Source organism: Anolis sagrei, chromosome 2, assembly GCF_037176765.1.
Source record: "Anolis sagrei isolate rAnoSag1 chromosome 2, rAnoSag1.mat, whole genome shotgun sequence".
NCBI lineage: Eukaryota > Metazoa > Chordata > Lepidosauria > Squamata > Dactyloidae > Anolis > Anolis sagrei.
In genome coordinates, this window is record NC_090022.1 from 98,821,231 (window position 1) to 98,893,319 (window position 72,089).

At 42.4% G+C, this 72,089-nt stretch overlaps 2 protein-coding genes across 6 annotated transcripts in view; one reads left to right on the plus strand and one right to left on the minus strand.

Moving 5' to 3' along the window:
• Positions 1 to 290: 290 nt before the first annotated feature.
• On the minus strand, positions 291 to 39,305 carry SFXN1 (sideroflexin 1). Of its 2 annotated transcripts, XM_060765129.2 has the most exons (11): positions 39,123 to 39,304; positions 27,958 to 28,124; positions 27,465 to 27,635; positions 25,323 to 25,421; positions 23,314 to 23,389; positions 21,813 to 21,898; positions 13,095 to 13,222; positions 11,985 to 12,034; positions 3,842 to 3,891; positions 3,324 to 3,371; positions 291 to 2,285 (listed from the first exon to the last, which is right to left on the minus strand). In XM_060765129.2, exons 2-11 carry the CDS (start codon positions 28,119 to 28,121, stop codon positions 2,189 to 2,191), a joined length of 969 nt encoding a protein of 322 aa, XP_060621112.2. In that variant the 5' UTR covers positions 28,122 to 28,124; positions 39,123 to 39,304; the 3' UTR covers positions 291 to 2,188. The 2 variants fall into 2 exon arrangements, with proteins under 2 accessions (XP_060621112.2, XP_060621113.2); XM_060765130.2 differs by lacking the exons at positions 291 to 2,285; positions 3,324 to 3,371; positions 3,842 to 3,891 and adding an exon at positions 4,865 to 11,243 and having other exon boundaries at positions 39,123 to 39,305.
• Positions 39,306 to 69,155: 29,850 nt separating this feature from the next.
• Positions 69,156 to 72,089, plus strand: part of DRD1 (dopamine receptor D1) — a 6,407-nt gene continuing 3,473 nt past the window's right edge. Inside the window, exons 1-3 of one of the 4 annotated variants that reach the window (XM_060765125.2) lie at positions 69,156 to 69,775; positions 70,482 to 71,374; positions 71,483 to 72,089. The exon at positions 71,483 to 72,089 is cut by the window's right edge and continues 3,473 nt beyond it. The gene's annotated coding sequence lies outside the window, so the exon portion shown is untranslated. The remainder of the gene's footprint in view (positions 69,776 to 70,481; positions 71,375 to 71,482) is intronic. The other 3 variants (XM_060765126.2, XM_060765127.2, XM_060765128.2) reach the window with 3 other exon arrangements.

Below are 72,089 nucleotides of genomic sequence, written 5' to 3' on the forward strand. Positions count from 1 at the left end.
GGAGGAAGCCAGCTCTAATGAGATGATTAAGCAAAGAAAGGCAAGAAACCATTTTTGGGACTCCAAAAGACAGATGTGATGGCAACTATTATGCAGTGAAATATGGGGTATTAAAAGTGCTTCTTAGGGAATAAAAACGTTGACCAACAACTATCAGTATATTTTTAAAACGATGTAGCATCTCACTTGAGTTTTTCCCCCCAGACAGGGCACTTATACAACAGCACTGAGCAGCAAGGCATTTCCATACACTGATTTTTTTTTTAAAAAAAATGTCTCGAGAATAGCAGTGAAAACTCATAGATAGGGAATTACCTTTATTAGTACCAGAACATTTCTTGAACCCTTATTGCTAGATGCAATCTGATGTGCACCAATTATTCTTTCAGTCTGGAGTCTCTATACTGAGATAGTGTTTAATCACAGCCATCACATTATCACATCTGGCCCAAACTCCAACTTGTTTCCTGCTTGATGAAGTTGCACACCTTCCTGTCATTTGGTTGGACCTAATAAAGGTGTTGCCTGACTGTGGATTTAATTTTTTGGCTCAAGAATCTTGCAAGAAGTTTGATTATTTCCCGATATGTGAAAATAAGATGAAAATAGGAAATGAATATATTTTTTATTTCTTGGCAGGGCAACTTTTTTTCATGTCAGGAGTGACTTGAGAAACTGCAAGTTGCTTCTGGCGTGATTGAATTGGCCGTCTGCAAAGATGTTTCCCAGGGGACACTCAGATGTGTTGTCATCCTGTGGGAGGCTTCTTTCATGCCCCCACATGAGAAGCTGGAGCTGACAGAGAGAAGCTCACCCAACTCCCCAGATTTGAACTGCTGACCTTTTGGTCAGTAGTCCTGCTGGCACAAGTGTTTAACCCATTGCGCCATCAGGGGCTTCTGGCCAGGCAACTAAAACACATTAACAAAATGTATAATTCTAGCCCTGCATTTTAGCAGGATTTACCACCGCTTCCAAACAGGCAGCACAAATAACAGTTGGCACTCATTAGAAAACTTATATATCATCTTGTCCATGCTGTAGGATGTCAAGTACAGTGACTGAGATCTAACTCAAAATGTTGAACAGGGCAACATGTTCTTGTCCTTTCAGAGTTTGCATGGTGTGGCAAGCTTCACATATGAGGAAAAATTTTAATATGAGGACACACAAAAGCATACAAATCCTCAGGTACAGCATATATGAAGAGGTATTATAACACTCCTGAGACAATTGTACTATGTACCCTGCTCAACATGTAAATATGCTCCATAGATGATCTATGATTATCGATTTCATAAAAATTTCAAGGGTTATTTCTAGCTACAATAGTCAAGAGATATAGAAGTGATGGGAAGTCACCACAGAAACAATTTAGCAAAATATCTTTCACTTGCTCAGAAAGATAAGGCAACCCATGAAGCCAGTTCTCAAGTAGACACCACAATATCACACTTGCACTGTCTCAGAAAGTACTCCAATAGGGAAAAATAATCTAAATTGCAGATGCAAATATAATGCTAAGTATGCAGTTGGTAATTCTTCTCTTGTATGGGAAGATTTAAAATAAAACAGACACTAAATGTAACACAGCAATGTGTGATTTTGTTGTGTTTGCATTTTTTTTTTGAAGAAATTGAGGGCTAAATTCAGTATTGGTCCTACCTTGAATATACCCTTTGAAATGAATGGCATTGTGAGCCACAAGTAACTTGTGATGGGTCATTGATTGTATTGGGGGGATTTTGTGTGTGTCTGTCTTCATAGTACCTGTTGGCTCATGGTAGCCCATAGATTTCATAGGGTCCATAGACAAGGAAGAAGAGGAACTGGTTTTCCCATTTCCTTCCTCAGAAATATAGCCTACAGCACCTGATATTCATTGGCGGTCTTCCATCCAAAGATTAACCTGGGTAGGATTAACATTGGATTTAGTGCTCAAAAAACTTATGGAAACCACAATAATTACAGCTGAAGAAATGTGACATCTATAAAGTGGAAAATATGGATAATGGCACTGACAACAATCTGAAACAATAATGATGAGATCTCTTTGTGATATTAAATAATCGCTGCCCCAAACTGTGTGAAATTGAATGAGCATATTAGGACTGAGTTCTTTTCACCAACAATGTCACAATCAAAAATAGATTCATCTATTTATCACTGAGATATACTTTGATGTTTTCTACAATCCTTTGTTGAAATACACACACTGCAATTCAGGATTGATCTCTTGGATCTTGGCTTGTAATTCAGGCTCCAGGCGTGTTACAGACATGGAACTGAGCAAAAGAAAAACAGTGAAAACCCATGATCAAGTTTCCTATGTATACATAACAAAGATTTATGATTTGTTAAACATAAAATATTTAAGTTCATTAGACTGAATACCTAATATGATCTGTGCTATGGGGCTTGCTTATACATTTTGCCGCTGTCTTTTAATATAGTTTACCATATTATTGTACTCCAAACAGTCTCTGTTTAATATTAGAAGTTTAAACTGATCTTGTTCTGCTGACTAAAGTACACTGGAGTGATACCTTTTATGTCATAAGATGAATTGTTATAATTTTAATTGTGCTAACTACAAATAAACAAAAAAACACAGTTCAGCATGCATAAAAGCAATTGCATTAAACCTGAAAACACCATAGCACAATGGTATGCCAACACTAAATAATACCTACTTGGGTGGGTTGAATGGCTATACTAGATTTGCCCTTTTCTAAACCAATGTGATGTTGACAATTATATTGCTTTGCCACAAGAGCCAGGGAAGTACTGGGTCTTTGTTTACATTGAAGAAGTCTGATAATTCCAAGAAATGAAGTTTTCCTTCATCATTCCAGCACATGGGAGTCACAGCTTCCATATTATGGCAACGTGTCCAATTTATTGTTGAAGCAAAAATACAAGTATCTTTTATTTCAGGTCAGTTGCTTCCTCCCCACTTTTTTTAAAGGCTGTTTACCACAAGCCTGGAATGGTATTAATCCATCCAGAGAAACGTTCATCTCCTTTCACAACTGTTCTCTTGGGCAGAATCTTCACCTCTCAACAGGTAGGATCAATGAACAATCATGAGTGGAAACCATTTGCAAGCTGGATTTGGGCAGGTGCCTAACTTATGATTTTTCCCCCCTTCCAAGTATGAAGCTAGGTGACTTGTGTCTGATCTAGAAAACAGGGTAGCTGCCTTCTCATATTTTTGTAGTGCTTATAAAATAACCTAAGCAACAACCTACTGTAAGAACAGCATTCTAAAAATAAAGCATTAGAATAATCAAAGACATAGTAGTGTAAGAACCAAGTAGTACCTTTTTTGTGGAAACAGAGCACAGCACAATGGGGTTGCGAACACCAAACTGGAAGATACAAATTGAGATTTAGGTTATTTGAGGCAACTGTTCCCAGAGTTCAAGCTGAGCCTCTTTAAATAGATGTGGGCAATTTCAGAAATTCTGTCGGAATGGGGTGGCACGATCTACTTCAGTATATCTAATAAGTACTGCAGTACAATATATTGTATTAGGGCTTTGCTCCGTCCTTTTTTGTTTGATGTGTTAATTCTTAACCAAGACAAGGTCAACTGAATTATTTGAGATGTCTTCTTCCAAAAGCTCAAGATTTGCTTTGTTTGTTTTTGTTCCTAGTTAGGTCCTCTGGTGAAAGCTTATCACATCACTTTCACTGTGTTATTTGCCTTAGCCTTAGAGAGACTTGGACTGCCTTGCTGAGTCACTATAATAAAGCGAAAGATCAAAAACGAATACCTGTCATGACAGTGAAAATGGTTATAGCAAAGACAAAGTTAGTTTTTAGAAATTTTACTCACCAGAAGCCAACTAAACCCACTTGAATGGGGGCGCTCATCCATGGAAACCTCTGTTTGAAAAAGAAAAGTAACATGATAAAGCAGTATGTTCCTCCAAAAGATGTAGATCTTACATTTGGGTACCAAACTATCAAAGCTTATGGAGGTCTATGAGTATTGGGTACTGCAAATATTTCTGAATATAGAGTCTTTGGAGGTAGTCTCTTAAAGCAGCATAGTCATTGTTTGCAAATTTGCATATGTGTTTTTAACAAGATAATAAAGTTCTACTACCTATGATAGGCTCGCAATATCAGGCTTGTAAATTTCCATGACAGTAGCAGATCAAAATAATCTTTTACTGGAATTAGAACAATCATTTGGTAACATTCCACTGAAAACTACAACGGCTAAGAAAAACAGCTATTAGATGCACCTCTAAAGATGTGTGTTAAAAATGTATGGGTGAAAGGTTATGGAAATGAATACAAACAATACTAACAATGTTTGGACTTTTGACATCTTGTTACTCAGTAGTGCATGTGTTAAAATAAAATCAAGCTTTTTTTTAAAAAAATAGGAACATCTGATGCAAATGTCATTTAGAAATAAATCCGGGAAAAATAAAATTCCAGAATTATTGTGCAATTTTTCTTTAAAGTGATGTTTTGTATTGATGTTGTTCACTGCTTTGAGTCGCCCGAGGGCTGAGAAAAGCGGTATATAAATAAAGTAAATAAATAAATAAAGTAGGATTGTACAGTTCCATCTGTCACTCACACCATCAAAGCCTGCTTTTTAATCTTCAGTTCCAAATTTCTTTCTGTTGGAGGTTGTAAATGTAAATAAACTGAAGCTTTACCACTATTTCTGAACCAAAATATACCCTGCAGTATAATAATGTGTCACTCAGATTTGTGTAACGAGTAACAGTAACTTTACTTCAGTTCAAAAGGTCAAATAGGGCAACAATATATACAGCAGTCTCCCTGAATTCTTACAGATAACAGAGGGAATAAAAAAGTCATTTTAAACATTCTTTAAAATATGATTCATGCCTTTAAAATGATCAGGCTTCAGAAAGTTGGCAGCCATTTCCTTCCTGGCTGTTTCCAGTCAGCGCTCTCTTTACTCTCTGAGGTGAAAAATTGCAGTTAAAACCTTTTCTCTCAGCAGCAAGCTAGAGACAGTAGCCAATCAGAATTCTGGCTCCTGGCATGCTCAGCCAATCAGCTGCTGACACATACCTTTCCAGTCAACCCATTACATCATGGTGCCTTTTTACAAATCCCCACACTTTCCATTATTAGATGTTCTTCGTGTCAGTAAAGAACAGCTATCCAAGTTTGGAAGTCTTAGAATCCTATCTGCAATATATTTTCATTTCCTCAAGTAAATCTAGAAAACTAATTTAGAAAAGCCACCTAACATTTGAAAGATACTGTGATAAAGTGGATTAAAAATAAATGCATCTGTCAAGTAGGAAATTTAGGTACTGCTTATGTGGGGAGGCTAATTTAACTCATTTATGATGCCATAAAAAACTCTCCAGCAGCTGCAAAAGAATGAGGAAGTACTCCATCGGTGAATGGTGAAGTGACAGCTCCCCTGGTGGCTGGAATTAAAAAAGCATACCATTGTAAAAGCTGGAAAGTTAAATAGCCTCTGTGTCTCTGTCTATATATGTTGTGTGTCTATGGCATTGAATGTTTGCCATGTCTGTGTGCATTGTGATCCGCCCTGAGTCCCCTGTGTGGTGAGAAGGGCAAAATATAAATACTGCAAATAAATAAACAAACAAACAAATAAATAAATTCTGTCAATTTGTTGTAAAACATGATGTTTTGGTGCTTAATTTGTAAAATCATAATGCAATTTGATGTTTAATAGGCTTTTTCCTTAATCCCTTCTTATTATTCAACATTTTCACATATCCAATATTCTGCCAGCCCGTTGCTGGATAAGCAAGACTCTACTGTATAACCAATGGACTAGCTGAAGGCCATTCCATGGAGAGTGGTCAGCTTTCCCTGGCCTCCACCATTTTCCCATTCAAGCATTCGGAAAGGTCTTCTGCCACTCTAGTCAGAGAAGAGATTGGCTCCTTGTTTGACAAAAGGCATAGTATTAATTCGTATTAAAAAAGAGCCAACCTCTTATTTTAGTAGTACTGTGAAATATGAGAAAAATCCATCCCAGAAGAACCTAAAAGAACCACTTAAGGACCCTTCAAATGCCAAAGAGCTGCTATCACCACCCAAGCAGTGGCATCACAAGGGTTGGTATCATACCAGTGCAGTTACATGGTGTCACCCCCATGGGCCTCCCCCTATACCACCATCCCTGTGCTGCATTTTTCTTTCTGAGCTAAGAGAGCAGAGGGATGGTTTATTCATGAGCATACATGATCACTCTTTCCCGCATTCCACCCAGGTCACTGCCTGACCCACCTATTGTTGCTGCGGTAGCCACTGACCCCTCTTTGGCCAGTTAAGCCCCTGCTCAAACTCCTATCCCACTTTGTGTAATAGAAACCTGGTTCTTGTAAATAGTGCAACCACATTATTTTGCTATAAAGAAAAGCCTCCCATGGAAGATATAACACTGGCCTGTGTGTTTTTGTTCTTTTTAGCACTTTGGGCTACTGGTGCTGGGTCACGCTGCTGCTAATAAGTTACTCTGCTGTACATTTATGAGGAGGGTCTTTTGTTAATAAGCCCACTCATCCAACAGAACATTTCTCCAGAATCACATTTCAAATATGTTTTCTTGTTAGTTTTTTTTCTGAATGTAGCCTGCCACGTCATTTTATGTGGCCAATGAGACTTTCAATGCAAGGGCAACATTGTTACATTTATACAGTTTTACACTTACAAACAGCACTTTGAAGGGTGATGTGGCCCTTGGTGAAAATGAGTTTGATACCTCTTTCACACCCATAAATAAAAATCAGAAATCCTGTAGCTTGGCTGTTTCTGAAATATCTTCACAGTTAAAGATCCTATCAAGTCCCTTTATACCTCTGCTTCTGATTTCTTGATTACAGACAGAGCCTAGTTAAACAAAATCTTCAACCATGTCCATGTTTATATCACACACCTTAACATTATGTAAATCATTTGTGGTCATTATTCTTGTTTACTTAATGTTTATCTGTAATCCTGCTTTTTCTTCCTTATCATCAATGCCCTTTCCAAGCAACTTCTGTATTTTATAAGTAATATATTGTCATCTGTATATCTGAAATGGTTCCTTAAATTGATGATGTTTACGAGACAATCCAAAAGGGCTCATTATTGTGCTAATTTTAATTATGTTTTCATTTCTTTTGTTGAAAAAAGGCCCTAAAATTTGAGGGAAAATCATATAAATGTGCCTGCAAAAGCTTTTTGCCTTCCTAATAATAAGCAAACATGGCAAATAGATGCTACTTTTAATGAAAAATAGCAGTTCTTTCAGTTGTTACATTACTTTCAAAAGAAAAATAATTTGTCCTTCATTACGTACATGAAAAAATAACCTTACTCTTTATCTGCACAAGGAAAGCACTGTTACTTTAGACATTATGGGAGGTCCAGTTATGTAACAATGCAGCACTTCCATCTCTCCAAAAGGAGACCGAGCCAGTCTTGTATTTACTTATTGTTTCAGTGCAACGTATGCTCAATCAATGGCCCCATGGTGCAGATTGTGCAACTTTATTTCATCTTGAAAATGAAAATATGAATTTGCATCAGTGTAAACACAACTGAAGTTGCATGTCAAAACATAAACGTATTTTCATTTGCTTGTGTAGTCAAGTACTTTAATCTTTTATATTTTGTGAATGTCTATTTCTGAATTTATATTCCATATTTTAATAAAGTACACAATATTGTCTATTCCTGACCAGGGCATTTTAACCAAATGTGTTTTATTTTAAATGTTCTAAACTGCCTTCTCAGTTTTTTCAGCATGCATTTGAATAATTAAAAAAAAAACCTGAAATACACAAAATAAAACTTTTTAGTTCACTGGCCAGACAGTGCTGACATTGTAGTTGTGTTGGTTAACAATGCCTAATTTGTGAAAAATGATGTTATAAAACTGCATTTATACTAAGAAATATGTAGAAAACTATTGTTACATGAATGTATGACTAGCATTTGAGAACTATTCAATGACTTACTTACTAAGAATATATCAGAAGATGAACGTGCAGGAACAATGTCTGAATTAAGTGGGAAAAGAGAACACAGACAAACAAGCACATAGTCTTAGAAGTAGGAGGAGCCATAAGGGTCCTTCAGTCCACCCCCCTCCCCCAATCATTTAGGCAGAGATATCTCAAGCTCTTTGGAGGTAACCTGTATCTAAAGACCTCCACAGAAAGAGAGTCCACCATTTTCTCTATAAGTTTATTCCAGCACCAGGCAGTTATTATCATCAGGAAGTTCTTCCTAATGTTTACCAGGAATCTCCATTGTTGAAATTGAATCCTTTTGATTCTTCCTCAGAGTCCCATAGTTCTTTGCAAGAAATATCCTGGACTATAATTTGTTCTCATTTGGATCAAAAGGAAGAGGAAATGTTGAATGTGCTTAACTCTGTGTTATGACATGGATTTTCCTCCTTGAAAAAGAGCACATCTTGCAAGGCATACTATTAGGTTGTATAGTACTATTTCTGATCATCTCAGTAGGGAACCCCATACCACCACCATGCATTTCTTTTCCTCTGGGAACTAGCAGATCTTCCATAGAAAGAACTCTCCAAGCCCATCTCCATACTCTCTTTTAGCACCACACCCAATGAAATCAATTACTCCTCTCAACAGACAACCCCCCCCCCTGCTTACATGATGAATTTAGGGCAAGCAGCCCAAAATAAATAGAATTTCAGCCTTAATCCAAAAGACAAAAACTCATTTTACTCTGCCTCTTCCACAAATCTTATGCAAGAAGCTTGTTTCCTCCTTCTGGTTTCCCAAGCTCCAAGTAAAATAAGCACCTTATTATTTAGTTGTCAGAAATGCTGTTATTAAACCAAGAAGATGACATTCCTGAATGAATTAAAAACTATTATTCTAAATGGTTTGTGTGGCAGCCTTATTTTAAAGCTTCAATTACACAGAAACGTTCAAAATCATATTTGCAGGAAATTGACTGGGAAGGGCATAATTAGCAGTCTATACACCAGCTGCACCTGGAGCTATAGTTGGAGAAAAAGATGCCATTATGTTATTTCAATTTCCTACTGTCTCCTAGCTTGTATTTTTAAGTTTGGGATTTTACTGTTACACTATACATCTACCAGAGGTAAGCCAGCTTTGTTCAATGGGGCTTATTCTCTGGTGAGAGTGCAGCCTAAATGGTTTAGTGAGAAAAAAAATGATCTAACAGAGGTCTTCAGTTCAAGTAGGAGCAGTCCCACTTTTTTCCATTCTCAGGAATGGAGTTGATTTTGGCAGCAACTGCTTTCTTTTCAGTGCGAGGAAATTTATATAGAACACTTCAAGAGATACAAAAACTCTAAAGTGGGTCAGACTTTGTTCTAAAACATAATAAATGAAAAATTGACAAGGCATATCAAGCTTTTCAGGAACAATTAAAATCAATGCAGTGTTTGTGATTTTAGAAAATGACAGATCAGACCCTGCGCTAGACTATAATATTATTGCTGTGAAAGAATTTAATGGAAGTGCACATGCACAAACTTCCATGCAATTGGGGTGCACATGACAGTGCAAGAGACAAAATACAAAGTAATCAATTAATTAATTGTTTATAAAGGTTTAAATAATAGCATAAACAAAGCAACTAAAATATATAGTTAGGCGTGTAAGAGTATAGGAGAACTCAGCTGTGGATCTCTCAGGATTGGTTATGAACTCAACAATTTTTTCAAATTTATTAGAACATTTGTAGCATGAAAAAGAGTTTTCCTAAAGGAATGCCTTTAGGGTGCAATGGTAAATGACAACTTTAGGTCTTTACATCAAGGCTGGTTAAGTGGAAAGCCATGGGTTCACATCTTGCCCCAGCAGACCTTGGAGGGACAAATTGTTTGCCACACTCACCACAGTCCCCCTCTCTCCAAAATGTCCTTCTCTAGAGGGTATAGCATGTATTTTTACCATGGCTTTTTTTTGCACTTTCCTTTTTTCAACAGCAGATGAGTGGAAGTCACTTCCTGTTTCAAAAAAGACTTCTCCCAAGGTCTCCCAAAACATTATGGAAATATCCCTCGTCACCCACCCACAGAGAGCATTCTGGGGCAAGAGTCTTCAACTAAGGTAGATATGCCCTTCACACATCCCAGAAGCCATTTTTGAGCAAACAACCCTTTAAACCTCCAAGTTGCCTATATGTAGCCTACGCTTGCCCATCACACTGTTCCAATAAGCTACGATTTGTGGACACACTTGCATAAGTTTTCACATTTGGGAACACTAGGAGCCAGGCAAAGAAGAATGCTTCAAACTAGCAGGTCAGTGGTATTTTCAATTCCATTGTTCCTATAGGGCTTGTTCACAGTAGTTGAAAACTTCCACATAAACACTGTTGGAAACTGACATGTATATTCTGTATGTCTGGACTTTCATATGGGTGCTATGCAGAAGGAAGTGTGAATCTGCCCAAAGATCCACTTTTCACTACTACCTTTGATATGATAAAGATAAACCAGAAATGACTTTTGTACTGTCTTTAAATCCAGGGATGAGAACAAAAGAATATGGTGATACTGAATTTTACGTTATTTTTCTTGACTGCACCCCCCCCCCCCCCAGTGTTGTTACATTATGTCAATCTGCATGATAAAATAGAGCCCAGGATGGATACTATTACTATTCCTACCTATTTGCACTGTGACTTTTTAAATGTAGCATTTTGCCATAAGTCTCCACAGTTTTTATGACTCAGCAAAGGCTCTATAGCTAAACTGATGAAGTAGGTATTAAAGAAGTGCTATCAAAATTGCCTTACAGAGTGGCCTTAAATCATGAAAATGGAGGATGGTACTTCTCTGATAGGTTTCAAAGAAAGGTAGGCATAAAACAGAATCTCCATCTTCTTCTCAGTCTTTCAAAAACATTGCACATGGGTTAAAGCAAACAAGAATTGTTATCTGGAACAGTGGAGAAAGAACTAAATGAACACATTAATAAAGCACACTGCAGATGGTGTCATGGTTTTGGCAAGTGATGAGCTTCAAGATGACACGAACAAACTGCTTGTTAAAAAGTGCTGACCATTGCTCAATGGAGTTAGGGCTGATCAATACCAAGTCTTTATGATTAACTAACTGAAGAGCAATGATTCACCTGAACTCACAGTCCTTGAGGCAGAGAGGGGGCAGGGAGGAGCAGGAAAACATAAAGAGAGTCATGACGGTGTCAAAGAACACTGAGCGGTCACTGAAGGGCTCTGTCAGTTGTGCTGATCTGAAAAATTTACAACATCCGCAGGTTGATTGAGCTGCACAAAGATCAATGGAGACTCAGCTTGACATTCAAAAATTTTATATTATTTCTTGCAAGAGCCCTTTCTACCCTGACAGAAATGCATATCCTTTAACTGTAAATGTCAAATGCAAAGAGTGTTTACTCCAGAATGCAGTGTGCTTTAACCAGATATTTGAAACTAACCAATAGCTGCCTATGGCCCGATTTCGACTATCTTGATACTAGGCACAAGCCGAAGCCACACACAAAAATGTGGGTGCATTCCCTCAAATCAGAAAGTGACTGAAAATTCCTTTCCATACTTTTAAAAGTCTAGGAAATGCATCCTTTAGTAAACTATCACTCTTGGAATGGTGATTCAGCTCAACTTGAGCATCATCTCCCTTGGTAGCAGTGAGGTATGTGGGGCCACCTGCAAGATTTGAGTTATTGCTCACTCTTACTTCAAACAAACCTCTCACTTTCTGTAATGAGGACCCTTCATCATGTATCTGACTCTTAAAGCATTTCCAGATTTGATAATGGGGAAAAGTATGTTCTTGATTGCTGGCTAAAAGCTCTCTGATTTTTTGTAATACAGTTTCCAAACAAAATGTTGCTTAGAAAAAAACCAACCAGGGATTGGAACAATTTGACAGTTTCATCATAAGTGAAGCTATTTCAATAAAATAGATGTACTGATCATAATGAAGAAATGAATCTTTAGAAGTATCAATTTACCTTTAAAAATGCTTTCTTTTCCAAAGAATTCATAATGAAAGGGGGAATGGCTAGAGAGAGAGAGAAAAAAAACATGATTAAAAAATTAAATGTAATGTAATATGATGTGTACATATGGGGGAAGGGAGGGAGAAGACTTAGAATTCTCTTATAAAAAGCAATATAATCTATACATACATACACATACTGTATATAGATAAGAAATGATTATTTAAAATTGGGAGAAATGTCCACTTGAAGTACAGATGGGATGGTTACCCATGTGAAGCAAGAATACACAGAGAAATACATGTACGTAAATAATTAAAGTATTTACATGAACTCAACAATGTTTTTCTGCTGGTGAAATACATGCTGAATCCTGCCATCCTACAATCTACCAGATGAGCCTCAGTTTGCTACAGAGTCCTGGGGGAATCCCTCGGAGGGCGCCTGGAGCTATTTCAGACAACACAATGAAAGTGCTATGATTCCACTAATTTCAATGGCTGCATAGTTATTATTATTATTATTATTATTATTATTATTATTATTATGTTTATACCACACTTTCTCTCTCTGCAAAGTGGCTACAAAAGAAACTATAAATCTGAATATCATGGAATATCCAGGTTTGTAGTTTTGTCAGAGGCAGCAGAGGAGCACTCTGGCAGGGAAATCTACATGCCTCTCCCTAAACTGCAGATCCAAGGATTGTATAAGACACAATCATGGCAGACAAACTGGAACCATGGTGCTAAAACCACGTAGTGTGAATAGCATGGGGTGGGGGTCGGGAGGGCTGCAGGGAGGAAGAGAAGAGGAAAGGAAAGTCCTATTATGTTGTGTGGTAGTCTCCTTGCATACTACATTCAAATAGAGTTTCTAAAATATATTGGACTATGATATAGAACTTTGGCTGTAAGGATGTAGTCAACATGTGCACATTGGACTAATAGAGGAGAGCTACAAGGTCTCTCCATAGTTTATTGGGTAGGTAAAGAAGCCAGAAGCAGGGCAGCACACAACAGTCTGGCAAACTGAAGAAAAATACAGAACTGCAAGCAAAATCTTTAGAAGCACATGGTTTCATCATCACCCCTACAAGCGTTAGGCTTAAGTTGAACTAACCCATGCCTGGAGCAGCCATAAGGATCCTCGAGACAACCACCTGCACTATGGCCTGTTGAGCAGCTTTGGATGATTCACCCAGTCGGTTTCCATTTTCGTCTGTAATGGGAATACCATACTTTAGTTCCCTGTTGAGTTTAAAACAAAAAGAAAAAGACAAACAAACAAACAAACAAAAGCTGAACAATTACCAATTTTTATTCTTAAAGGATTATAACGAAATATACCTCCATATTTAAACAGTTCATTTCCATCTAATCTAAAATTCTAGCAAATAATGTCTGAACATTAATGATTCTCAAGCATAATTTATTTTTATATTCATAATTGTTTGGACAGACTGATGAAAGTATAAATTAAATATTAAAGCTACATTTCTCTCTCATATGAATTTTCTTTTTAAAGTTGGGCCAATTTGTGTAGTCTGCATGAGGAATTCTAGGGACAGTTTTTTTAGTGGATATAACTGATGCTTTGTTCCTTCTGCAGCTCTTCTACTCCTTGCGTAATAATTAAACTGCATAGTTCCAAAAGTCTACAATCATCATTATATTATTATTATTATTATTATTAACTTTATTTGTACCCCGCTAGCATCTCCCGGAGGACTCGATGCGGCTTACACAGGCCGAAGCCTCAAAACACAATACAGTAAAAACAACACAACAGTAGAAAACATAGCAAATCAATAAGTTAAGCAAGCAATAACGACAATAACAATACATCATGACACTTTAAAACTGGGCCGGCTAGCGCAGTGGGGTACAGGGTTAAAAATGCTAGAGTGGTAGGAGGAGCATGGGAATAAAATAGTACGGTGTGCAGTAATGTTAATTGTGCTAAAGTGCTTCTAGGACTTGGGTGGGGATTCCTAATTATAGTCAATCCCATACTGTTAAGTGCATTCATGCAAGAAGCAAGCATCTCATTGTAGACTTTTCCTCATGCAAAATTTCAGATTTTTTAAAAAACACAGCACTGAGCCAGGCAAGCCACTAGGAAGTCATGGGCGAGTGACGCCATCTTACAGAATCATGGTAATTTCAGCTGAGTCTTCTGCCCACACTCCAGCAAAGGATCACCGCCTTGTTGTGGCGCTGGAGCTTGAGCACCTCAATGATGTCATGAGCGAAACCGTGAAGGGCCACCCAAGACGGGACGGTCGTGGCAGAGAGGTCAGACCAAGCGTGATCCCTGGGGAAGGCAACGGCAAACCACCCCAGTATCCTTGCCAAGAAAACTAAATGGACCAGTACAACCAGAGATATGTCGGTATGCCATTGGAAGATGGGACTCCCAGGTCGGAAGATGGCCAAAATGCTACTGGGGAGGAGCAGAGGATAAGTTCAACTAGCCCCAGTTGTGATGACGCAGCTAGCTCAAAGCCGAAAGGAAGGCTAGCGGCCGACGGTACTGGAGGTGAACGACGAATCCGATGCTCTAAAGATCAACACACCATAGGAACCTGGAATGTAAGATCTATGAGCCAGGGCAAATTGGATGTTGTTATTGGTGAGATGTCAAGACTAAAGATAGACATTCTGGGGGTCAGCGAACTGAAATGGACTGGAATGGGCCACTTCACATCAGATGACCACCAGATCTACTACTGCGGACAAGAGGAACATCGAAGAAATGGAGTAGCCTTCATAATTAATAAGAAATTAGCTAAAGCAGTGCTTGGATACAACCCAAAAAATGACAGAATGATCTCAATTCGAGTGCAAGGAAAGCCTTTCAACATCACAGTGATCCAAATATACGCCCCAACCACAGCTGCTGAAGAGGCAGAAGTAGATCAGTTCTATGAGGATCTGCAGGACCTACTGGATAATACACCAAAAAGAGACATTATTTTCATTACAGGAGACTGGAATGCCAAGGTGGGAAGTCAAATGACAACAGGGATCACAGGCAAGCATGGTCTGGGAGAACAAAATGAAGCGGGACGCAGTTTGATAGAATTTTGCCAGGAAAACTCGCTATGTATAACAAACACTCTCTTCCAACAACCTAAAAGACGGCTTTACACATGGACTTCACCAGATAGTCAACACCGAAATCAGATTGACTACATCCTTTGTAGCCAAAGGTGGCGGACATCCATCCAGTCGGTGAAAACAAGACCTGGGGCTGACTGTAGCTCAGATCACGAACTTCTTATTGCTCAATTTAAAATAAAACTAAAGAGATCAGGGAAAATACACAGACCAGTTAGATATGATCTCACTAACATTCCTAGCGAATATACAGTGGAAGTGAAGAACAGATTTGAAGGACTAGATTTAGTAAACAGAGTCCCAGAAGAACTATGGACAGAAGTCCGCGACATTGTTCAGGAGGCGGCAACAAAGTACGTCCCAAAGAAAAAGAAAACCAAGAAGGCAAAATGGTTGTCTGCTGAGACACTGGAAGTAGCCCAAGAAAGGAGGAAAGCAAAAGGAAACAGTGATAAGGGGAGATATGCCCAGTTAAATGCGCAATTCCAGAGGTTAGCCAGAAGAGATAATGAACTATTTTTAAATAAGCAATGCATGGAAGCGGAAGAAGACAACAGAATAGGAAGGACAAGAGACCTCTTCCAGAAAATTAGAAACATTGGAGGTAAATTTCAGGCAAAAATTGGTATGATAAGAAACAAAGATGGCAGGGACCTAACAGAAGCTGAAGAGATCAAGAGAAGGTGGCGAGACTATACAGAAGATCTGTATAGGAAGGATAATAATATCGAGGATAGTTTTGACAGTGTGGTGAATGAATTAGAACCAGACATCCTGAGGAGTGAGGTTGAATGGGCCTTAAGAAGCATTGCTAACAACAAGGCAGCAGGAGACGACGGGATCCCAGCTGAACTGTTTAAAATCTTAAAAGATGATGCTGTCAAGGTGATGCATGCCATTTGCCAGCAAATATGGAAAACACAAGAATGGCCATCAGACTGGAAAAAATCAACTTATATCCCCATACCAAAAAAGGGAAATGCGAAAGACTGCTCAAACTTCCGCACAGTGGCCCTTATTTCTCATGCCAGTAAGGTAATGCTCAAGATCCTGCAAGGAAGACTCCAGCAATACATGGAGCGAGAGTTGCCAGATGTTCAAGCCGGGTTTAGAAAAGGCAGAGGAACGAGAGACCAGATTGCCAATATCCGCTGGATAATGGAGAAAGGCAGGGAGTTTCAGAAAAACATCTACTTCTGCTTCATTGACTATTCTAAAGCCTTTGACTGTGTGGATCATAATAAATTGTGGCAAGTTCTTGGTGGGATGGGCATACCAAGCCACCTTGTCTCTCTCCTGAGGAATCTGTACAAGGACCAAGTAGCAACAGTCAGAACTGACCACGGAACAACAGACTGGTTCAAGATTGGGAAAGGCGTACGGCAAGGCTGCATACTCTCACCCAACCTTTTTAACTTGTATGCAGAACACATCATGCGATGTGCGGGGCTGGATGAATGCAAGGCTGGAGTGAAAATTGCTGGAAGAAACATTAACAACCTCAGATATGCAGATGACACCACTCTGATGGCCGAAAGCGAGGAGGAGCTGAGGAGCCTTCTAATAAAGGTGAAAGAAGAAAGCGCAAAAGCCGGGTTGCAGCTAAACATCAAAAAAACCAAGATTATGGCAACAAGAATGATTGACAACTGGAAAATAGAGGGAGAAAATGTGGAGGCCGTGACAGACTTTGTATTTCTAGGCGCAAAGATTACTGCAGATGCAGACTGTAGCCAAGAAATCAGAAGACGCTTACTTCTTGGGAGGAGAGCAATGTCCAGTCTCGATAAAATAGTAAAGAGTAGAGACATCAGACTGGCAACAAAGATCCGCCTAGTCAAGGCCATGGTATTCCCTGTAGTAACCTACGGATGTGAGAGCTGGACCTTAGGGAAGGCTGAGCGAAGGAAGATAGATGCTTTTGAACTATGGTGCTGGAGGAAAGTTCTGAGAGTGCCTTGGACTGCGAGAAGATCCAACCAGTCCATCCTCCAGGAAATAAAGCCCGGCTGCTCACTGGAGGGAAGGATACTAGAGACAAAGTTGAAGTACTTTGGCCACATCATGAGGAGACAGGAAAGCCTAGAGAAGACAATTATTCTGGGGAAAGTGGAAGGCAAAAGGAAGAGGGGCCGACCAAGGGCAAGATGGATGGATGGCATCCTTGAAGTGACTGGAATGACCTTGAAGGAGTTGGGGGTGGTGACGGCCGACAGGGAGCGCTGGCGTGGGCTGGTCCATGAGGTCACGAAGAGTCGGAGACGACTGAACGAATGAACAACAACAACTTCTGCCCACAAAAGGAAGGCAGGATACAGAAGTGGCTAATAATAGTGAATACCCACAAAATTAAAATAGAATTTCAAATCATTCAGAAGTTTTCCTATTGACATCTATATATATAAATCTGTTAGGTTGGTTCAACCGGACAGCAAAACTCCACAACCTCCTAACGAAACTTAACCAAAATTCCCATGCCCATAATACAACCCACAAGGTACAAACATATCTACTCAAAATGAAAAACAACACAACAACACACTCACAAAACGGCAAAACAACAAAACTCCACAACCCCCCAACGAAACTTGACCAAAATTCCCATGCCCATAACACAAACCACAAGGTACAAACATATCTACTCAAAATGAAAAACAACACAACAACACACTCACAAAATGGCAAAACAACAAAACTCAAAAAAACCCCAACGAAACTTAACCAAAATTCCCATGCCCATAACACAACCCACAAGGTACAAACATATCTACTCAAAATGAAAAACAACACAACAACACACTCACAAAACGGCAAAACAACTGAGCATGCGCATTGGTGCCCAGCCGCAAGTTCCCTGGCGCGCGCACACAGCCTTCCGGCCAACGTTCCCTCTGCAGAAGCCATGCCCACTCCAAGCCCCGCCGCGCCGCTTCCCGCACACACACACACCCTGCCGCATGCACACACACAACCCCACGCTCCATCACTCCCCCGCCACCGCACACACACAAGCAATCCCACGCTCGATCACTCCCCCGCCGCCGCACACACACACGCAACCCCACTCCCCCCGCCACCACACACACATGCAACCCCAGGCTCCATCATTCCCCCCGCCGCCGCACACACACACGCAACCCCACGTTCCATCACTCCTCCTGCCGCCACACACACACACGCAACCCCACGCTCCATCACTCCTCCCGCCACCGCACACACACACGCAACCCCACGCTCCATCACTCCCTCTGCCGCCACACACACGCAACCTCACTCCCCCCGCCGCCGGACACACACACGCAACCCCACGCTCCATCACTCCCCCCGCCGCCGCACACACACACACGCAACCCCACTCCCCCCACCGCCGCACACACACACGCAACCCCAGGCTCCATCATTCCCCCCGCCGCCGCACACACACACGCAACCCCATGCTACATCACTCCCCCGCCGCCGCACACACACACACGCAACCCCACGCTCGATCACTCCCCCCGCCGCCGCACACACACACGCAACCCCACTCCCCCCACCGCCGCACACACACACACAACCCCAGGCTCCATCATTCCCCCCGCCGCCGCACACACAGACGCAACCCCACGCTACATCACTCCCCCGCCGCCGCACATACACACACACAACCCCACGCTCCATCACTCCCCCCGCCGCCGCACACACACACGCAACCCCACTCCCCCCGCCGCCACACACACACACGCAACCCCAGGCTCCATCATTCCCCCCGCCGCCGCACACACACACGCAACCCCATGCTCCATCACTCCCCCTGCCGCCACACACACACACGCAACCCCACGCTCCATCACTCCCCCCGCCGCCGCACACACACACGCAACCCCATGCTCCATCACTCCCTCCGCTGCCACACACACACAACCTCACTCCCCCCGCCACCGGACACACACACGCAACCCCACGCTCCATCACTCCCCCCGCCGCCGCACACACACACACGCAACCCCACTCCCCCCACCGCCGCACACACACACGCAACCCCACGCTACATCACTCCCTCGCCGCCGCACACACACACACGCAACCCCACGCTCCATCACTCCCTCCGCCACCACACACACGCAACCCCACTCCTCCTGCCCCTGCACACACACACGCAACCCCATGCTCCATCACTCCCCCCGCCGCCGCACACACATACGCAACCCCACGCTCCATCACTCCCTCGCCGCCTCACACACACATGCAACCCCACGCTCCATCACTCCCCCCACCGCCGCACACACACACGCAACCCCACTCCCCCCGCTGCCACACACACACAACCTCACTCCCCCCGCCACCGGACACACACACGCAACCCCATGCTCCATCACTCCCCCCGCCGCCGCACACACACACACGCAACCCCACTCCCCCCACCGCCGCACACACACACGCAACCCCACGCTACATCACTCCCTCGCCGCCGCACACACACACACGCAACCCCACGCTGCATCACTCCCTCCGCCACCACACACACGCAACCCCACTCCCCCTGCCCCTGCACACACACACGCAACCCCATGCTCCATCACTCCCCCCGCCGCCGCACACACATACGCAACCCCACGCTCCATCACTCCCTCGCCGCCTCACACACACATGCAACCCCACGCTCCATCACTCCCCCCACCGCCGCACACACACACGCAACCCCACTCCCCCCGCCGCCGCACACACACACACACACAACCCCAGGCTCCATTATTCCCCCCGCCGCTGCACATACATAATAGTCCAGATATCTACCTCAACTTTGATAAGTTTTACTACAGGCCACAGCAACGTGTGGCAGGGCACAGCTAGTTTAACTATAAAGTCAAAAATGTTAAACCTTAGGAAGACAATGCAGCAGTTAAAAAAAGTATCCTATCCATCTCTGAAACTCCATTTTTCTTTAGTTTTTGGAAATCCTAGCCAGTAAGGGATGAAAGTTCAAATATGGGGTGTGTCTCCACAAACACTTATTTATCTATTTTAGTTAATTGATATTTAACTGGCCAGGCCAAAGTTCTAAAGTACACATTTTAAAATCCGTATGTGAGTTGTTCCAGAAGTCCATCATCTCTCCAGAGTTTTCAAAGTGTGAGTCAGAGTCTATTTCTCCTTCATGGGGAAGGAAACATTGAGTGCAAGAAAGAAAAAGGACCATTGACAGGCAAAGTCTGCACTCTAAAGCCTTATCCTAATGAGTATGTCTGGGGCTGAGCACAATGCATGCAATTACTATAAAGATTAGATGTACTGGTGATTGATAGTATGTAGCAGAGAAGTGTGACCCATCTCCTCCTTGACAATGAGCTGGGAGCCTGAATGTTCCTCCTTTCCTCTGGAGGGAGGACAAGGGTCACAATTGGAATGATTCTGTGCTGTATGGTATGTGATGCATCATCTATAAATCTAATCTTAACATATTTTTCCAAACTAGGTCACAAATATAAATAAAGCATATTGAACTAGGCCATGAATACAAATAAAACATTCACTTTACAGGATATCTGTTAACATTTTAGTCAAAAAGCCAACAAAACTTCAAAACCCCTTTGAAGGGAGGATCTGGTCAGCCCTGTCTGAAAGCAACCAATCCCAGACTAGGGAAAGCATTGTCAAAAACCTTCCATCAAATGCTTGTCTTTGTGAGAGGCAGACACGATTTGGATTTGATATAGATAGGGTTTGGATTTGAGAGATAAGGAATGGATAGTATAGAGAAAAGGCAGTCCAAGGACAGGATTTTGACTGCAGATTTAGGGAGCTAAGATTGATTGAGAGTTCAAGGGTTGACATATCTGCCTTGGGTCCCACTCTGGGGAAAAGGTTGCATGCAAATAAATAAATATGGCTTAATAAACTTCTGCTTGTTTCTTTTTTATCATTATTTCTGCCTGTTTTTATTAAACTTGGTCACCCCAACCAGAGTGAAGCTACAACACAGCCATATAAGAGGTCACCCTGAGGCCCAAGTATCCAGTCTAGAAAGGGATTAGGTTGCAAGTAAAGGCAGGGTGCGTGACAAAATTCCAAGGGTTGAAAGTGTGAGGCCAGCTTGAAGAAAGGACCTGTCATATCATCTTCCTGATGGCACAACCCCAACAGCACCACATGATTTTATCCAAATCTGCACACATATGCCCTTTGAATTTGTCCTCAACTGTCTTACTTCAACTTCTCAAATTGTTTTTGTCTGGTACTCACACATCCCAAAAGGATGATAAATTATCCTATGCAGAAACACATGTAACATTTTTTTCTTGTAGAAAAGACATGGGAACCCCCGCCTCAATCATTTAGCACAGACACATCAAACATGTACCAAAAAATATTTCTGCAAATAGCTATTTTGTCACTGAAGGGATTTCTTCCCCAATTTGGGGCGTGTGTGTGTGTTGAATGATGCAAAATGACAAGGTAGGGGGGCACCATGGAATGTATTGACTTATCACACATTTGCTCCCTTCAGAGGCCTGATCCCATGTGGGCTAGTGAAGCTTAGTGGGTGACTGCATTAGCATGCTGGGGTGTGGTGGGAACTTCGCAAAAAAAAGGGGGGGGGGGCGGGGGTTAGAAATTCTCCTGCAGCTCAGCTTCCAAAGCAAGCTAGGAAAGAATCCCATAGCACTTTGACAGCCCTTCTACAGACAACATCCATTTCCAAAAAGCTCTAAAAGGAGAAGTTCTCTTTCCATCTTACCTTTGTCTCATTAATGGGATATTGATGCAGTTAGCAGCAGCGACAGCAGCAAAAGGAACAAAACGTCCTATAAGAGGTGAGACATGCTGTGAAAAAGGAGAGGACAATTATCTAAAGATGAGAAGGTTTGTATTTTCTTTTCCCCATGATTCTTCTCTTAAATATCAATGGGGTACCATTTAGGAATCTCATCTTAGCTATTCTTTGATGACATGCTGATTGACTGAACATACACCAAACCATCAGAGAATGTATGCCACTGGAACAGGTATGTCCTGATAATATTGGTTAAAAATCAGGTTTGGGGATGTTATACTTCCAATTGCTCAGCTAGCCTGCCTAATAGTGAATAGCACCAACATCTGGAAGGTCACATGTTTCTTTCCTGATAGAGAACATTTTAAAAGGTACAATTTGTATGAAGCAGGGGGGAAAGGAATAAAAATCCTGGGTTATCCTAGACTTGTACAAGTTGAGTACCTTAATCTGAAGTTGTCCACATGGGAGGCTGAGATAGGTCACTTTTGCTCTCTGATGGTTCAATGCTCACAAAATTTTTTATGCACAACATTAAAATATTAATAAAATTACATTTAGGTTATGTGTACAAGGTGTATATGAAACACAAATGAACTTTGTCTTTAGACTTGCTTTCCAACTTCAAGACATCTCATTATGTATGTACATAGAAATACAGGTTTTCCAAAAGCCAATAAAATCCAAAATCTGAAACATTTCTGGTCCAAAGCATTTTGGATAAGGGATAATCAACTTGTACTTAGATTCAGAGTTTTTAAAATGTGATTCTATTTAAAGATATGTGACTTTTCAAAAAAAGTAAATTTATTTCCAATGTAGCATAGTCATTCCCTGAAAGCCTTTAGAAGCATGGCTATCTCAGTCTGCAGGAAAGACAACAGGTGCCTCCTTGTTTATTCCTGGTAACATACGGTATTCCCTCTGACTTAAGCTTTTGCAAACCAAACCATACATAGTCAGATATATGAGGTGAATAGTGACAATGTATACACTTTGTGAGAGAGGATTTGAGATTTTGAGCATCACTAGTTCGGAGAGTCAATTCTTCTAGAGAATGATATGATGTTTCTGATATGGTAAGCAGAACATGATTAAATATGCCTTCATCCCAAATAACAACATTGCCCACTCCAAACCCAGTACTTGGTGGTAAGTGTAGCAAGGAAAAGCTAAATGCTGGTCCCTTTTCAACAACATCTACTGTTATGTGTGCAGATAATACACAGGACATGAGTCACTTCTGTACTGAAGCAAAAAGATTAAGTCACAAGGACTCAGTAATAAGCTTTCAGATATGCAGACTACCGAATATGCAGGGTCGGATTGGACAAGTGAATTCATAAGGTGTCACAAGACCTTTTCTTAATCTTTTGATGACTATACAAATCATTAACTAAACAGTTTTGACAACAATCAAAAGCTCTTCCTGTCACAAAATAAAGAGAGGAAAGGACAGAAATACCTTTGTTAGTGCATTTAGTCCTAGAGCAGTTGCAACAGCACCTGTGGTAGCAGAAACATAGGCTGTTCCCAGCTGGCTGAAACAAAAATAAGAAAATATGCATGTGCACAGTCATTGTGGGTGCTATATTTCACATGTGTTCAAATTTTTAAACAGGAATTCTGTAACTAGCATTGTATTTACAATCCAAGGTTCCCTTTCCTGTGGCATCAAAAACTGATGTGTGGTAGACATTTGAAACTGGAGATCACCACAAGTCAGAAAGAATGTGAAGGCACACAGCAAAGCTTCCTTTCTCTTAAGATAACTCAATGGAAAGACCATTTCTACACTGAGGGTTGTCCTCCTACCACATAGTGGCAAAGCACTTGGTGCAAAGGCAGCAGGTCCCAGGCACGGTCCCTGCCATCTCCAGTTTAAGTAATCTCAGTTGGAGAACAACTGCCAGCCAGAGCAGTCCATAGGGGACCAGGCAGACAAAAGTCTGTTGGTTTAAAGCTTCATATGATGTCTTAGCAGGTACCCTTATTTAGTATGGCAAATTGTGGCACCTCCATCTGCCAACTCCTCTATAAATCACTGGCATGGCTTGTTTCTTTAGCACAGTTTGCTCTGCCAGGACTATCAACCAGGTGTTTTGACTAGGACCTCTTCACAAGTAAAGGTGCGCAGGGAACCTCAAGGCACCCCATCATACAGTGGGCATGGGACAAGATGCGTTGACACCCTGTCCCCATCAGATGAGAGCAAAGTGTGGATAGCTCTATTGAAGCTATCCAAAACACAAGTTCCTCCCTGTGGCACTTCCCCTCCATTTTGGGTGGAATGTGGGAGGGGCCTGCTGTGAGTCATCTGATGGTGCTCAACAGGCCCAATCCAAGCCACAAATAAAAGTGGCAAAACAGGCCTATTTTGCCCTTTGTAAAGAGGTTGTAGGCAACTTTATCCACTCCATCTTTAATCTTTTTGTTATATTTTAAATGTGATTAAGCCACATAGTATTTACAAGACAACAAAAAATCTGAAGACTAGAAAGGTCAATTCAATATGCCAGTTGGTAGCGCATCAGTTCCTAGCAGATACAATCCACATCTAGAGTAGATTGCATTAATGGCCTAGTTAGTCATTTACACTATATAACTATGTTATTACCAACATGCAAATACATTGTTTTAATAGCAAACAGAACTAGCAGAGCAGTCATGCACCAAATAGTATCTCGTCTATAACTGAAAACTGCAAATCAAGGACTTTCAATGCTTAGAATTCATTATAATCATTGTTTTATAATCCATATTACTTCTTATTTTTCCACCACATTTTACCTTGTGCTTACATATTGTCATCGCATCAAACCATTATATGAAAGACTACAATGGAAATGTAATAATAATATTAGCTGAGCATTTTGAATTCTATTACTACAGTAGAAGCAGAAGGCCATTCAGGTGCAACAGTAGATTACTATTTCAAATCTGTAATGGTTTTGCCCCTTGTCAAAAAAGTTAACCAGCATCCTTATTCCATAGGCAACGTCATGTTCACCTTAGCCTTCCATTTCATAGGGAGATTGGTTAGGAAGTGATTCCCTACTGGTTCAATGAACCAACCTGGCAATATACTGCCTCAATGAGATTGTATTGACTGGAGCATTAAAAAAAAATCACCATGTTCATGGTTAAACTCAATATCATATGCCCTGAAAATCTGCTTCAGAGGGTACATATAATTGCCGGGGAGGAGCAATGCAGGAAAGGGCATCATTACCACCTACTTCTGATGAAAGGAAACAGCTTCATCTGGCAAAAACACCGCTGCATGCAATTGTATGCTTGCACAACCTTTAAGCCATTTGTCAGGGCAGCACATAGCTAGGCTCTACAGTAGATCTAAATTATAGCACTGGACTATAAGGACCATCAAATACAACCCCCTGCCATGCAATACACAATGAAAGCATCCATGAAAGTTGACCATCCAACCTCTGTTTAGTAGTATGATTACTTTACCTGATAGTAATTGGAGCATCTCCACTTCTGTTGGTATAATTTACAATGGCATTGAACGACTGGTTAATCCACTGCCAGAAGACCACAGCTGGAGTAGTTCTTAAAGGAAGAAAAATACAATTATAATTTGTTAAACTTGGGAGCTGAATTAAATTAACTATTATTTTTCATTCCCCCTCCAGAAAATTATTTTGCATTGATATAGCAATTTCAATGCTGCCAATGAGAGAGCCTTGCTGGTTTGTTGGTAAAACTTTTTAAAAGGGAAAAGGAGGGGGGCTAGCAGCATCGTTAAGATGAGCAAATTTATTTTTACATGGTAATGGTAATGGTAATGTCCCAGCATTTAATATACTAGGATATATTTTCAGTCAGAGTCACACAATACAATTACAAATGTCAGGACTGAATCAAATTCTTCACAGCATGTAAAGAAGAAGCTCATTTTAAAATATAAAAACAACATAAAGATTTGCTGTGGAAGGCTTTCATGGCTGGAATCACTGGGTTGCTGTGAGTTTTCTGAGCTGTATGGCCATGTTTCAGAGGCCTTCTCTCCTAACATTTCGCCCACATCTATGGCAGCATCCTCAGAGGTTGTGAGGTCTGTTGGAAACAAGTGAGGTTTATATATCTGTGTAATGTCCAGGGTGGGAAAAAGAAGTCTTGTTTGTTTGAGGCAAGTGTGAATGGTGCAATTGGCCACCTTGTTTAGCATTGAATAGCCTGGGAGCTTCAAAGCCTGGCTGTTTCCTGTCTGGGGGAATTCTTTGTTGGGAGGTATAAGCTGGCCCCAATTGTTTCTGGAATTCCCCTATTTTTGAGTGTTGTTCTTCATTTGCTGAAGCAGCCAGACTTTGAAGCTGCAAGGCTATTCAATGCTAATCAAGGTCATCAATTGCAACAGTCACACTTGCCACAAACAGACAAGAGTTCTTTCTCCCACCCTGGACATTTCACAGATGTATAAACTCCACTTGCTTAGTTTCTAACAGACCTCACAAGCTCTGAGGATGCCTGCCATATATGTGAGCAAAGAGCCAGGAGAGAATGTTTCTGGAAAATGGCCATACAGCCTGGAAAACTCACAGCAACCCAACATAAGGATTGCTTCACAAAATTGTATTTTTTTTCCTACATGGTGCATATGCAATATGTAAATGCCATAATCTGAATATTAGCACAGGTGCAATTTTTGGGCTGAAGCAGTTCCAAGACCTCCCTCCAGGTGTGTCAACCTGTTCCTTCACTGTCAGCACCTCACAAATTGTGTCATTAGAAATCTTGGTCTGAATACCCTCTCTTCTGTTCTCTGAACAACTTCCCAAAAGGTGACATTTTGGAAATCTTATTTTGAATGGCATGACAAGAAATGGATAATAGGAGCTAACGTAAATTCTAGTATAAAATTGTACTAAAGAAAAGTAGGAAAATGATCCTTTATGCTTTAGTGAGTTAGTGTTCAGTGTATTAGTTTGTATTCATGGTTTTAGTCTGAATGCAATGACTTAATATTTTGTTTTAGTATTGTGTTTGAGCTTCATCTTAGTTTAGTTGCAGTCTTTGTTAAATATATATATATATACACACACATATATGCTTATCTTTATCTCTTTTTCTTTTCTTTGTTTCTGCTTTCCTTTCTTTTCTTCTTAAATGCTGATTAATTGTTTGAATTAAAACTAATAAATAGTGATTGAAAAAGAAAAGTAAGAAAATTTTGCCAAAAGCCAAAACTTAAATTGAAAAATGTATTATGAAACATATGAAGTTGAATGGTGCTTCAGCTGCAGTATCCCAAAACTTAAAAGTACAGACAATAACTCCTAACTATATCATTAGAAATATTAAGCTTGGTTTATAATTTTAGAACATTTATCGCAATTGACAAGATTACAGTTTTGCACCTTTTAAAAAACTTCAGTTAAATATATATTTTTTGGCACATGCAATCAATAAAACCCTGCCAAGATGTGTATAATTTCATGGCAGTTAACAATTTTCCTAACAAATGTCCGAATGCATTGCAAATTCCTTTCTCATTAAGAAATAGAAAGTTTGTAAATATTCATTATGTTCCCAGAAACAAGCTTAATCCATACCATTGTTACTCACTAATAATAACCATACATGCTTACTTACCTATAAAAAGTCATCATGCAGCCTGTAATAGTCATGTTCATAGGCACCTGAGCAGACATGCGACCAATCAAAACCATCTTTTCACCAGTATCTGGATGAAAGGCTGAATCATAGATATATTTTGCCCTCCAAAGATCATCTTCTGTCAATCCGGGGGCCACAATACCTTGCCTTAGGATAAACAAAAATCATGCAAATTATCAATTATAAATATGATTCCATGTATATTTCATGTCCCAAAATTAATAACTTCATTTAAAAAAGGCTGGAAATACTTTGTCAATAGGATTGTGGAGTGGCTGTATTTAAGAAAACCACTATTTGTGTAATAAAAATCACTGCTACATCATCTATTGTTGTGACTTGCCCTTGTTAAGTTCACATCCAGGTATAGTTTTCTGCATTTTGTGGTTACTCTGGTCTTATTAATTAATTGTGTCAATGCCCACTTTAAGTCCTTAAATTGAATTGAGATTAAAAATGAACATCATACCTGTAGTCATGAACAATTTTCCTTGCTTTTTCCAGCTGTTCATTGGATAACAAAATATTCCTTGGATCAGTCACAGTGAAGAAATGGCTCGCTCGTCCAATAAATGTGCTTTGATCCCAGCGAGGCTCTTTGATGTTGATGTCTAATGATATGTCCGATGACATTTTCTGAATGATAAACAGAGACAGGTATAGGTTTCAATTTCAGAGTTCTGTGGAGCCCAAGTTTCCGTGTATTTACAAATGCTGGTTCTCTGACACCATTCTCTGAACTCCTACTAGGAGAAGAAAAACCTTCGCTTTATCTGACTTAAGGATCTAGCACTGAAGCCATGTCAATGCTTCAGGCTCCAACAGCTTTCATAAGGTTTTCAGCCAATAACAACATGTAGGTGAAGAGCCATGTGCACAGACATTTATGGAAAGAAGGAAAGATGAGTTGTGATTGCTTGTCCTAATCCCTTTGTGTTTGCCTGTATCTGAGGAGCCTGGATGTACTGTGCATGTGGAGTCAATGGACACAGAGACAGAAGATGAGAAACTCCCACAACTGGATCGAAATATTTTGCCACCTGAGACAGAGCAGCAAACGGCACACACCACCTTGCCCTGGGCAAAACAGCACTGCACCCAAAGTTAGCCAAGCAATCCCTAAGATGAAAACCAATGAAACAACTAGCATTTTGCTTTCTTTTTATTCAACTGCTGTTATAATGTATCAATTATGTATAAAGAACTGGATAATATGCATCCTTCTTTGATACATGGCACCAAGCAGCTAACAATACTCTTGCTGCTGCTTTCATGTATCAAATAAGCAACCCATATTTACTATCCAGTTCTTTATACATTATGCCCCAAAAATACATTACTGGCAACATTATAACCTATGTTTAACATATTAATCTTAGACTAGTAACTTTTAATCTTCTTACAAAGGTGGTACTTCTAGATATAAATTTTAGACCAGTAACATTTTGCCCAATAGGAAAAAGAAGCATTGTCTTGACATCTGCATTTGTTTTAAACTTTCTGGGATACTTCAGACAACAAATTTTGGGGTTAGATAGGCAGCAGATCCCATCTTATCTTGGAAGGAAAGTAAGATCAGCCTTGGTTAGTACTTGGATAGGAGGCTGCAATTGAATACAAGATGCTGCAAACTATATCTCAGAGGAAGGAACTGGTAAAACCACCTGGGAATTCCTTGCCTGAGAAAACCTATGGGCTTGAAGGCACATACCGCAGACATACATACTCTTATGTAGGTTTTCGTTTAACTTACTGCACAAAGGATATTTTATACATTTGGACTCCATTCCCCCCACATATCCATATGAGTCTTCTGCTCAACATTTTGGGTCTACCTTAAGATGTTCTTTTTAACAGTTAAGCTTCCATTTCTTGTTACAAAAAGAAAACACTTTTGCACTTCTTTAATAATATGATCATTTTTTTTACACAACTCTAAATAGAATTTATTTCCTTTGCCCTCCATGGCTGCATTTTATAGAATCATAGAATCAAAGAGTTGGAAGAGACCTCATGGGCCATCCAGTCCAACCCCCTGCCAAGAAGCAGGAATATTGCATTCGAATCACTCCTGACAGATGGCCATCCAGCCTCTGTTTAAAAGCTTCCAAAGAAGGAGCCTCCACCACACTCCGGGGCAGAGAGTTCCACTGCTGAACAGCTCTCACAGTCAGGAAGTTCTTCCTCATGTTCAGGTGGAATCTCCTTTCTTGTAGTTTCTTGAATACAAGATACTGCAAACTATATCTATATCTGCAAACTATTTCCTCTTATCTTAATTAGATCTGTCTTTAAGTTACATATAAATCAACCACATACTATATATGCTTTCCTTAAAAGGTCCAAGCTGTCTTGAATCATAATAAAACAACTATCTTCAATGTTTAAGCTATTCCTCGCCTCCCCTAAAAATTGCTTCCTCCAGTGAAGTTGATAGTATTATTTTAGGGGAAAGCTTTTGCTTATATTTATAGCAAATTTCCAGAAGAAATTCAGCATGTGCCTTAACCTTACCAAGATTAACCTGACCATTCAAATCTTAAAATATTACCTTCAAGTTCTGAGAGTCTCTTGTTTCTAAGCTGTATGATTTTCCTTCAACAGGTCTCATAACATAATTTTACATTGGAGACTCTCAAGACACCCCTTTCCTTAGTATCACACAAGGTGATTCTACACAGACAAATAATGCAATCTGCAACTGGCATCCAAAATGCCAGTTTTGTTCTGCATTGTGGCCTGACAGGGACACCCTGAGCTGTCTCGGTGGTCGATGTCCCTCCTGTTCAGCCACACTGAAGTTAGTGTGGCAGCACTAGGCAGGGACCCAATGTTGCCCCTTCTCCCTCCCCATCACTACTAGCTTAAGCAGTGGTGAGGGTCTCGTGGTCACCAGTTCATCTTCTTCCTTTTGTGTCATATGACTAGCAAAAGAGACTGGGAATAGTGCAGGGGATAAGTCTCCAATTTCTTCTCCCAAGCATCTTTGGCATGGAAAGAGAAACCACTGACCATGAGGTATAGTCCTCTTACCACTCTAGCTAGCAAGAGACAAGGGAAGGGCGTAGGAGGGGATAGCTCCCCCCACATTCCTGTGTCTAGGAGCACAGGATGGCTGGCAGGAACTGGCACCTGGTTCTGCACAGGAACAGGCTTCAATGTGTCCACTGGCAGGATTCAGGATTTCCCCAAAATTATTTTAACCTGGGGGGCAGCTGCATTAAGTAGCATTCCCTGGGTTAATATGGATCAGCCTGCATGTGTTTTATGGCTGCCCATTGACTGATCTGCCCTTACATTGAACTAAATGGTCAGTGCAGATGTGTCCAGGGTGCTTTAAATTTTATTCTGTATTTCTTTGCCTGCCAGACAAATGCACAAATGTATTTCTGCCACTGCACAAAAGTATTCAATTTCTTACAATAGGGATCTGTTTGGTAAAACATTTGGTTTTATTCTATCTAAATTTAACTTTTGCCATTTTTCTACATCACTTTGGTTTCTTTCCAGACGTGCATTTTTTTCTTTAAAAGGAAACTTTTCCCTTGGCTGCTTGTGTAATCATTCCAATTTGTGAAGGTCAGGCTAGTCCAATTAACATTCATAAATTTGTTTTTATTTTACTTCCAAGTTAATGAGTTGTTATGGAACGTTGACAATAAACTAAAGCCACCTTTCATTTCCCCCATGCTTTGGAGCTGGGCGAATTCACCACTAAATTGCAATCGCTCTACACAAATGGCTATTTACTGTATGTAGATTATTACTGAGAATCCAAGGTTACTTTCTGGTCAGTAAAGTCACATTTTTTTTTGCAATGTCTTAAAGAGGAATATTGAGCATTTTCACAAATGTCTTCTTTTCTGCATTGCTGCTCCAAATGTCCAAGTTCCAAGTTCTTAAAATTTGTAGTCTTGATGAATATGATAAACATGACTATGATTTCTTACAAAACAGCCAAGAAGTATATATTTTTTTAGTTGCCAGGTACACCTTGGTAATTAGAAATTGCCCCATCTAAGCTTCAAAGGTCATGGTTACAGGCAGATATGTGTACAACAAGAATTGCATGCATTCCAGCATTGCCTATGCCCCGTATTTGAAGTTTTGTTGCTAAACACAGCCCCATCAAGTGAAATAGTACTGTATAGTCCAAGGGTTAAGAAGTTAAAGATCAAGCACAGTAATAACCTTGTGTAACCTGTGATTAACATTTCAGCACAGTTCTTATCAGAAATCTGTTTCATGTGCTTGCATTCCATTGCTTCTGCACTAACAAAGAAGCTAATAATTATATTTTGCTCAAAACTTGAGTCCATTTAATTTTTCAGAACCTGCTTCAGAATTGTTTCATTTTTGATAAAATTATCAAATACCTTATGGTTATTGAAATGAGAAATAGGGAAATTGTTGTTTCCAGCAGACCCATCACAATACTATCTAAACAAGAAGATCAATGGTACTGAGTGGAAATATTATATTTATACTATCTTTGCATAATGTTATTCACCACATTAAGTTTACTTTAGAATAATTAGAATAAAAATACATTCTTATATTAAATTTATTTCTAAAAATGTGGTACAGTTACTGAAGGAGACTTGTTTCAGAGCATTTTCTTTACAGAAAAATTGACATCAGAGGAGGATATAACATGGAAAGAAATAACTCAAATAGGTTCCTACACTACAAAAAGAACAGCAAGTTTTAAAGTTTCAGCAACATTTTTATTCAAAACTAAGAATGTACAAAGGTTAAACACCCAGGTCAAATTATCCTTCATAAGACATGAAAATATTTTGAACCTTCTCAATACCACTAGAAGATTCCTTCCAAAAATGTACACAGATATGCGTTTTTCTTTCACTCACGTCCACTTTTCTTATGAGTTCTATTCTGGTGGACATGCCGGACACACATACGTATCTACTCTCTGTTTTGCTGTTTACATCCTCAGTTAGGGGTTCTGGGTTAGCTGCTGTTCACCTTCCCTACTGTGGGTGGGCATATACAGCTGAAGAAAGACTAGCTAGTGTAGGATTTCATTCTTTTCCAGCTCGAGCTTTGTTGCATTGTTTACTGAAGACATACTGCTGCAACTTGGCTCCAAAAATCTATGTTTTGCCCGACCCCTTCCACTTTCCTTGCAATGACAATCCTGTTCATGACTTCCAGCTAAGCAGAGGAAGATGAGTAGAAAAAGGTGGTACTTGTGGATATAAAATGTCTTGTAAAAAGAAGCTTCTTTGCCCAAGGTTTTGTTAACTGAGGTATGCCTGTATATGTTGCATTGGTCAAAAAACTAGGAGGTGGCTGGTGGGAAGCAGATTTTTTTTTAATTTACCATGGGTTTACCAATAAGCCATCCTCTAGTACACAACTTTTCAGACTTTTCCTGTTGGTGAAACACTTTTTAGACATGTATCCTTTCATGTGTTAGAGATCAGGCTGGGTGCTGCAGCCAAAGATGTGGAGGGGGGTGGCAGGGCCTTGGGTTTGGGCTTGCTGCCACCCACGAGGCTGCTGCTCCTGCTGCTCCTACTGTCTCTCACTGCCAAGTGTCTGCCAAGGCTATTCAAGGTTTGTCCAGGCAACCTTTGTTCGTGAAAGACACACCTGAGAGTACAGGTGACACACTAGTATGTCGTGACACAGAGTTTGGAAAGGTCTGCTCTAGACATTGTTGAACTACTCCCAACAGCCCTGGCCAATGCTCAGGAACAAACCAGGAGTCATGGACTTCCTACAAAATGTACTTACTCACTTTCAACAGAAAGGCCTGGTCCTGCTGAAAAAGTATGGACAGACATCACAAGGCATCCAGTGAACAGCCTTCACAATTCTACAAATTTTGGAAATATAAAAAAACCCGAACCTGCTTGCAGCTCATTTGGAGATGTATTCATTTATGAAACACCTTTTAAGAGTATGTTGTAAGGACTCTTTTAAATGTTTCTTTTTCTTAATCATCTTAAAGGTAGATAGAAGGAAAATGGTAGGCTGGTTCTTAAGATCAAAAACACATCCGATACACAGACTTCTCAGTTTTTCTCATTATTTTTCACTCATTGCCTCTTTGAAGGAGCATATGCTACAATTTCTCTGCACACACCTTTACAATAGGAATAGCAATATATTTTCCTTTTCCTTTTTGCTTGAATGGAATAAATATATGGCAAGGTCTCATTCTATTATTGCAGCAGAGAGAGGTTCATCAAAAATTATGATAAATATTGGAAATGTGAAATCGATATCAGCAAATTAAATGAAAAATCCCAACATGTTTATCTTGATGGGTACCTATCTGTCATGTCTTCTCCCTGTGTGATGTCAGACAGGAGATCCAAGCATTAAAGCAGTATTCTGCATACTATTATGCATGCATGTTATAAATTGGCTTCAACAGAATTTACAAAAACACACCACATAAAAGGTATTCAGCAATATCTACTTGAACTGAAGGAACAAAACCTTGCATTTGGCGATTTGGAAATTATCTTGGAGAGACACTTATGCACAGGTAAAACTCACTAAAGTTAAATGGACTACTCCTAAATACATTTCTGTAATTGCACCTTTATAGTAAAAGTCTGAATCATAATGCCTCCCACGGTTTAACAACTTTCCACGTGGAAACAAACCGCTTTGAGTCCCCCTCGGGATGAGAAAAGCGGTATACAAATACTGTAAATAAAAACAAACAAATAAATAATTTACACTTACAGGATGCCTCTGGTACCTAAAAGTGTTCGATTTTTCTGCAGTAACACAATGTACAGTTAGGGTTGAAGATATTCAAACGATACCTCTTTGAGCTCCTAATATCATACTTCAGTGTGTTGTAGAAGAGGAGCAGATGAATGTATTTGTGCTGGCAGTACAATTGCTGGCCTGAAAGGGGTTTTGTTTACAAATGCCTATTCAGCTGCCTGGGGATATAAGAGTTTACAAATTTAGGAAGATCGAGTTGTTCAAAAAGCTGGCCACCTATCAGTAATAAGTATTACTGCTGATATCACTATCTGTTCAAAGTGCATGACATACTTTCAAGGGTTGTAAGCACTACCTAAGACAATTCTTATAATTCCTGTTGTTCGCATCAAAAGGTAAAGGGTGTAGCAGAGGCCAATATAAAATGATTTGCTGCTAAGATGCAAAACAGAACTATTGCTTTAAAATGTGCTGCAGTTACAGTGACAAACAGAAAGTGATTTGCGTCTGCCTCGCCCGCCAAACAGATTTTAACACTGACTTCCCTTTAAGCGGTTTCTGTGGAAGGAAACCGTGGACTGAAATGACCTGGTTTGTATGCTCCTATTTCAAGGGAGAAAGACACTTATACAACTAGTATGGGGAATCATAGTGTTGGAAGAGACCTCGTGGGTCATCCAGTTCAACCCCTGCCAAGAAGCAGGAAAATGACATTCAAAGCACCCCTGACAGATGGCCATCCAGCCTCTGTTTAAAAGCCTCCAAAGAAGAAGCCTCCATCACACCCTGGGGCAGGGAGTTCCGCTGCTGAACAGCTCTCACAGTCAGGAAGTTCTTCCTATTGTTCAGGTGGAATCTCCTTTCCTGAAGCCATTGTTCTGCATCCTAGTCTCCAGGGCAGCAGAAAACAACCCTGCAGTTTTCTATTCACACAACTCTTCATCTATTCCTCCATGTGTTCTGGCAATCATACTCTCTCGTTAACAACAATTTGATCAACTTTGCTCATTTGAGGGATGTGCAACCTCCACATATCATCCCCCATCAGCATAGTCACTGCTTGAGGAGGATGAGATTTGGAATTATGCAATATCTGAAGGGCTGCAAACTCTCCATCCTAGCTTTATATACTTCTTCCATTTTATTTCCATCTGATCTCTATCTCTGTGTGCCAGACTTACAAGTAATCTGTTAGCCTTTAAGGTGCTAAAGCAGTTAGTTGTCTTGCAATAAATCATGCTTATCACTTGCCAATAACTTTGACAAGGTCTTACACATAAACGTGTTTAATCTACCTGCTGCCCCATCCATCTTTAGCATTGCCTATAAGAAGTAATCACTTTATGCTGAGAGTACAAAAATCCTGCCTGCCCTATTAATAATTAAAATTTTGTATGATGGATCCTGTTACTGGATTACCAGACTTCCCATTCAGAGACTGTCAAACATATTTTAGATTAACCAGCTACAGTGTGCAGCAAGCAATACATCATTGTGTAAAAGTGGAATACTGGCCCTTTAACAAATCAAATGTTACCTGACTTGATAAGACATTTCTTAGTACCAAGGTATTTCATGGTAACTAATGAAAAACAACAACAACAACCCCCTTTCAAGTGTGCTATCCAAAGGCCAATATCATGTAGTTATTACTGATAATAACTGCCATGGAGTTATTATCATAGTACTCCAGAAACACACTGATTACACAATGTAACAATTTTTTTTTAAAAAAAATGTTCCTGGTTTGAAAGTGTTATTTCCTGTTTAAATGTGCGGTACTTAATTTGAACTGTTGAACTTGCTGACTGAAAGGTTGGTGGTTCGAATCTGGGGAGCGAGGTGAGCTCTGGCTGTTAACCCCAGCTTCTGCCAACCAAACAGTTGGAAAACATGCAAATGTGAGTAGATCAATAGGTACCGCTTAGGCAGGAAGGTAACGGCACTATAATGCAGTCATACTGGCCACATGACCTTGGAGGCATTTATGGACAACACCGGCTCTTTGGCTTAGAAATGGAGATGAGCATTACCACCCAGAGTCAGAGTCAGACACACCTAAACTTAATGTCAAGGGGAAACCTTTACCTTTATATTTACCTTACTTAATTTGAAAGTAGTTATCATATTCCAGAAACTTCATTTTTGTGGCTGCCACAAACTATATTGAATTGGTTGAAACTCTTATCAGATAGTCATTGGAAAATGACAGCAAAATGCACTGCAGGACGTTCAAAGTTTTTGAATTTTAATAACTGAGTTATGGCACACCAAGTTGGGGAGTCTGCTGCATTAAAATCACTACTGTCCGAAAGGTCATGAGTTCGAAGCCAGCCCGGGTCAGAGTAAGCTCACGACCACTTGTCTAGCTTGCTGTCGACCTTTGCAGCCCAAAACAGCTGTATCTGTAAAGTAGGAAATTTAAATACCGCTTAAGCGAGGAGGCTAATTTAATTAATTTACGATGCCATAAAACTCTCCAGCAGCGTGTGAAAAGAATGAGGAAGTACTCCATTGGTGTCACAAGTGGACGGTGAAGTGACAGCTCCCCTGGTAGCCGAAATGCAAAGCATACCCTCATGAAGCTGGAAAGTTAAATAACCTCTGTGTGTCTGTCTATATATGTTGTGTGTCTATGGCATTGAATGTTTGCCATGTATATGTGCACTGTAGTCCGCCCTGAGTCCCCTGCAGGGTGAGAAAGGTGGAATATAAATACTGTATATAAATAAACGATAATAAACTTTTCCATATTAGGAAATGACATTTATAACCCAGGGACAAAAATCGTGTTACATACTGTTATTAGTCTGACTCAACAAAGAGACAATGTAAGTGATTAATTATGCTATCAATACGAAATGCACTCATCGTTTTTTAATGTGGAGTCTTTTGACTTATACAGTGGATTAAAGACAGTGGAAAGACTACATGCAAAAACCACAAGAATGATGAGGGCTATGCAATAGCTTCCAAAAGAAACACAAGGTTATAAGACTTACTTTTTGTGTGAACTCTCTGTCCCCCCCCCCCCCCAAATGCCATCTATGACAATTTTGTAAAATCTGAGTATTCCTTGCCTAAGAAAACTCTATAAAGTTCATGGGGTCAGCCTAGGTTGACAGGTGACTTGTAGGCACTTACTGACATACCACCCAGAACCATCAGTTAGGGGATTTCATGTTTCATTTGTGTCATTTAGCACAATGTCCTGTGCCCAAAGCCCCTGTCTGAGAGAGAGAGACACACACACAGAGACACAGCCCATGGCTGAATGCCAGGACTGATGCAACCCATCCATCAAAGCAGCAGACTGGACTGCCTGTACAGGCTTTACACCCACTTCTTGCACTGTCCTGGCATTCATCTGCGCTGTCAGGTTTCTCTGCAAGATCAACCTTCCCACAATGCACTGGAGAAGCCCATCCACCAGTGTGGAAGTCATGGAAGGGGGTGGGGGCTCCGAAATATCCACACAGCAAGATACATTTCTATGTGTGTATATGTGTGTGGGAGGAGAAAAAAGTCCTAAGGTAACCTAGCAACAACAGCAAAAAAAATGCAGTCTATTGTTGAGACAGCCTCCTCTTTGGAGCAGCCATCTTTGACGTGTAACTCAGCCCGGGATTTCATCATTTCAGGCTGAGGAAGCCACTTCCAGATGTTAAAAAGAGATTTGCTTCTGTGGCTGCCAGCACAGCAGCATCCACCCTTCAGACCGGTTCTCTCCAACACTCTTACCACAGCTAGAGAGACAGAGAGAGAAGAAACCCACGTTGTGGATCTGTCTAAGGGCTGGAGCTGTAGCAAAGCTGCTGGGAGAACAGCTGTACCCTCGCTCTTTCCAATGCGGAGAGATTGGTTGATCCCTCCCCACAATCAAAACCCAAATTCCCCTGAACCTTACACAGTTGTTAATATCCTCATTGAGACTGCTATCTCCATGCCTTCCATTCTGCACAAAAATTGGGGAAACTGTATCCAAAATGAACACCCCCTTCCTCATTCCCACAGTCCATTAATAACAACCCAACCTTCCTCTAGTCTGTGCCTGCCCTTGAAGGTGCTCTGAAAGGTGGATATTGAGCGTCTGTCTCCAATATCCATAGAAATAGGATGGACAGAAGCTTATGCTCTTAGATGGGAAGTGGCTTGGGGCCCTTCCACACAGCCCTATATCGCTGAATATCAAGGCAGAAAATCCCACATTATCTGAGTGTGGATTTAGATAACCCAGTTCAAAGCAGATATTGTGGAATTTTCTGCCTTGATATTCTGGGATATAGGGCTGTATGGAAGGGCTCTCGGTTCTCCAAGTCTAGGGATTTACTTTTGAGGGGGGGCCCTCTATATGCAGATAGGCTGTGCTGCCTTAGCCCCCTTCCACATTGCCATTATATCCCAGGATCTGATCCCACATTATCTTCTTATCCCAGCTTATCTGGTAGTGGAGACTCATATAATCCAGTTTAATGTGGATAATGTGGGATCAGATCCACAGGGCAGTGTAGAAGGGGCCTTGGAGTGTGGTGGAGTCTCGTTCTCTGGAGATTTTAAAGCGCAGGCTGGATGGCCATCTTCCAGGAGGGCTTTGATTGTGTCTTACTGCCTGACAGAATGGGGTTGGGCTGGATAGCCCTAGAAGGAGGGGGGTGTCTCTTTGAACTCTATCAATCCATGAAAGGGAGGTTGGAGAGGGGATGCCTTTCGAAAAAGTGTCAAGGCAGGGTCTGTTCTCTCTCTCTCTGCCCTGTCCTAGAGAGAAAGGGCCCACTTGGATGGGCAAAAGGGGCTGCTGGAGGAGAAGGACGACCACCCCTTGGCCCAGTATATCAGGCTCAGGAGGGAAGAGGCAGAGAAGCAGCGAAAGGAGGGGGGTTGGAAGGGAAGGAAGGAAGGAAGGAATGGAAGGAGGCTACTCACCGCGCTCGCTCCTGCCGCTTCTGGCTCGTCGGGTCAGGCCAAGCCGGCCAAGCGAGAGAAGGGAGCCGCAGACAGGAGCCGCCGGAAGACCATGCACTCCGTCCCAGGCAGGCAGGCAGGCAGGCAGGCAGGCAGCAAGCGCCGGCCAGGAGGAGGAAGAAGAGGAGGAGGAGGAGGCCGGGCGGGCGGGCGGGCGGGCGGGCGGGGAGGGGCCCACCGTCCAGACCGCCCTCCGCCGAAGGAAGGAAGGCAGGAGGGGAGGAAGGGGAGGAAGGGGAGGGAGAAGAAGGGGACCTGGAGGCGTTTGTCTTGCCGCAGGTGGACCGCTCCAGTGGGCGAGGGGCGTCGTGGACACCCGAGAGCCCTCCCCTTCCCTCTGAACCCGGCCCCGCCGCCCCCAGCTTTCCCCAAGAAGCGCTCTCGTACTGCGAGGAAAGCGGCAGGAGGCAGTGTTTCCCAAGCTCCGGCCTTTCCAGGTGTTTTGGACTTCAGCTCCCAGAAGCCTTGAGCATTCGCCGAGGCACCGAAGGCTCCTGGGAGTTGAAGTCCTTAATCACCTGGAGGGCTGAGGCTCGAATTACAGGCGTGTATGGCAGGGCTTTCGTAGCTGCAGCAGCAGAGGGGGCGTCTACGCCAGGCATGGGCAAACTTTGGCCCTCCAGATGTTTTGGATTTGAACTCCCACAATTCCTAACAGCCGGTAGGGTTGAAGTGTGCCCACGCCTGGTCTACGCTGTCGAATTTGACACCACTTGTCAAATGCAGTGGAATCCTGGGAGCTGTAGTTTGGAGAGGTGCCCACACTCTTTGGCAGAGAAAGCTGAAGACCAGTGGTTCTCATCCTGTGGATCCCCAGGTGTTTTGGCCTTGTTGTGGTTCATCCGTTCAGTCGCTTCCAAGTCTTCGTGACCTCATGGACCAGCCCACGCCAGAGCTCCCTGTCGGCCGTCACCACCCCCAGCTCCTTCAGAGTCAAGCTAGTCACTTCAAGATTACCATCCATCCATTTTGCCTTTGGTGGGCCCCTCTTCCTTTTTCCTTCAATCTCCCCCAGAATCATTGTCTTCTCTAAGCTTTCCTGTCTTCTCATGATGGGGCCAATATACTTCATCTTTGCCTCTACTATCCTTCCCTCCAATGAGCAGTCGGGCTTTATTTCCTGAAGTATGGACTGGTTGGATCTTCTCGCGGTCCAAAGCCTACAATTCCCAGAAATCCCAGCCAGTTTACCAGCTGTTAGGATTTCTGGGAGTTGAAGGCCCACACATTTGGGGACCCACAGGAGCAGAGGCGGCCCTAGGTAATTTTCAATGGTAAGCAAACAGTATTTTGGCGCCCCCCCCCCCCCCCCAACCAATCATTGATATATGTTTTCTGTTCATCATGGGAGTTCTGTGTGCCATTTGTTGTTCATTCGTTCAGTCGTCTCCGACTCTTCGTGACCTCATGGACCAGCCCACGCCAGAGCTCCCTGTCGGCCGTCACCACCCCCAGCTCCTTCAAGGTCAGTCCAGTCACTTCAAGGATGCCATCCATCCATCTTGCCCTTGGTTGGCCCCTCTTCCTTTTGCCTTCCACTTTCCCCAGCATAATTGTCTTCTCTAGGCTTTGCTGTCTCCTCATGATGTGGCCAAAGTACTTCAGCTTTGTCTCTGGTATCCTTCCCTCCAATGAGCAGTCGGGCTTTATTTCCTGGAGGATGGACTGGTCGGATCTTCTCGCAGTCCAAGGCCAGGCATGTAGAAATTTTCATGGTGGTTAGCGAAAAGGCCTTACTGGTGCATTATTTAAACTGTTATGTTTATTCATATCATGATCTGATCACCATACTCAATATATCCCATATGCATGGGGGTATTGGGGTAATGATACAAAAGGTTTGCTAGGCTAGACCCTCTTTCACTCAGACTCAGCCCCCCCCCCAAAACTCACCCCCCCCGAATCCCCCCTGAAAAAAAATTAGCCCCCCCCCCAAACGAAATCCTGGCTATGGGCCTGTCCAAGGCACTCTCAGAACTTTCCTCCAACACCACAGTTCAAAAGCATCGATCTTCCTTCACTCAGCCTTCCCTAAGGTCCAGCTCTCACATCCGTAGGTGACTACGGGGAATACCATGGCTTTGACTAGGCGGATCTTTGTTGCCAGTGTGATGTCTCTGCTCTTTACTATTTTATCAAGACTGGACATTGCTCTCCTCCCAAGAAGTAAGCGTCTTCTGATTTCCTGGCCACAGTCTGCATCTGCAGTAATCTTTGCACCTAGAAATACAAAGTCTGTCACGGCCTCCACATTTTCTCCCTCTATTTTCCAGTTGTCAATCATTCTTGTTGCCATAATCTTGGTTTTTTTTATGTTTAGCTGCAACCCAGCTTTTGCGCTTTCTTCTTTCACCTTGATTAGAAGGCTCCTCAGCTCCTCCTCGCTTTCAGCCATCAGAGTGGTGGCATCTGCATATCTGAGGTTGTTAATGTTTCTTCCAGCAATTTTCACCCCAGCTTTGCATTCACCAAGCCCTGCACATCGCATGATGTGTTCTGCATACAAGTTAAAAAGGTTGGGTGAGAGGATGCAGCCTTGCCGTACGCCTTTCCCAATCTTGAACCAGTCTGTTGTTCCGTGGTCAGTTCTGACTGTTGCTACTTGGTCCTTGTACAGATTCCTCAGGAGAGAGACAAGGTGGCTTGGGATACCCATCCCACCAAGAACTTGCCACAATGTATTATGATCCACACAGTCAAAGGCTTTAGAATAGTCAATGAAGCAGAAATAGATGTTTTTCTGAAACTCCCTGCCTTTCTCCATTATCCAGTGGATATTGGCAATCTGGTGTCTCATTCCTCTGCCTTTTCTAAACCCAGCTTGAACATCTGGCAACTCTCTCCCCATGTATTGCTGGAGTCTTCCTTGCAGGATCTTGTGCCATACTGGTTCGATTGTGTGCCATACTTGGTTCAATTCCAATGCTCTTTGATTGTAGGTGAATTATACATCCCAGTAACTACAACTCGCATATGTCAAGGTCTATTTTCCCCCAAGAGCACCTTGAGGGCGCCCCTGGGCAAAATAAACTATACTGCAAATGCTTACTTTGCATAATGGGTTGAGCCACCCCTGCACAGGAGTTGAAGGCCCACAGATTTGGGGACCATTGCAGAACTTGCAAAACTATAACTCCTAGTATTCCACCGCATGGAGCCATGGCAGGTCAAGGGGTGCGAGTGTAGATCAGGCCTCTTCAACCTCTGGCCCTCCAACTCTTTGCGCTTTCAACTTCCAGAAACCCTCCCTAGCCAGCTTGTTCAGTGACCAGGAATTCTGGGGGCTGAAGTTCAAAAACCCCTGGATAGCCACAGTTTGAAGAGACTTGCTCTACATGAACTCAACATGCCATTTTTGTTTCTGTTTGGCCAGTGACAACTGGCCGGGAGTTCCCTTTCTGCCTGCAATATGGGAGCTGGATTTAAAAAACAATGCCCCTTCTCTTTTTTTCCCTTCCAGAATTTCCAAGGTGCAATATATGAATTGGGCACTTGAGGGAATCAGAAAGCTTTTTTGTGTATATTTTATAGTGGGAGCACAGTAAAGCCAAAGATTTCCCCTTGACGTTAAGTCTAGTCATGTCCAACTCTGAGGGGTGGTGCTTATCTCCATAGTCCATAAATGCCTCCAAGGTCATGTGGCTGGCATGATTACATGGAGTGCCATTACCTTCCTGCCAGAGCGGTACCTATCGATCTACTCACATTTGCATGTTTTTAACTGCTAGGTTGTCAGAAGCTGGGACTAATAGCAGGAGCTCACCTCGCTCCCTGAATTCTAACCATTGAGCTTTTGGTCAGTAACTTCAGCAGTTCAGTGATTTAACCCGCTGCCTCATGGGGGTCACATAGAAGGCTTTTTTCTTTGTGTTTTATAGTGGGCACAACAGGAGCAGGAAGATAATTTGCTAGTAACCCAATTCCTTTCTGGACTGTAGTAAAATGACAAATAGGGTTGTCACGGGTCAGAGTAATGCGCAAAGTACATAATTCATTTTTGGAAAGTAGCATTCTGAGTGAGGCCCATGTGTTTAGGAAAGCCATGTGCCACCTTTTGCAAAGGGCAGCCCTTGTGTTGAAAGTGGTCTCTGCTTGATGGGTGGATCTCTCTTTCTATCCTGAGAGAGGGATAAACTTGAAAGGGTGGGACATAGGGCTGATAGTATGTTGCTGCTGTCACTGCTTATCAGCAATGTAGCAAAATGTGTCACTTCAGGTTTGTGAATGCTACTTTCCAAAAATGTCTTCAATTTACCAGTTGATTAATGGCAACCACATGAATTTTAATAGTGTTTTCTTAGGCAAGGAATACCCAGAGGTGGTTTTGCCAGTTCCTTCTTCTGAAATATATCCAACAGCAGGTAGTAGTTGTTGGCAGTCTGCCACCCAAGTACTAACTTGTGCTGGCCCTGCTTAGCTTCCAAGATCAGATGGGATTTGGTGTCTTTAGGCTCTTAAGTCTCAAACCATGACATGTTGCATTGGCAAGGTCTTTCCTCATTCATGTCAATATTGGCAAAGTGTACTCCTTGTTCAATGTCTGCAAATATTAAAGGGGGGGGGGGGGGCATCTGTTCACATAGAAGCCTTTAGTTAGCAAGATTTAGTCCAGATCCAAGACATGAATGTCTTAGTGTCCACAACAATATTTTTTAAAGCCTGCTGTGGTTTATTGTAATTGTCCTGTTTGAATGTTGCAAAAAAGTTAAGCTTGGATGTTCAAATTCAAGTTAACCATAACTGATGCAGAAATGACAGCAAATTGGGAGTTATTTGCTTGGCAGTTCAGGATTCTGTTCTTTTTCCTTGAACCTGTAATACATATTTGTGGACAGTAACTTCTTTAGTTCCACAATATATCTGTTTCTTATACGTACATTTGTGGAAAAACACATGTTCCCTGCTCACAGGAAAAACATGAGAATCAAGAGATAGAAAGGTTATGTAACCTCAAAACTTGACAAAAATAGAAAATAATACATGGGGTTGAGAAAAGTATGTTGAACTAAAATTGTTACTTTTTTTAAAAAAAAAATCCCCTTTGGGAATATTATATATTTTAAACTGACAGTACACAACAGACTGATATGCTCTGGTGTCCTCCATGTGTGTTAGACTACAGTCCTCACTATCTGCAATCAGAAGGGCATTTGGCAGTGCTCAGTTTGGATGATGCAAGTTGTGGTTCATCACATCTGGAAAAACCCTGTTGGTAAAGGCTGATTGACAATGGACATTATTTTAATAAATGTTCAAAGAAACCCAGTCCCACCAATTAATCCAGTGACTTGAACCTCACACAGGAATTGTGTGAGTTGTTTGAAAGGATTGATTATGTCCCCCTCAACCCTATTGTTTGTCACATTCTTCCAGTCTTAGAGGAAGGAAAGACACACCCTACCAAACAAATTTTGTCAAGAAGAACCCATGATAGTGTTATTGAGGACCCCAGACACCCCCCCCCAATAATATATATATATAAACTGGACTCTGTGATATATAGTTCTTCCAAGGATGGAGGCCATAATGAACTGGAAATGACCTCTGTCTCCCATGGTTCCTCAGGACTCCTTAGGACCATTAGCAACCCATCTGTCATGACCCCCAGACCCTCAGGCACCCCCACCTCAGCATCACAGCTTGGGCCAGTCAGCTCTGGAGGAGATTTGCCAGCTGATTGTCTTCCCACCGGAAACCAGCTGATGGCCACACAGTAGCAAAAGCACCTTCATTTTCTGGCCCCAGACACTTTGTATGCCCTTCCTTCCCTCCCTGGCGACTATGTTGCACCCCTCCCTTCTCTCCTTCTTTTTTTTTTTAAATTTCCCTTCTTCTGTGAAAGAGTGCATAATTGAGTAAGTTAAAAATATAATAAAATACTACAAATGACCTCCTCAGCTGCTGCTCAGCCTTGGTGAGACCCCCACTCTTCCCCCTTCTTTCATATCTCTCCATCCCTCTCCCCTCCCTTTCGAAGCACCACTCAAAGGCTGTTTCTCTTCTATTTTTATTATTTTTATTACTTTTTATTGTTATTTTAGTATTAAATTCTATAAAAAGAAGGCCAATGTTCATGAAGCAAAAAACTGTAAACTCCAGTAATCTCACCCCTTGAGCAATCTTCCAGACACCACATCCACACCCCAGATGCCAAGCAGAGATGGGTCATAATCCTTAGACAAAGGGCCTTCCCGGTTCACAACAGGAGGCCATCCATTCATGGCCCTGAGATAACTTCTTTGAGATCTTGGACAGTTACAGGACAAAGATCTGGAATGAAACTATAATTGCAATCCCATCTGCAAATCTACATCTCCAGGCTCTTTGTGTCTGGACTTGGAAACCCATCCGGGACAATAACCCCAATTGTTACATCTGGCAGGGTCACGCATCTGCATAATCCTGTCATATCAGCTTTGGATTTTTCTTTTGTTCACTACATTCCTGAACCACATAGCCAGGGGCTGGCATGGCCCCTGGAGTTCCCTTTCCCGGACCTCCTCCACTGGCTGATCGGAGGCTTCTGGGCTTCCCTGCCCAGCTGGGATCCCTAGCTACAATGTTCATGCCTCAGCCAATCAGGGCAAAGTGTGCCAGCTTGACCCCCCCCCCCAGCCAATCAGAGGCCGGGAAAAGCACCAGCCAACTGGCTAATCAGGGAAGGGAAGGGAAATTTCAAAATGGGCGATGTCAGTGAATGAGAACTTTTGTTTATAAAGATGTCTGCATGTGAATATATTTTTATACTTGTACCCTTCAAGCACATGTGTTGTAGAAGTGTCCCTTTTGCGCAAATTGAATAAAGTCTCTGTCATTTGCCTTCATCCTGGTGAGATCTTCAGTTCCTCATTTCTGTTTTGGTATCCATGTTAGCGGTTCACCAGGCATCCCTCAGGACATAGCTGAATTACAAATTCTGGTATCAATGGGTTTGCCTTAAGGTCACTATCTGTCAGAAACAAAAATTGAAGGCACACAACAAAAGTAACAAAAAGTCATTTTTTAGTAACATTTACAAGCTGGAATCCGGGGAGCAGTGTGAGCCCCAGTTTCTGTCAACCTAGCAGTTTGAAAACATGTAAATGTGAGTACATCAATAGGTACCGCTCCAACTGGAAGGTAATGGTGCTCCATGCAGTCATGCTGGGCACATGACCTTGGAGGTGTCTACGGACAATCCGGCTCTTTGGCTTAGAAATGGAGATGAGCACCAACCCACAGAGTCGGACATGACTGGACTTAATGTCAGGGGAAAACCTTTACCTTTTACCTTGCACTCTTCTTTTAAAAGTATTTTTCTTCTTTTAACAGATATGTAAGAAAGAATAAAGTGGATTTTTACCAGCCAAAATGAAGTAAAATGAAATCAATAGCCCTTGGCAAAGTAAGGACTAATTGTTGGTTTTCCTTGCTGACGTATCACCTGGGATGGCTAGGTATGAAAAGGTCAAAGGAAAAGTCAAACCAAACGAACATTTTACAACCCTGCACAAGCTCTACTATGTTTTGTAACTGGTTGGAAAAGGTGATGACCCTGTAAAACTAGTGTGTGCAGCGTTAGCAGGTTTTGGTTTTATATTGCTTGAATCTGCTGAATTACTGCAAGTCGGAAAACCATGGCCACTTCTGCAAGCTAAACAAAAATTATGTGCTAGGTTGCAGTGGAATCTAATTGTAAGTGCTGAGGGATAAAGCTGGAATCTGTATGTGTTGAGATACTGGGTTTATGATTTTTTTCAGTGTGTACCAAGTGTACATAGAAGGAGATGCATACTGCTCAGTAAGGAGCTCCTGAAAAAGTGATGCTTCCTCCTCACACACAGAGAGTAATCTGCACCTGGAGATAAATGAAGATACAGAAAACCTTGCACAAATCTCAACATGACAATAACTAATGATTCGTTTTATAGTCTTATACTGCTGCAGGACAAACAAAGCACTTGATGATACAGTAATCCCTCAGTTCATTCGAACTCAACCAATAGGAACCTCAAGCAACCTTCATAAAATTTTTAAAAAGTAATATAATTTAAATAAAAATTAAAATCATTTTTTCATGGAAGTATAAGATTAAACTTGGCACACCACACCATATGCCCATGCTTCACACATCATGTTAGTGAAGTTAATTAAGCTGAAAAGTTTATTGACTACCATTTAACTAAAACTGCATATTGCATCACAAAGCTGTTATTATAAGTTTGTTTTTATTTGTCTCAATTAGCTTTTAATTACTGTATTTAAATATTAATATCAAGTCACTAAGGAGTTTATGGTATGGTATAACATGGAGTATAGTATTAGTAGGCTTGGTTGATAAAAAAAAGATTCAAAATTCATTTCAGATGTAGGGGGTGCTGGTGATTCGATTCTAAAGTCACTTCTGATTTTTTTTTTAAAAAAATCGAAACTTCTGAAACTTCCAAATTGATTTGTTAATACGGACGCACATGCACAGTAGGGTAAAACAGCACTGGCACTGGGGAAACTTCAGGGAATTCTCCCTTCCTAACATTTTCAGACCAATCCTGATGAAACTTCTACAGTGGTAGAACACATGGACCACTGTTAGCTCACCAAATTTCATAACCTTTGACTTATTCATGGAGTTTTGGCAAATTTTCAAAGTTTTTATAAAAAAGATTTTTTTAAAAATAATAAAGAAAATCTGTTCCGGGTTTGAAAGTGTTATTTCCTATCTCATAGGGTGGTTTTTACTTTGAAAGTAGTTGTTCTACTCCAGAACCTTTGTTTGTGTGGCACAAACTGTGTTAAATTGGTGGAGAACAGAAATCATAGTATAGACCCTATCAAGGGACATCTAGACTGACCCCTTTTTCTGGGCAGAAAGGCACCATTCAAACTCTCCTGACATCCATGTGCTTCCTCTACTGAGTTGGAGGGGACCCTCAAGACACATCCATCCATTTATTTCTATGTGCAGATGCAAGCAATAATTTTATTTTATCATTACTTGCTGACTGTAAAGGAAGGAAGCTTGCTGTATATTGCTTCAAAGACAAGGGCATGGAGTAAAGGGTTCAGGTTGTAAGAAATTAGTAACAACATATTTTAAGAATTATTCCTCAGTGGAATGGACTGCCTTGGAGGAAGGTGGGCCCTGTTTTTGGAGGTGTTTGAATAGAGATTGCATTCCTATATGATAAATGATTGTACTAGGTGACTTCCAATTCTATAGTTAGGCTTTAGATCTTTAATATATCTCCCTGTTTCCTAGTATTTTCTCATCCTCTTGAAACTAGCCCACTTCTAAACCATCACTTCTTTATGGATACACCATAAACCAGTACCAACATGTCATTTTAGAGGGCTAAAAAAATAAGGTTATGGTATTGAAATACGCAAATATGAACTGGAGCCAAAGGAACTATCACAAATAGCAAGTTATTCTACTGTGTTTTCACACAAATAAATATTATTGCATTAAATATTGGAATCAACTTGTACACCATTAATATAACTATCCTGTAAGTGGCAGTACAGGATTAGGTTTGCTCAGCAAGTACAGAAAGGCTGGATGAAAGCATTCTGCTTTTTAGGATACAAGCATTAGGTTAGGATGAAAATGAGCTGTGGTTTTCAGTTGTGGTCTTTGGAAGTGTTTTGCCTTTTTGTTTGGAATCATCAAAGATTCAAAAGGTAATATTCAAAAAGTGGTTCGGATTTAGATTAGTTATTCCTGAAAATTTCATCCAGTTGATTTAGGATGTGGAGAAAGCACTGCCAATTTCTTTTGTAAAAAATTAAAAAAATTAAAGAGTTATAGTTCAAAATCTTCTGTACTTCTGTGTCTATAATAATCTTAATTTTGTCAGAAAATGCAGCTATGCCTCTAGTGTTTGTCCAGTTCTGACAAATAGCAAGAAGTTACAACTGTTTTTCATTTTAGTGCTGAAATTCAGATTCTGAATACTGGGTGATATAACGTTTTTAACATTATCTTGCACATTTGGCCTGCCCCTTGGGATTGATTTTATTATGTTATTTTGTATTGTCTGTTTTATTTTGTTACATTATGTATTTTGTTTTGTTTAATTTTCTGTTGTTTTGTATCTTATTTCATTGTATTATTTTTGGGCTAGGTCTCCTGTTAGCCATCCCAAGTCCCCATTGGTGGGATATAAATAAAGTTTATTATTATTATTATTTATTATTATATGAAACTGTAAAAACTGAATCAGGGTGTCATCTTCATTTCTAATCAGCAGTTCAAATTAAACATTCTAGTTGGTGCACATCTTTATTGACAGTGCGCTCAGTGTATTGATTCTAACTGAATAACAAAGAAGAATAGTTTTTTGATCTCAGGGGAGACTGGATTGGATCCAGTCTTAGGCCTCATCTACAGTGGCCATTTAATGTAGTTTCAAACCAGTACTGAAGGATGTGATTTTGCCGCGTAAATGATTATTTATGAAATCCTGGAATCACACTCACCTCAGTGAGTAGAGGATCTCAGACTTTCAGTAATGGAGGGTTGTGACTTTGGTCATCTCCCGCCATCCAGTCATTTCCCAGGCCCTAGCCTCAGTCCTTTGCAAGATGGCAACCCTGCAACATAAGGCCTAACGAGATATTCTTCATTTGTAGAGATGTTTTTTAGACTTGGTTCTGGCTCCAAAAGGTTAGTAAAACTTGGTAACTTGATAACTCAGGAAACCATTGGTAACTTTTTATGTAATTGTAGCATAGAATCATAGAATCAAAGAGACCTTATTCACCATCCAGACCAACCCCATGCCATGCAGCAAAAGCACAATCAAAGTATCCCTGACAGATGACCATCCAGCCCCTGTTTAAAAGCCTCCAAGGAAGGAGCTTCCCCCACACTCCAAGGTTGGGAGTTCCACCGTTGAAAAGCTAAATATACCCAGTTCTTTAAGACGCTCCTCATAGTTGCCCTCCTCTGGACACCTTCCAGCTTGTCAATATCTTTTTGAACTGTGGTGCCTAGAATTGAACGCAGTATTCCAGGTGAGGTCTGATCAAAGCAGAATACAAAGACACCATGACTTCTCTCGATCTAGACATGTTGCCATGGTGAAATATACTGCTTTGAAATTGGGTCCATCATTTTGAAACAGGCTGCATTCTGGTGGCAAAGAAAGGCACATTTGATTTATTTTGGTATTGGCCATACCACAAACACTGTAGTTATGTTCTGACTCTGCTGTCACATCTCCTGACAAAGAGAAAAATAATGATGAATTAGGACACCCTGCTGAGGAATATTCATTATGAAATATTAGGTTTTAACACTCTTTTACTTAGTTTTGTTCACAGAAAGCAAAAACAAATCAATAATGACTTTATTGCAGAAGAACCATGATAACAAGTACAATTGCAGTGGTGGTTTTGAACCACAAAGCTGAGTCAATAACAATTTCCATAAAACACACAAACCTTAAATAATCAGAATGTTTTAAAATAAAGCAGATCTTTCAGACTTCAAAACGTTATCTCTTTTGTAGCAAACTATATTCTTTCTGGCTTGTAGCTTCAGAATTCAGACTGTGTAAAGTGAGCTATTGTTTTCACAAAGAATCAGTGACATTTCAGAACATTGACTCTTAGTGAAGTTTTATGATTGGCAAACACAAGAGGGTTTTTTTTTACTTTATACTACTGGAATCATTGTTCATTCCTGATAGTCTCATATAGAGTACATGATAACAGCTAACAGGATAGATGTCCTATATCTGTTCTAACACAAATACAGAATATCTCTTTCATATGAAAAGGCTATTGAAATATTTTGCAAAAAGAAATAACAAGGGCTTCTCCAGGATTTGCTGTCCTCAAGCTCTTGGGTCATTCCTTGAACCACAGTGAAAAATGGAACTTTGCATAAAATGATACTTTGGAACATTCATATATAGACTTCTAGTCTTAAAATAAGGTTAACAGGCTACGGAACTGAATTCAGTTAATTCAGTGTCACTCCAGTGGAGATTCCCCACCAGGCAGGAGATTCTTTAGGAATTATTTAGAATTAGTGATAAGAGAGGTCTATATGTACAACAGAAGGGACAACACAATGGTATTTTGTCACCTTTAAGCAGATAGGTAGGACTGGGAAGGGATTGAATTCTCTCTGTGTCAGGCTATCCTCTCCTTTCACCCCAAATATTTAAATTAACGCCCCATGTCCTTTCACAGCCCTCCCAAGCGCATTCCCACCCTCACTTCTCTAGTAAAGTACCAATAAAAAGAAGGACTGAAAGATATTAAACTAATAAAATGTAATATAATTGCCAACGAAAAAGATTGGAATTGAGTCCAAAAGCAATCCTAAGCAGTGACGGCACTGAGATAGAACATGGTGCTAGTTAGCACGCAATCTCTCTTTTAGAACTCAGGATGCCACAAGAAAATGGAGGAGCCTGCCCTGGTATATATAGACCAGCATGACAAAAAGTCACGTGATCCACTTTCTTCCTCTGACTGGCTCAATCAAGGCGGGCGCGGGGGGGGGGGGGGGGGGGGGGGGGGTTGGTTGCTGCCACAGCACAGCCGAAAGGAACCAAAAGCAGTTGTTTTCAGCAGCCACATTGTCTATTTTGGACAAGTAAATTTGAGCTCCACTGCCTGCCCTGTTTCTGGACATTTGGTTGCTGGATGAGGCAAATTTTCTGGATCGTGTTTTGAAAAATGGCACCGTGCGCACCCCTACTACAATACCAGCAGGACATCGGGTCATGTATGTGGATCTTGTTGTTCTGTCAGAATTTGCTACCTGCAATAGCAGCCTCACTTTTCCTAATGGTCATGTTTGGACACTGGGCTGAATGTAAACATGGGTGGAATGAGGCATACTTTGCATTGCCTGTCCATGTATACATAGAACATAAATTATTGGTAATTCCGAAATATAGTGTTCTGAACTTTTCAGAAAGAGTACTATATTGAGGGTCAACATATTCTGTTAATCTATATATATATAATATATATATAACAGATGAGGATGTTCACACAGTAGGGAACCAAGCCTCAGCAGTGGGAAAGACTCCATCTAGCTCAGTGGCATCAATCCCAGTTCACTGCTGAACAGCAACTCTTACCATTACCATCCTGTCCCATCATAGTGGTGACCACGGTATCAACTCAGGGAGTATCTGTTGGAATACCAAGTGGGCTCAACCTGGCACCTGGGATGTCAGATTCAGTGGTGAGTATAGAGCCACCCTAAGAGTGGGAAGGGGACAAAGAAGGAAGACCCTGTTTTTTACCTCCTCCCCTTTCTGATCATGCTGGCACTTTGGCAAGCATCAGCACTTGCACCCCATGGTTGCCATTATGATGGGGACACACAATGAAGGCAAGTGCCATTCTCTATCCCTGAGCCACTTGAACCAGGGGAAACAATGGTGGCTGGTTCTGAACTGGCTCAACTGTTCACATGTCTCCAAAGTGCAGTTGAGTTCTAGAGCTTTGGGGAAACTCTGGGATACCCCCCTGCTTTGGATAATGTGAATTGGCATCATGCATCATGTGGGCTCCAAGATGTCCATTCACTCCCCTCCCCTGCTTCATTTGGCCCATGTAGATGAAGCTCAAGAAAGCAAACATTATTAATGTGGAAAAATCAAGCTAGAAGAGACCACAGCAGTTTGCCTTTGCTTGAGGATATTGGGATGGAAAAGATTCTACTCCTTTGCAAACCACTCTGACCCCTCCCTGCATAAGCAAACAACTTCTTCTGATGGCAATGACATCTCCTGCTTTGTGGAGTTTGTGTATTTCTTTCTGATACAGGGGAAAGAAATCCCTGGAAAAACTTGAACTGATGATGTTCTCTGGGGCAGGCATGTAGCCAGGAAAGGGGGGGGGGGCTTGAGGGGCTTCAGCCCCCCCCCCCCCCCCGAAATTTTCATGGTGGTTCGCGAAAAGGCCTTACTGGTGCATTATTTAAACTGTTATGTTTATTCATATCATGATCTGATCACCATACTCAATATATCCCATATGCATGGGGGTATTGGGGTAATGATTCAAAAGGTTTGCTAGGATAGACCCTCTTTCACTCAGACTCAGCCCCCCTGACACTCAGCCCCCCGAAACCCCCCTTGAAAAAAACTCACCCCCCCCCCCCCGAATCGAAATCCTGGCTACGGGCCTGCTCTGGGGACATATGCAATGCCTAATTTCACCCTGCTAACCATAAGGCTATCCTTTGCTAGCATGCTATTTTCCAACTATCAGTTTTTTTCCGAATACATTTCATGTTAAACTTTCAGTGTGTGTACAATCACACACCATAACAGTCATAACTGTCACAATGGGTGTCTGTATTTCAGAATTTATCACTACACTTCTGGTTGATAAATAGGCGTCTGTGGGATGAAACAGATCAAAGCATTGATATTGTTATGTATGCCTTCTTTATCAAGGAGTTGGTGTTGTCATGTACGCTCTGTTTTTCAATGCATTTTAAGTTTTAACATATTCAGAAAATCACCATGTAATGAGAAACAAAACTTTCATTTGTCAGAAGAAAAATATGAAATATGCATGCAGACAAAAGCAAATGTAAATGAACAAAAATGCCATTTGCTTCGATATGCACCGGTTCATTTTTGTAGAGAAATAACAGGAAATAAATTTTTCTAGAGTTTTTAAGTTAAGACCAAAACAAATGTGATATTCATTAAATAAATAAAATTAATGCAACACATTCAGGAGTAGCTGTGTTGAGAATACATAAAAATAAAAACATAAAAAATATTGGCCAACTAAACTACACAATACTATGCAAGCTTTTGAAGTTTTACTGGCTTCTTCATCTGGCAAAAAAAGTTTTAAAAATTCATACAGGCAACGAAAAGAAAAGTATCAGAAACAGTCTGGATTGCAAAATGAGTAATTTTGCTGCTGCTAATGGAGTTTAAATGTTCCTGTCCTTTGTCTTAGACCTCACATGGCCAAAAGAGGGACAGGGGGCGGGCGGGGGCATGACCTCTATCTGCATTGAGATCCCATCAGACCAACTGACACAACATCTGATACAAAATATAGGTCTGCAACTCCAATGTTATATATTTTCTTTTCTTCTTCTGGATGATTTTTTAAAAACATCTCTTGTCTGATGAAGAAGCCAGCGAAGCTTCACAAGCTTGAATGAAGTGTTTTGTGCATTTTGGTTAGTCAATAAAGATATCATTATGTTTGGATTTTGTTTTATTCTGCAATTAATGTGACAGTTTTACAATAGTTAAAATAGGGATCTCAAGTAGCTTTGGGACTGTAATGGCTGGAAAAGGAGAGGTAAACATTATTGTCAGAATACCAAACGCATCACCTCCCTGAAACTGATCTTTGCATTTTAACAGATGCCAGTGTGGTTTAGATCTGGGACCTGCTTCATCCAGGTTCAAGTTGTCAGGGAGCCACAAAACCTGATGTGTCAGTCTGATCTACTTAACAAGGTAGTTGGTAAGACAAAATTAGGCCCCTTTTACACTGACCATTTATACCAGCTTGGAATTGGCTTGGGAGGAACCGGTTTCACTCTTCAGGTGATTAGATTGACAGGTTTGGAAGCTGATTTGGTACCAGGAAAGTGTGGACTCAGTGCTTGTGCTCCCCAATGTCCAGGAGACATGCGCATCAGTGCTCCAGAGGCCTATGGATGGAAAAAAGGGAAAGTGACAGTTTGGCATGGCAGTAATCGATTACCTCTCTCAAAGAGTCAATTAGCTGCCTGGTGGTCAGCCATGCCCTTGGGACATTTTTCAGCAGCTGTATTGTCCTGTCATTCCGAATTCTACAAAGCACTTCATCAAAGATGGGTGTCCACAATGCACTCTGTATTTTGTGGAGCCAATTTTGCCCTGGGATCTGGGATATATTGGGACCTGCTGCAGCTCATTAAAGAACCTAACACAGACTTTTCTGTGACTTTAATGTGCTGTATATCTTTTTATCAGTGCTGCAGTGCACATGGGCAACATGAGTTTTCTAGCTGCCACAGTTTCAAGCTGGCTTGGAGCTGCATTAAATAGTCAGTGTAGATAAGGCCATAGTTGTATGTTGTCTTGAGCTCATTGGAGGGAATATCACATAAATGTAATAACTAGGGCATAAATGTGCAAGTTGAAAATTTAGAGGAATAGGTTGCCATCAAAGTGCAAAAAAGCTAAGTCCCCTCCACCATGGACACGTGAGGCTGCTTTTCTTAGGTGACTCTCACCTAAGAAAAGCATACACATTAATTGCACTCACTCCATTAATATCGTACTTCATTCAGCACTTAGTGTAATCTAAGTGAAATACAGGCTGTGGTATTCTCTAGGGTGAATTGATACTGTAGATTCATGGGAGTTGTAGTTTTATAAGGTCTTTAGCTTTCTCTGCCAAGGAGTACTAGTGGCTCTTCAAACTACTGTTCCCAGGATTCCATAGCATTCAGCCATGGCAGTTAAAGTAGTGTGAAACTGCATTAATTCAACAGTGCAAATGCAGACTTATATTATTCAGAGGCCTCATACAATAGCCTTAGTAATTGATACTGTCAGTGTAAATGAAGAGTTCGATGCATTAGTGGTGTGTGTGTGTTGAGGCAGAGAGACAGTTCATTATGCTGACATATTGAGGCACATTGCAGAGAAACGTTGTATGGAAAGTTCTGTCTCAGGCTGTTGCTAAACGATTTCCAGGGTTCCATCAATCTGACATGGTTTCCCTGCTCTGAAATCACTCACTTAACAACAATGGGGTTTTTAACAGCTTTTGTTTTATTACTCACATGGGATAAATCAGTACCAAGTCACTGAGGTTCTTTAGATTGGCAAATGAGTTACAGTGTTTTATTAATATCACAGGGCTCACAAGGTATAAAATGCTGGGATTTAAAACCTGTTGAGAGGTTTACATAAGTTTTACAGATGTTTTCCAGTCTTCTTGAGCACTCTAGCAAATCCAAGTAAATGTGTAGCGTATATTAGCTGCTGACAGCGAACAAGTGGGTCCCTCACCAGAAAGAAACTGCCAGCAAAGCAGGCTGCCAATTAAATCCATGACAGCCTTTTTGTAGGAAATCAGCAACTGTCCCGTCATCTTGACACATGGCGGTAACCGATCCATTTTATTTGAACCAAAACATCTGAAAAATCTCATTGTAAATTTACCTCTGCCTGTATTTGCTTTTACTTACTGACTCATTTGGAAAGAATTAATTCTAATGGCATCATAACTCTGGTTAAATGTCTCTGCACTGTTACCGTACAAAAAGAGCAGTTGTGATGATTCCAGGGCTGATGTCTAGGTCTTGGAAAGCTTTCTGGAAAAAAATGAATTAAGCATTATGAGGCAATTATGAGCCTTCTAGACCTCAGGGCTGCCAAGTGTGGGGTAACTGGTACAATTTGCCTTGGACCACCCATAGAGCAAGGGCCCCTTTCCTCAGTTTTCATTGGTCCCTGCCTCTCTAGTATTGCTTACTTGAAATTCCCACAGCTTGCAGCATTGCATTGCCCCAGGTACCACAAAAACTTTGAGCAGCCCTGCCAGAGCCTAACCCAGCCTTTATGACCATCAGGCTATTTGTCTTCCATGGATCCCTTTCTAAGAAAAAGAAAGTAGTTACTATTCTCAGTATAAAATAATGTGCAGCAGACGGGCAAAAATGCAGGGTGCATCTACACTGTAGACTGAATGCAATTAGATACTATTTTAACACATGTGGCTCAATTATATGGAATCATGGGAGTTGTAATTTTACAAGGATTTTAGTCTTCTCTGCCAAAAATAGCTGGTGCCTCACTAAATGACAAATCTCAGGATTTCATAGCAGTGGGCCAGGGTAATTAAAGTGGTGTCAAACTGTACTAATTCTACAGTGTAGATGCACCATAAGACATACATTGATGAATCACTGATTTATCAATTATATCTAGCTGCTACTAAAATTTCCATTGCTAACACTATAGATCAGTTTTAGCTTTTTGTTTAAATAACAAAAGATGGCCGTTGGTGCCTCCTTCCTCAAAAACTGTTTTGCTTTCAAAGTTTGATCCCAAATGCTATATGGGGATGAGGTATGGGAGAAAGTCACTAAAACTGTTTTAGAGATTTCACAGTAAGTTTCCTAAGGAGTATGTTAAGCGTTCCCCCCAGAGGCTCCATCTGCTCTTCTCTCTTCCTGCTTTCCTTCCATTGCAGTTACTGTGCTTTAGAGAAGCCATAGGGCAGTTGACCTCCCTTCTCTTGCTCCTCTGCCGCTTTTAGCACTATCCAACTTGAGAAGGAAATAGCATGATTCATAGATTAAGTATTAAACTGTTTTATTTGTCCTTGATGGGATCTTCAGTAGTTTTTTTGTTTCAGCTGTTGCCTCTAAATTCAGGCTTTGGGATGCAGCTGGTTCAACCGTGTTGGATTAAGGTTTCTGGGGGCCCTTCTGCACAGCCATATGACCCAGAATATCAAGGCAAAAAATCCTACACTATCTGCTTTGAACTGGAATATATGGCATTGTGCCCCCTGGTGGCACAGTGGGTTAAACTGCTGAGCTGGTGAACTTGCTGACCGAAAGGTTGGTGGTTCAAATCCAGGGAGCGGTGTGAGCTCCCACTGTCAGGCCCAGCTTCTGCCAACCTAGCAGTTCAAAAGCATGCAAACATGAGTAGATCAATAGGTACTGCCCCTGTAGGAAGGTAACGACGCTCCATGTAGTCATGTTGGCCACATGACGTTGGAGGTGTCTATGGACAACACCTGCTCTTCAGCTTAGAAATGGAGATGAGCACTACCCCCCAGAGTTGGACATGACCAAACTTAATGTCAGGGAAACCTTTACCTTTACTATATGGCACTGTGGATTCAGATAATCCAGTTCAAAGCAGATATTGTGGGATGTTCTGCCTTGATATTCTGGGTTATATGGCTGTGGCCGGATCCAGACAGGCCCTTGTCCCAGAAGCACCCATGTTAAAAAATGGATGTTTCTGGGGGCCTGTCCATACCCACCCCAGAAAGCGTGCGCTTTCTGGAGTGGGTTGTCCACACATTCTCTTGGGACTAGCCTGAGAGAACATGTGGAATTATTATTATTATTTATTTATTTCTTGCATTTATTGACCGCCCCTCTCAGCCCGAGGGCGACTCGGGGCGGTGAACAACAACAAAGAAGACAATGTACAGTAAGCCAAGACGATACAAACCGGACAAATACAACATAACATATACTTAAACTAAAAATCCGCTTCGCCAAGTCCTGGGGTCATAGCCAAACTCGTAGTCCTAAATCATTCCATTGTCATTCAACACTCAGTTGAAGGCCTGCTCGAAGAGCCATGTTTTCAGGCTCCTACGAAAGGCCATCAATGAGGGCGCCTGTCTAACTTCAGCAGGGAGGGTGTTCCACAGCCGGGGGGCCACCACCGAGAAGGCCCGCTCTCTCGTCCCCGCCAGACGAGCCTGTGAGGCAGGCGGGACCGAGAGAAGGGCCTCCCCGGATGATCTCAAGGCCCTCGTGGGCTCGTAGGCCGAGATGCGGTCTGCAAGGTATTTTGGGCCGGAACCGTTTAGGGCTTTGTAGGATAACACCAGCACCTTAAATTGGGCCCGGTAGCAAATCGGCAGCCAGTGGAGCTGGGACAGCAGGGGCGTTGTATGCTCTCTGCGTCCAGCTCCCGTTAACAACATGGCTGCCGCGCGCTGGACTAGCTGGAGCTTCCGGACCGTTTTCAAGGGCAGCCCCACGTAGAGAGCGTTGCAGTAGTCGAGGCGGGATGTGACCAAAGCGTGTACCACCGTGGCCAAGTCAGACTTCCCAAGATACGGGCGCAGCTGGCGCACGAGCCTAAGCTGTGCAAATGCTCCCCTGGTCACCGCTGAAACCTGGGGCTCCAGGCTCAACGATGAGTCCAGGGTCACACCCAAGCTGCGAACCTGCGCCTTCAAGGGGAGTGCGACCCCGTCCAGCACAGGCTGTAACCCTATACCCTGTTCGGCCCTGCGACTGACCAGGAGTACCTCTGTCTTGTCTGGATTTAATTTCAGTTTGTTCGCCCTCATCCAGACCATTACAGCGGCCAGGCACCGGTTCAGGACTTCGACGGCCTCCTTAGTAGCAGGTGGAAAGGAGTGACAGAGTTGGACGTCATCTGCGTACAGGTGACACCGCACCCCGAAACTCCGGATGATCTCACCCAGCGGCTTCATGTAGATGTTAAACAACAAGGGGGATAAGATGGAACCCTGAGGAACGCCGCAGGTCAACGGCCGTGGCGTTGAACAGGAATCCCCCAGTAACACCTTCTGAGTACGACCCTCCAGAAATGACCGGAGCCACTGCAATGCAGTGCCCCCAAGGCCCATCTCTGCAAGGCGCCTCAGAAGAATACCGTGGTCGACGGTATCGAAGGCCGCTGAGAGGTCCAGGAGCACCAACAGGGACACACTCCCCCTGTCTAGCTCCCGGCGCAGATCATCCACTAAGGCGACCAAGACCGTCTCGGTACCATGTCCCGGTCTGAAACCAGACTGTGCCGGATCCAGATAATCCGTGTCTCTCAAGAATACCTGGAGTTGTGAGGCCACCACGCTTTCCATGACTTTGCCCAAGAAGGGAAGATTGGAAACAGGCCGAAAGTTGTCCAATTTAGTGGGGTCAAGTGATGGTTTCTTCAACAGCGGCTTTATAACAGCCTGTTTTAGGCTCGCTGGAATCTTGCCTTCCCGAAGGGAGGCATTAACCACCACCGTTACCCACTCGGCCAATCCCCCTCTGGCCTCCTTAAGAAGCCAGGATGGGCAGGGGTCTAGGATGGACGTGGTGGGTCTCATTCCTCCAAGTACCTTGTCCACATCCTCGGGTTTCACAAACTGAAAAGAATCCAACAAAATCTGACAAGCAGGTGCTTGTGTCACATCCACGGAGACTGCATCTAATGTGGTGTCCAGCCCAGAACGGATCAAAGCGACTTTGTCTGCAAAGAACCGAGCAAATGCTTCACAGCGCGTTGCCGAGTTGTCAGGGCTCCCCCCAGTGGGGGGAGTTAAAAGACCTCTGACAACCCGAAACAACTCCGCCGGACGGTTCTTTGCAGACGCAATAGTGGCCGCAAAGAAAGTTTTCTTTGCGGCTTTTATTGCCGCGGCATATGCCCTCAAGAAGGACACAAACCGTGCTCGGTTTGACTCGCTTGGGTCCGATCGCCACACGCTCTCTAGAACCCTCTTCTTTCGCTTCATCGCTGCCAGCTCCTCGGTGAACCAAGGGGCTGGTTTAGCTCGGTTACTTGAGAGGGGACGTTCCAGAGCGATCATGTCAATAGCCCTGGTCATCTCCCCATTCCAGAGAGCAACCAAGGCCTCGACATTGTCGCCTACCGCGGTGGCGGGAAACTCCCCAAGAGCCGTCAGGAATCCATTCGGATCCATTAGCCTCCTGGGGCGGACCTTCTTAATGGGTCCTCCACCCTTGCGGAGGTTAGGGGGCGCAGTGAGCCTAAATCTAACCAGGAAGTGGTCGGTCCACGGCAACGGAGAGATGGACAACTCCTCCACACCGCCACCCTGCTCCCATCCCTGGCAGAAAACCAAGTCCAATGTGTGTCCAGCACAGTGGGTGGGGCCAGTTATTTGTTGGGACAGCCCCATGGTTGCCATGGCGGACATGAAGTCCTGAGCCGCACCTGTGAGGGTTGTCTCGGCGTGGATGTTGAAGTCCCCCAGCACAAGAAGCCGTTGGGACTCCAGCGCCAGGCTCGAGACCACCCCCGCTAGCTCAGGTAGGGAGACTGTAGTGCAGCGAGGTGGACGGTACACTAGCAGAATCCCTATTCTGTCCCGGTCACCCACCCTCAGGTGGACGCATTCAAAATTTGTGGTCTGCGGGATGGGGCTCCTGGTTAGATGGATGGTATCTCTATAGACCACTGCGACCCCGCCTCCCCGTCCTCCGGCTCTTGGTTGGTGTTGCACAGAGAAACCTGGAGGACAAAGCTGGGAGAGATTTACGCCCCCCGCTTCATCCAGCCAGGTCTCCGTGATGCACGCCAGGTCTGCCCGCTCCTCCAGGATTAAGTCCTGGATCCAAGTTGTTTTTCCGTTGACAGACCTGGCGTTCAACAACACCACCTTCAAGCCAGAGGGCCCGCTCACCTGGTTACACCAAATTACCTTAGGAGACCTATTGGGAATAATTAATTTGGAAAAACGGTCCGAATCAGGCCGAATTCGAGGTCTCCTTTTCCCGCATCTCCTCCTTCCCACCACGACCTCTATGGGGGCCCCTCGGCTAGTGGAACACCTCCCCCCCTCCATGCCGCAGGTATGAGCCATAAGAGTGCTTTCTCCTATGCTTGTTGTTAAGTTTCTTGGTTCTTGCCAGCAACCCCCCTCCCCCCTCCCTACCACATTCTCAGTCCCAGGCTCCGGACTCCCTCCTCTCCCGCCCCCTCCACCACACCAGAGTAACATAAACAGTATCCAAAGGGGGGCAGGGGACCACATGGGTAGCAGCGATACAGGTGGTAATATTAATAAAGCTAGTTCTTAAAGTGCAAGGATTTCAGAAGCAGTCCGTCAATGAGCGATGGTCGTAGATTTCTTAGCAGCAAAACACATTCGAAGGCACATTAATAAGGTGCTAGGTCTAAAGTGCTCTGCTTAGTAGTATAAAGTGCGGCATAGAGGGACAGGGCAGGGAGAAAGTGCTGGTGCGATCTAGCAGCAGAAGGCAGGTGCCTAGGTGTTCTAAATCGTTCTTCTTGCAATGACAGCAGATGGTAAACAAGACTATCGGAAAGTGCTAGCTGATCTTATACGATATTAACTAAATATTGCTATGACCCCAGTGAGAGTCTAATGGGACTCTAGGCGGTTGATAAACCAGCGGATAGGCTTCCGGAGTTGAAAACTCGGGGGTGGGGCAGCACCGATGGTTAGTCACACTTTGCTCAGCAAATAACAACGAAGGAGCCTCTTTAAAGATCTAATAGGAAAGGCTACGCAGCCGTGGCCAGTTCGGAACGACTCAGCGGTCCAGCAGCGGCCCAACAACCCAGCGGGCCCAGCGATGATGGCTTTCCCACCGGCGGCGATTGCGGAGGCCAGGAACCTCCGGTCTCTGCCCTCAGCGGCCAACGGCGGGCGGCGGCGGCGGCGGACCAGCGGCGGTGGCTCAACGGCGGCCCAACCCCCGGCCTCTCCAATTTGCAGCAGATGGTGGCAGTGGATTGGTGATCCAATAGGCTGGTAGGTGAGGCCTCGGTGGTCAGCGATAGCCTAGCGGAGGGAGGGAGGCGGCGTGAGGTCTTCTGAGTCGGCGGGGTGGACTCGCCCGAAGATGAACAGTCGGGGCGGAATTCGGCCACCGATGGGAGCGCTCGATTCCAGCTCAACCAAGATGGCGGATGGAGGCGGGCTCGCCTGATGACAGACACGGGCCAACAGCTCAGGAGCCCAGCAGCAGCCCAGCAGCTCAACAGAAGCCCGGCACCGATGGGAGCGCTCGGTTCCAGCTCAACCAAGATGGCGGATGGAGGCGGGCTCGTCTGATGTCAGACACGGGCCAGCAGCTCAGGAGCCCAACAGCAGCCCAGCAGCTCAACAGAAGCCCGGCAAAGCCGAATGGTGCAGGAGCCCAGCAGCCGAGCGATGGCTCTCCACCGGCCGCGGTTGCAGGGGGCCAGGGGGCGCCCAGCCCCCCCACCCAGCGGCCAGCGGCGGCGGTGGACCGGCAACGGCTCAGTGGCTCAGCGGCGGCGATCCGTCCCTCGGCTTCCTCACTTCCACACCAGCAGCCGGCGGCGACGGTTCGGCGGCCGGCGGCACGACGGGGAGGCCAGGTAGCAGTCGGCTCCTCCTTCCAGCCGGGCAGCACTCAGCCGCGGTGGCTTGCCGGCGGCCCAGCGGCCTAGCAGCCACCCGGCGTCCCTCCTTCCACACCGCCCTACTTCAGCAGTCAGCAGTCAGCGGCCAGACGCGACGGTCCCGTGGCCCCCTGACAGTCTTCTTACCGTCAGCGATGGTAAAGGGGCCAAGCAGCGACGGCGGCAGTCCGGCCAGCCGGGCCTCGGGAAGCCCTCCCCCCTCTCCCCAAGCCCCCAGACCCCTTAGAAAACTAAGAAAAACTTATATGGTCTCCATTAGAAGCCCCGGCGAGCTCTCCCAGCACATAGAAATGATGCACCAGGAGCAGGGGGTGGGGAGGAGTGATCCCCCCCCCACTCTCCTGGCACATCATTTCTATATGCTGGGAGAGCTCACCGGGGCTTCTAATGGAGACCATGTAAGTTTTTCTTAGTTTTCTAAGGGGACCTGGAAATAGTGCATTAACCCCATGCCTTCCAAGAAGGCGCAGAATAAATGCACTATCAAATTAATTTGCTACAAACCAGGTTTTTCCTGGTTTGTAGCAAATTAATGCAGGACTGTCCAGAATGTTGTATGGACAGCCCCTCCTTTATTGTGGTAGTTCCCGCAATAACGGCCCTGTCTGGATGGGACCTGGGTGGAAGGGCTCTGGGGACCCTTCCACACAGCCCTTTATCCCAGAATATCAAGGCAGGAAATCCCAAAATATCTGCTTTGAACTGGGTTATCTAAGTCCACACTCAAATAATGTGGGATTTTCTGCCTTGATATTCTGGGATATAGGGCTGTGTGGAAGGGCCCTGGGAGTTGTGATCCAAAAGTGGGGTTTTCCATGTTCTCAAGTATGAAATGTTCAGAGCAAAAAGTCAGAACTTTGGTTTTGTTTAGTCTGGAAAATGAAAACAGTTGAAACTGTTCTTGGGAAAACAATTGAATATCTAACATATTAATTCATTCATTAAAAACATCTTCCCCAAATCATAAAGGCTCTCAGGGAGGAGAATCATTAGAGAGGTGAATAGCGAACTTGGGCAGGGAAAAAGATGCTGGCACAATTCTCCTGCCTTTTCTGTGCTGCAGCTGCATTTCCAAAAGAAAGAAAACCAGAATGAGACTGATTGTTAGCTACTCCAGGTTAGCTATGCATTATCGGTTGTAACTGACAGAAAGAAAAATTATAGGCGGCATATAAGCAGCTCTACAAATGCTACCCCTAGGAATTAACCTTTGATTGTATGTGACAGTTCAGTGAGTCTGTTTGTTCCCTCATGACAGTTAACCCACCCTCCTATACCCTGTCTGCGTTGAGATTTCTTAAATCATCAGTTCCAAGCTTCACTAGTGCTTGTTATGCCAACATAGCACATTTGTGTTCAAATGACACTTTGCTGGCCCTTCATTTGCTAGAATGTACAACATGGTTATACATTTGAAGGGCTGTGGAGAAAGGCTAGTTCTGGTTTGTAAGTTTGAAAAACTCCCAAATTTATTTATTTAATTTATATCCTGTTTCCCCCCATCATGAAATGGAAAGTTGGGGGTTTTTTTTGGTAAATGATCCCAAATTACTTCCTTGTTCTTGCTAGCTCATTCCTTCATATGCTCTTATACTGCACATTATAAATCCACACCATTCTCGAAGCAACTTGGAGAGACACAGAGTTAGATATTCAATCGTTCAGTTAGCGGCCCCTTGTCTATGAGGATGAATTCTGTCCAGGAATATTAACTTTTTTTGGAGGAGAGAAAAGGTAGGCTCTAAGTCACTAAGATTTAACACACACACATAAATCACAGTAACAGACACACCCCTATATGGCACCATCAATCTTTATGATACGCAGCACCCATTTTTCTTACTTTGGATTCTTTAACCATTTTTGAAGCATGGAAGTGTTCCCATCCTTAATCCTCCCAAAAGAAGGGAGGGAGGGAGGGAGGAAGCGAAGGAGGGATGAAAGGATCACTGTGAATTTACTATGAATCCCCCTTCATGAAACTTCATCCTAAGCACACAAAAAAAAATGTATTCACTCATCAGAATCTCTATGTCAAAAGTGTTTTTAAAATTAAAAAATGATTTTATACATTCAGAATCTAAAGATTTAGAATGAAGGAACAAAACCCCAAACCTCTGAGAATTGAAGTATTTGGCACCAACAATACTTTGAAGATTAAAATGTAATGAAGTGTGTTCTGACCTGGTGCCTTCCAGATATGGCAGACCATAAATTCCATCATTCCCAACCAATATGAATGATAGGCACTGTAGTTCAAAACATTAGGAGCACACCTGGCTGGAGAAAGCTACACAACATGGATAACCAACTGAGGCCCCTTCCACACAGCTGAATAAAACCCTACATTATCTGCTTTGAACTGGAATATATGGCAATGTGGACTCAGATGACAAAGGGTGCATCCAGACAGCCCCTTTATTGTGGTAACTCCCACAATAAAGAAGGGGCTATCCAGATAACATCCTAGGCATTCCCGAATTAATTCGCCACAAACCCTGGTTTGTAGCGAATTAATTAGATAGTGGGTTTATTCCATGCCTTCTTGAAATACTGCAGTCCAGACACCATTCCCACAGTTTTCCGCTCCCCCCCCCCCCCCTGCTCTCCTGGCGTGTCATTTCTACGCTCTGGGAGAGCTCCAGCTATGGTCTACTGGAGGCCAGGTAACTTTTCCTTACTTTTCAAAGGAGTTTGAGAGCTATGGGGGAGGGGTAGGGCCTCCAAATGTTCTCGTGGGCCAGTCCCGTGAGAGCATCTGGACACCCTCCTCAGAAAGTGCACACTTTCTGCAGTGGATATAGACAGACCCTCCAGGAACATCCACGTTTTTAAAACGCGAATGATCCTGGGATAAAGGGCTGTCTGGAGCTGCCCAAAAGGGGTTTCCCCTTCAAAAATCCAAGTGTTTGTTGCAAATATGGAAAGGGAGAAATGAAAGAAAATAGGTGGGAATAAACACAAATTTAAACACATTCAGTTCACAGTGGTATTAATAAGGACCATACAATCACCAATTAAGCATATAGGCTGATCTGGACACTGGATGTCCCAAAAGGCATTCAATCAGAAATTATGACTAAAAACAGAATACACATTCAAACGTAGACTGGTGGATGGGGTCTGCCTATCTGTCTAAAAGAACAGTTTACAGGAATGTAGTTAAGGGAGTGGATGGGGCAAAATGAAAACGTGGCCACGTTGAATACGAATTGTGCCCCTTCCCATGAATGTTTTCTCCTGTCATTAAATTTCCAGCACAGCGGAGAGTGAGATATTCGAAATAATTAACACCTACAACTCTTCCATTAGTTATGTTTGCATTCCCATGGTAACTTTGCCTGCCCCTGCTCACTGGATGTCTAAACTCTATTTCTGGAGATTTAACTGGAGATGCTTTCTCTCTATCTTTCTCCCTGCCCCCCTTTGCTGAAAATCTCTTAAGGGAGAAATGATGGAATCTCTTCACCTTCTAATTGCGGGAATGAGGAGCCTCTGTGTTCCTTTGCAACTCTTGAGGGATCATAGAGCCCATTTACATAGTTCTTATGTTAGACTCCACATTGCAAGAGATATTACAGGCATAGCTGGCGTATTTAAGAGGAGCATTGAAGTCCAATGAGCCATGGAACCAGCTACACAAATCACATGAGGCAGGTTTTCCTGAAACAGCTCCTGCACCACTTAACAAGCCACTAAAGTAGGATTTTTTTCTCCTTTCTTAAGCTAAATGTTGTTGTGTGTCTTCAAGTAATTTCTGACATATGGTGACCCCAAGGCTCTGTGTCCCTTTGCAACACTTTTTTTTTTAAATGATGAAATTTGTTCAGAGGAGGGATAATCTTTGCATCCCGAGAGAGCATGACTTGACCAAGGCCATCCAGTGAGTTTCTGGCTGAACAGGGATTTGAACTCTAGTCTCCAGTGACATACTCTAACATTCAAACCACTGCTATATTGGATCTGTGGTTAAATGTCACAAGCCTTAATGTATTGGAGCTAAACATGTTAAGCCATTCCAAAGAAGAACAAAACAATTTAGATGGATCAACCAATGAAGATTTGGGGAGGGGGGAATCAGTCCATTTGTCTACTATCTATTATATCATGTAGCTTTTATTTGGTGTTATAAGTGCAAAGGCAATGAAATTTACTCAGGATCAATCATGCTGGACGCAATACAAATAATAACAACATAAAAAACATTATGTGGGATATTTAAAAGGAAGGGGGGGATCAACAGTTAATCAACAGATATAAAGGATTACAATTTGTGTGCAATTTATACAAAAATGGAGCAAAATAGACAGAGATTTAGAATCAAAGAATTATAGACTTGGAAGAGACCTTGTGGGCCATCCAGTCCTACCCCCTGCCAAGAAGCAGGAAAATCGCAGTCAAGGCACCTCTGACAGATGGCCATCCAGCCTCTGTTTAAAAGTCTCCAAAGAAGGAGCCTCCACCACTCTGGGGCAGAGAGTTCCACTGCTGAACACCTCTCACGGGAAGTTCTTCCTATTGTTTAGGTGGAATCTCCTTTCCTGTAGTTTGAAGCCATTATTTTGCCTCCTAGTCTCCAGGACAGCAGAAAACAAGCTTGCTCCTTCCTCCCTATGACTTCCCCTCACATATTTATATATGGCTATTATGTCTCCTCTCTGCCTTCTCTTCTGCAGGCTAAACATGCCCAGTTCTTTAAGCTGCTCCTCATAGGGCTTGTTCTTCAAATCCTTGATCATTTTAGTCACCCTCCTCTGGACACATTCCAGCTTGTCAACATCTTCCTTAAACTGTGGTCATCAGAACTGAACACAGTATTCCAAGTGTGGTCTGACCAAGGCAGAATAGACGGGTAGCATGACTTCCCTGGATCTAGACACTATATTCCTATTTATGCAGGCCAAAATCCCACTGCCTTTTTTTTTTTTTTGCTGCCACATGACATTGTTGGTTCTTGTTTAACTTGTTGTCCATGGGACTCCAGGATCTTTTTCATACATACTGCTGTCATGCTAGGAGTCCCCCATTCTGTATCTTTGCATTTCATTTTTTCTGCCTAAGTGGAGTATCTTGCATTTGTCACTGTTGAGCTTCATTTTGTTAGTTTTGGCCCATCTCTCTAATCTGTTAAGATCATTTTGAATTCTGCTTCTGTCTTCTGGGGTATTGGCTATCCCTCCCAATTTGGTGTTGTGTGCAAACTTGATGATCATGCCTTCTAATCTTTCATCTAATAATAAGGATGTTGAACTGGACCGGGCCCAGGACGAAACCCTGCTTATGGCACTCCACTCGTCACTTCTTTCCAGGATGAAGAGGAAGCATTGGTGAGCACCCTTTGGGTTTGTCCACTTAACCAAGGACAAATTCAAGGGGAATCTATAACACTTGGTTAACTTTATATTATCTTTACATGTATCTAAACCTTTCTTTCTTCCAAAGCCAGGAATTAAAATGACATTACTGTTTAAGTGTTGCCCTCCCTATGGATTTTTTTTCTTTTCTCCGGCCCACCATTATTATTATTATTATTATTTGCTAAATAAGGACTTTCTAAAGTAGGGTGTATTACAGCACTGAGGACTGGTCTACGATTGTGGTAGAAGTAGTAATATTATCTCACTGGGGATGCCCTGACTCTTTGGTGAACTACAGCATCCTTTGGAATATTTAATTCTGGCAGTAAGAGAGACAAAACCTAGGTTTAGGAGCGTGCAGCATTGTGCAGGCAATATTTTCTATATTTAGTGATACATCTTGCCTGATTGCCACCACTATGATTTGGAGACTGACTGTATTTCCTGTTCTTTTTCTTCAAAAAAGAAAAAGAAAATAAAGATTGTATGTATTCTGAGTGTATAGCCTTCATACCCAAGAGTATGGACATGCATTTGTGTTTGAGAAGGAAGCTCCCATATGCAGAGGTCAGGTGCAGAGCAAAAGCAAAGTCACAGGAATCATCTTGCTCCTCCTGCTCCATGCCAAAAATGTCCTTTACATCATGTCTGAAGATACATGTCATTTGCTAGTGACAAACATCTTAAGACATTGGTCAGTAGACGTATCATCAGAAGCAGGCCTCAGGGAAAGGCACTGGGAGAGATACGGCTGAACCTAGAAAAGCTGTGCTCATTTGCTCTTTCGAATCTATCAACACAGAAACAAGTTATACAGGTTCTGCTTCTAGAGGGATTTGGCTTCATTTTTAATGGTATTTCCAAACAAGGCTTTTATTACCATGCACTCGAAGTTTGCTGGGGTCCAGAAGACAATATCTTCAGATTTGTCTCTAATTTGTAGCCCTCTACTCTATAATCTATATTTTTTCTACATTTTTTTCTTTTGACAAAAATACGTGTTTAGGAGGGGAAAGTAGAATTGCTGCACAGGAACATTTGATTGATCGGGAAGCACCCTTGTTCTACCCTTCTTTCTAAAACACATACTTGCACATATAGGAGGACTCAAATAAAGCTTCCTGTTAATGTGGAGGAAACATGCCTTGTATCTGTCAGAAGAGGGAGCCAGGTCCACACTGAAATCTGTGTTGCTGGAAGTTATTGAGCACAATGAATGGCACGGAGAGAAAGTGGTTATGTGTGTAGTGGAAGGGGTGGGGGAGAGAGAGAGATAGGAACCAGAAATAAACCAGCCGCAAAAAGATGAGGTGAGTGTCGTTCTTTCAGCTGGAAGCCTGTAACATCAGCACCCTGCAAACAGCCGCACGGTGGGACGAATGACTTCTTTGTGTTGGTGAGTTTTTGCTTGAGGGCAAAGACTAATTTCATACCTTGGTGTCAGCTTGAATTATGTGCAGTTTGTTTGTGGGTGTTGGGGTTCATGGTTGGAGAAGGGAGTCCCTTTGAACAGATTGTGTGTTATTTCAATAGTCTCCTTTTCTTTTTCTTTTCTTTTTTTACAAATGTGGAGCTAACAGAGTTGATGAGCCAATCTTTTGCTTCTACATGGATCTGTTCTAGATTGAATGTTTACATACATGTGTGGTTCTGCACATTTAAGCGTGGCTTGTATATATGCATGTTCAACCAGAGTGCAAATGGAATGCCTTCTAGGTCCCGTGGGGCTTGTCTGACAACTACTTTTAGAGACGATTCTAAAATAAATGATTTTATGACCACTTCCATTAATAATTGGGATAAATCAATACATTTCTACCATTTGTAAAGGTGGGGCTTTCCCATCAAGACCTCTATAGCCTTGGAGAGTGAAAATTAGAATGCCATGTTTAGAATCAGAACATTTGAGCAATTGATTTTACTCCTTTTGTTTATGTCCAAACAGGCTATGAAAAATAGTATTTGTTTATAGTTGTAGAGGAAAAAGGAACAAGGCTGTGTTCCCTACAGGGAAAGCTTTTTGATTTTAAAAACCAGGATATTTGAAGGGCTACTGCTCATTATTTTCACTCATGCCTGGATTTCACTCCTCTGTGATTTAGGAAAGAAAAATCACACAGAGAGACCTTTACTTGCAAGGTGATGTGGACACCTACTACTTCAGATGAGACGAAACCTGCGATGTCGGGGTCCTGGGCTTGGCAAAACAGAGAGAGATCACGTAGCATCATCCCAGACGTAAATCCAAGGTCAGATGCAGCAGGAAATCCTGAAGAAAATGCTGTACTACCTGGACACTTCTAAAGGAAAATAATATTATGATTGTGACCTAATCCTCAGGCTGCAGTAGTTATGAATTATAGCTGAAAGACTATAGAGAAATTGGAAAAGTTTCTCAATAGCTAGAAACTGAAGCTTACTTAGTGAAGTTATATTTTATACACTGACCAGTAGATTGGAAGCTTACATCAAAGGCCAAAAGGATCTGCTCTTAGGACTTTCCCTTATTTTCCTCTGCCAAGGAAGACTTAAGCATCTCACAGCTATTTGCCAGATAATTGGAAAGCTCATGCCTTAGCCTGGGATGATTTCATCCTGATGGCCCACTTCAACAGGATATACAAAGTGTGACTTGGGTGATGACAACCCAGAAAGGACTGCCTTGATACATCAAGTTAGCATGTGAATTGAAAGAGATGGCTGGAATTGAAGGAACCACACAATCCCATCAGAAGAGTAATTAAAAAGAGATCTTGAAAGTTGTGCCTGGTGGGTGCTGCTGATGAAAAAATAGGTCTGGCTGGTTTATCTACCCCTTGTCCCTTCATTCATTCAGAAGATTATACCTTATGCAGTGCAACTTGCCTGCTTTGATTGTGCCCCTTATTTTGTTTTTTTGTTTTTTCTGTGTTCTGCTATGCAATTCAAATTCTAAATAATGTAGAAAGAAAAATGTTCTTCCCTGGATTAGACTAAAGCAACAAAAGTCAAACAGGTAGGAGATTTCTTCATATGAAAAGCTGCAGTGCTATAACTAGATCTATATATCAATCTACAAGCTATTTACTGTCTTAAAATGTTAATGTATTTTCTTTGCCTCTAGGACTTTGAATCTTTAACAATGTGGAACATTATGAGGAGTTGCTTCCTGAGGCTACCTATAAAGAGAGAACCGGTGCTTTAATTTCAAAGCTTAAAATGTACAGAGGCTGAAAGGGTATTAAAATGTTCCACCAATTAGAGGGATGGAAAATAAAATCAGAAACAAAAGCACCTAATGTGTTATGCTTCAGTAGTGCTGAAGGGCTAGTTAAATGGACACTGGATAAACTGAATCAATAATCTATTTAAGTGAGAATATATCTAAGTTGGAATGTGATTGCGACCCTGATCTATTGAGTTTATATCTATGGGACTCTCGGAGGATTCTTCTGCTGGCATGTTCTTGCTTCAGTAATCTCTTTTAGACTAAAATTCAGAAAGGATTGCCAAGAAATAGCACTAGTGGCTGTCAGGATCATCAGCATCATCTACAACAAAATGACTGTGATGGTCAGTTTCAGATGCTTGCGTGGTGTTCTTAATGAAATTCCTAAGGATGATGGGATCCCTCCCAAGGGTTAAGAGACTTTAGCATCAGCTTTAGGGGAGATCTGTTTGGCCACTGATGGTGAGCAATTAATGGACACCTGATGTCTCTTTTGTACGGA

Coding starts and splice junctions, on each gene's coding strand:
- SFXN1 (XM_060765129.2), bottom strand. CDS start 28,121: ATGTCATCGGACATATCATTAGACATCAACATCAAAGAGCCTCGCTGG. Junction 13,223..21,812: donor ATCCCATTAATGAGACAAAG/GTAAGATGGAAA, acceptor TAAACTCAACAG/GGAACTAAAGTATGGTATTC. Junction 2,286..3,323: donor GCTCTGTTTCCACAAAAAAG/GTACTACTTGGT, acceptor TCTTTTGCTCAG/TTCCATGTCTGTAACACGCC.